The sequence below is a fragment of the Triticum dicoccoides genome, chromosome 3A (genome assembly GCF_002162155.2).
Source record: "Triticum dicoccoides isolate Atlit2015 ecotype Zavitan chromosome 3A, WEW_v2.0, whole genome shotgun sequence".
In the NCBI taxonomy this organism is placed as follows: Eukaryota; Viridiplantae; Streptophyta; class Magnoliopsida; order Poales; family Poaceae; genus Triticum; species Triticum dicoccoides.
This window is the reverse complement of record NC_041384.1, coordinates 507,688,230-507,760,318: the sequence shown is the minus strand read 5'-3', so window position 1 is coordinate 507,760,318 and position 72,089 is coordinate 507,688,230. Positions and strand designations below refer to the sequence as shown.

General features: G+C 45.8%; 1 pseudogene; it reads right to left on the bottom strand.

Moving 5' to 3' along the window:
• LOC119272485 overlaps positions 1–2,009 on the bottom strand; it is a 2,374-nt pseudogene extending 365 nt beyond the window's left edge.
• Positions 2,010–72,089: the final 70,080 nt, after the last annotated feature.

The following is a 72,089-nucleotide window of genomic DNA, read 5'->3' as shown; positions in this document are numbered from 1 at the left end:
AGGCAGCTTAAATCATCTCCAACATTATAGTGCCTTCGCTTGAGCATATCTCTAGTATTGATGCGATCGGAGAGGAGAAGCCAGCCAAATACTTTAATCTTGACTATAACTTTGGATTTCCACAACCATTGGTATGTTTTGTGAGCTTTGACATTTATGAAGCAGAATTTATAGAATCTTCTAGCAGTGTATTCAGTTGTCCCCCAGCTATAAGACCAAACATCTTTTATGTTGGGCCCATTGTCCAAGGTGACGTGGGCAACAAGGTGTTGAATATTTCTGACCTCATCATGAGCTTGCATGGATAAAGGAAGGTGGAACGCGTCATCGAGGGAGGTGATAGTGAGAAACTGTTGCACAGATATATCTTCATTTCGAGCAAAGGAGAAGGCCCTTGGGTGAGAGTCAGATAAGATATCTTCAAGCCATAGGTCCTTCCACATGAGTACTTTGTCACCACGGAAAACCTCCACTTTGTATATTCCACGATAGATTGGAGTTAATTTAAGAACATCTCGCCACCAAAACGAACCACAAGGGTCGGAAGCATGTGGTATCTTGTCGGAGTAGTAAGTAGACCAAATGAGGTCGACCCAAGGTAGGTCATGATGGTTGTAAAATTTGTGCAAGTATTTGAGTAGGAGGGTGTCGCTTTGGATCTTTAAGTTGATGATCCCAAGACCTCCACTATCTTTTGGGCGACAAATCCTATCCCAGGCAACCAAGGAGTTGCATTTCTCCCCTTGCTCAGTTTTCTTAGTCCAGAGGCATTTCCGACGGATCTTATCAAGTAGCTCCAAAATTTTTGGGGGAAACTTCAACGTGCATAAAGCAAAGATGATAAGTGATGTGATGACTGTGTTTACCAAGGATAGCTTTGCTCCGTACAACATCATCGCCAAAGTAGAAGTCATTCTTCGTTCAACAGAGCACACCAGTGGCATTAGGTCTTGAATGGAGGGTTTATTAGTGCCAAGGGGCAGACCAAGGTAAGTGAAAGGCATGTTTCCAATCTTACATTCAAAAATACCATCTAGCTCACTTGTAAGATCTTCATCACAATTTATTGGTATAAGTGTTGATTTATGAAAGTTTATTTTGAGTCCAATGGAGATGGCAAAATCATTGAGGATCCCTTTCATAGTGCATGCTTGGTCGGGGCATGTCGGCATGATAATTATTGTGTCGTCAGTGTATTGAATAACCGGATAGTCATGCTGACCCTGCCTATCAAAAGGTAGTCTGATCTTCCCCTGTCGGAACGTGTCATTAATGGCAGCTTGAAGTAGATCTGCGGCGATGACAAAGAGAAGGGGGGACAAGGGGTCTCCTTGTCGGACACCACTTTTGCAAACAAATTGTCTGCCTGGGACACCATTAAGAAGTACCGAGGATTTCCAAGTGGAGAATATATTTTCGATCCAAGACAGCCATTTGTCGTTGAATCCCATATGTTTCATAATTTGAAGCATAGCACCATGTTGTATTGTATCAAAGGCTTTAGCGAAATCAAGCTTGAGAAGAACGATTTTTTTCTTGGAGGTTTCACACTGGTGGATATACTCAAAGGCCCAAGTGAGACAGTCTTGTATAGTTCTTCGCTTAATGAAACCATATTGATTGTGGTGAACTATTTTTAGAATGATCTTTTGTAGACGGTTGGCAAGAAGCTTAGTTATCACTTTGAGACAGCAATTTAAAAGAGTGATAGGCCGAAAGTCATTTACTGTTTCAGGTGAAGAAACCTTAGGTATGAGAGTGATGAAGCCTTCATTGATGCTTTCCAAATTTAGAGTCCCTTCATGGAACTGATCACACAACCTATAGAAGTCTTCCTTAATGATGTGCCAGCAAGATTTAATGAAATGTCTCGTGAAGCCGTCCGGTCCAGGCGCTCTATCAGCTGGCATTTGTTTTATGACATAGTCAATTTCTTGCCTTGAAAAAGGTGCTGTGAGTTGATCCAAATCTTCTCTTCTTTTGATGATATTGGGAAGATCAAATTTCATTTGTTAATTACCAGAGGTCCCAAGTCTTTCTTTGTATGTGTGATAGATTAGGGCCTCCTTTCCTGCATGGTCTTCCACAGTTGTACCATTATCAAGCTGAAGGGAGGCGATTGCATTTCTTCTATATCTCTCGGATGCAAGTGCTTTAAGGAATTTTGGGTCTTCATCCCCAAATTTAACCCAACGGATAGTACATCGCTTTTTCCAATATTGTTTCTGGTAATTTAATAACCGAAGGATGTGCTTCTTCAGGATTTTCCTAAAATTGCTTTCTAGTATAGTTAATGATCTTTTGTTTTCTCGAGCATCAAGATCTGCTAAGGTGGAACTAGAATTCTATATGGCAAGGTATGCTATGACTTACTCTGGTATCCGAATACTTACGACTTCGCCAGGGGCTTGGCCCTGAGCAGCCACTTGTCTTCGCCTTCGGCGGAAGTGGTAGAGCAGTCCGAAGGAGAGTCCTTCCTTTCTTGGACCCTTTGGCCTCCCCGGTTGGGGCGGCCTTCCTTTTCTTGTCTCCCCCGGCTGGAGGGGGAGCATCTTCATCTTCCTCCTCGCTTTCATGGGAGGAGTGCGTCGCGGAGTTATCAGACGATGAGTCCGATACCACCTGGCGCTGGGAACTCTTTCGGGTTCCCTTGACCTTCTTCTTGGTCTTCTCCGGCACCTTATAAGGAGCCGGAGTCAGCATCTCCGTCAGGAGAGTGTCCGCGGTGTCTTCGGGCAGGGGGGTTGGACAGGTAATCTGCTCCGATGCCTCCACCCAGTCCTGTCAAGGGCATGGGAGCTCAGACCCCGCACATGGTTAAGCTATGGGAAATAAATATCCTACCAGATGTACAGAAATTACCGGATTCGCAGGGCGCTTCGCGCTTAGCCCGCGGTCCTAGGTAAGAGAAGGAGGGACCTCGGCGCCCTTGAACAGCACCCTCCAGACGTCCTTATGCGTCGTGTCGAAGAGCTCATGTAGAGTCTGGTGCTGGGCCGGGTCGAACTCCCATAAGTTGAAATCCCGTTGTTGACACGGGAGGATCCGGCGGAAGAGCATGACCTGAACTATGTTGACAAGCTTAAGTTTCTTGATTATCATGTTCCGGATACACTTCTGGAGTCCGTCCAACTCCACCGATGAACCCTAGGACAGGCCCTTCTCCTTCTAGGAAGTGAGCCGCATGGGGATTCTGGATCGAAACTCGGGGGCCGCCACCCAGATGGTGTAGCGCGGCTCGGTGATGTAGAACCACCCCGATTGCCACCCCTTTACAGTCCCCACAAAGGAGCCCTCGAGCCATATAACGTTGGGCATTTTGCCCACCATGGCTCCGCCGCATTCCGCTTGTTGTCCGCCCACCACCTTTGGCTTGATATTGAAGGTCTTTAGCCACAGGACAAAGTGGGGCCGGACGCGGAGGAAGGCCTCGCACACGATGATGAACGCCGAGATGTTGAGGATGAAGTTCGGGGCCAGATCATGAAAGTCCAGCCATAATAGAACATGAGGCCGCAGACAAATGGATGGAGGGGAAACCCCAGTCTGCGGACGATGTGGGGGAGGAAGACCACCCTTTCGGGAGGTTCTGGGGTAGGGGTGACCTACCCCGCGGCTGGCTGTCGGTGCGCGATGTCCGCGGCTAAGTATCCGGCTCCACGTAAATTTTTGATGTGCCCCTCCGTGACGGAGGAGGCCATCCACTTGCCTCCTGCTCCAGACATGTTTTGGAGAGAGTTGAGGAGGAGGATGCGGACTTGGGCGCTGTAGCTCGAGTGCACGAGAATGGATGAGCAAGGCAGAAGAAGGCGTGGGTAGAAAAAGGTGATATCTATCCCTTTATAAAGGACGGACTAAACTATGTGCCCCAACTAGCCTGGTAAAACTCGCTTATCCCCCAAGCGTCGTAATTGATGGCGCGGTTGGGTTACCCACGTCTGTATTGATGAGAATCCCATAATAAGGGGAACACGATCTCTGCTTTGACAAGACATGTCAAGAAACCGCCTCGCGTTATGTGCGGGGCAGGTTAAAGAAAAATGGTTCGAATAATTACCGGGCCGTGGCATGATATCATGCTGCCAAAACGTGTCAGCAGATTAGATTTGTGGAAATATTATTCTCTCTATGGTGGTATGTGGAACTTATTTTGCAGGGTCGGACACTATCCTTGTATTCAAACACTTCTGTGGTGTATTCGGAGGAGGAACCCGCCTTGCAATGCCGAAGACAACACTGCGCCCCGGCCTCATCGTCATTGAAGCCTGGTTCAGGGGCTACTGAGGGAGTCCTGGATTAGGGGGTCTCCGGACAGCCAGACTATATCCCTTGGCTGGACTGTTGGACTATAAAGATACAAGATTGAATACTTCATCTCGTGTCCGGATGGGACTCTACTTGGCGTGGAAGGCAAGCTAGGCAATACGGATATGTGTATCTCCTCCTTTGTAACCGACCTTGTGTAACCCTAGCCCCCTCTGGTGTCTATATAAACCGGAGGATTTTAGTCCGTAGGACAACATACAATCATACCATAGGCTAGCTTCTAGGGTTTAGCCTCTCCGATCTCGTGGTAGATCAACTCTTGTAATACTCATATTATCAAGTATAATCAAGCAGGACGTAGGATTTTACCTCCATCAATAGGGCCCGATCCTGGGTAAAACATCGTGTCCCCTGCCTCCTATTACCATCCACCTTAGATGCACAGTTCGGGACCCCCTACCCGAGATCCGCCGGTTTTGACACCGACTGCTAGGGTTACACAAGGTCGGTTACAAAGGAGGAGATATACATATCCGTATTGCCTAGCTTGCCTTCCACGCCAAGTAGAGTCCCATCTGGACACGGGACGAAGTCTTTAATCTCGTATCTTCATACTCCAACAGTCCGGCCAAAGGATATAGTCCGGCTGTCCGGAGACCCCCTAATCCAGGACTCCCTCACAACCCTTTTCCATTCCCATTCGTTCAACATTTCTGTAATCTTGCCATTGTCAGTTATGTTAATCAATTTTCTTTCCCCAGGGCCATCTGACTGCTTCCTGCTGACGTAATACACAAAATCGTCTTCCTTTAACCCTTGCTTCAACATGAATGTAGTCTTCAACCAATCAAAAGTGAGGTCCACTTCACTAACTTGCACAACACTTGGAGAAAAGCCTTGGACATGAACGATAGGGCTAAGCACCCTCTGAGTATCCGGAGCCATCTGCAACACACAAATCGCGTTCAGTACCTAACCTACCCCTTGAGCATAACTAGTAGGAAAAAGAAACTAGGTTTGCACAAAACTAAAAAACTAGGGTTTGCACAAAACTATAGTATCTCCATCAACATTAGCAATGACATCTTCATCAACGTGAACATTTGCATGTTCATCTTCATGATCAACGGCCTCATCTCCAAACATGATCATCAAATAGCTTAACTAACCCCCTAACCCTAACCCTATCTAAACCCTAACCCTAACACTTAAGCTAGCTTTCCACAACAAAGAGTCACACATATTACATACGTCTAGTTTGCCCCATAAATGCAAGGGGGTTGCAAAAATTAAGCTAGCTTGCCCCCTAACACTTAAGCTAGCTTGCCCCATAAATACAAGGGGGTTGCAAAACTTGTTGATTCCAACAAAAGTAGATGATTTGAACCAACCAAATGAAGAAGGGATGGGAGAGGTACTTGGGTGATGTAAATGGCCACTATCCAAGGGGCAAATCTCAAGAAATGAAGAGGGATCTAGTGGGTGCTTGGGTTGGGGAGAAGAGGGGGAGAGAGTGAGGGTTAGGAGAGGAAGAAGATGAGTGGAGTGGGTGGGTGGTGAGTGGACTGAACCAAATCTTATCCTCCAAGACCCTACCGCCAGGGGCCATGGCGGTAGGAAATCACAACCTACCGCCATAGGGCGCGGCGGTAAGGTGGGAGCACGTGCTAGCTTCCTGTCCCTACCGCCAGGGCCATTGCACATTCTGTTACAGAAGGTTTTCCCCCCTACCGCCATGGTCCATGGCGGTAGGGTCCAACAGCCTACCGCCAGCGGTTGTGGCGGTAGGGTTTGATCCTACTGCCAGGCATTTTGGTTTATCCGTTACAGAAGGTTTTCCCCCTACCGCCATGGTCCCTGGCGGTAGGGTCCAGTAGCCTACCGCTAGCGGTTGTGGCGGTAGGGTTTGATCCTACCGCCAGGCCGTTTGTTTTCTTCGTTACAGAAGGTTTGCCCCCCTACTGCCACTAACTCTGGCGGTAGGGTCCAGCAGCCTACCGCCGGGGCCTGTGGTGGTAGGGTTAAAAACTCTGAAAACAGAGCACTCTGTTCTGTTCTATCCCTCTTCCCTTCCCAGCACAACAGTTTTTTCAATAAGAAACATGACAAATCACAGAATATGATGACAAACTGAATTCATTCACGACACCTTGCAAACATTTTCACACCAAATTCAATACAAATGGCAAATTCATTCACTACAAGTTCACGACACATGGCTTCTTGCCTTAGTACTACATAGTTCATGATAAATTTGGCATGGCTTCATCCAATTACATGACGAGTCCACCGAAGCGATGGCTTTACTGAGTCATACGGGGCCATTTCCCCTTCTTGTCAAGTGCCTCATCCTCCTCTTGTGCCTTGCGAGCTTTTGCAAGCTTTCTTGCCCTCTCCTCCTCCCGAGCAAGCTTCGCTTGGCGTGCCCTCTCCTCCTCGCCTTGCTTCCGCTCCATCCTCTCTTTTCGACGACGCTCTTCCTACAAGCCTCTTTGAAACCTTTCTTCGAACAGCCGCTGGCGTCTAAGACAATCTTCTAATTGGTCCTTTTGGATATCTTTTGGCACTTCATGATCTATCCAGCTGAAGTACTTGCATAGAGGAGGCGGTGACTGCATATAAAACGGATGTTAGTGTTGACACACATTTTAGAGTAACATGTTACTTCTCTAGCATACCGGTGGAAGGTCATAGGCGTTAGTTGGAAGTGCACGATCGTAAGCATAATTGGGGCAAACAAAATATCTCCTTCCTTCAGTCCATGACTTCTTTCGGTCGGTGGACTCCTTCACCTTGCAAACATCTCCACACAACATGGCGGAATCTTCACATCTTTCTACTTCACCTTGTCCAAAGATGCATCCTTCCACTTGTGTGGCATGTATTCTTGGTGAGCACACGGTGGCCTCGTCATGGAACCGGATGAAGCCATGCCTACAACAAATAAAGATGTTAAGTCAAAATATGAACACATTGACATGTAAAGAGGGAAGTATATCAACACATGCATGAACATATTAAAAGTAGTACCATTCACATTATTTCAACCATCCGAATTGAGCAACACAACTTTAGGCCTTCCCCTATCAACCCGACGTGTCCTAGATCCACCGGATCCACGGCCACGGCCCCCTCCAAGGCTAGTCCTTCCTCCACGGCCACAGCCACCTCCAAGGCTAGTCCTTCCTCCACGACCACGGCCCCTCCAAGGCTAGCCCTCCGTCCACGTCTTTGAGTATTGCCCGTGTTGGTTCTTGGTTTCTTGCATGTCCTAACGTTGTGTCATGTGTCGTTGCATTCTCCACAATTATTGTTCTCCGGTGGCTCCATGAAATGAGCACTACCAAATTGCTTCATTCCGGTGTATCCAGCTAGATCATCCATGTCACTCCGGAATCTCTTCTTTCTTCTTCCCCTCATAGGAACCATGAGTGCGGGATCTGGCACAATGTCTGGCCCAACATACTCAGGCCACTGTGAGGCATCAAGGAAAGGATTGAACCGAGGCGCTCATGTCAACCTTGTTCGTTCCAATGTGAACTCGTGCAACCGCACCGTTGTGCCATCGGATACACGCCCATTTCTTGCCCGTGTTGCGGTCATCAAATGCGAGCAAGGCCAATGATACTTGTGTGGCCTCTCACACTGGCACCAACAGTTTTTGAGGTGCACCTCGTAAGCAACTCCACCATAAGACCTACTGAGGGAGTCCTGGATTAGGGGTCTCCGGACAGCCAGATTATATCCTTTGGCCAGACTGTTGGACTATGAAGATACAAGATTGAAGACTTCGTCCCGTGTTCGGATGCGACTTTCCTTGGCATGGAAGGCAAGCTTGGCAATACGAACATGTAGATCTCCTTCCTTGTAACCGACTTTGTGTAACCCTAGCCCCCTCCGCTGTCTATATAAACCGGAGAGGGTTCAGTCCGTAGGACAACAGACAATCATACCATAGGCTAGCTTCTAGGGTTTAGCCTCTTCGATCTCGTGGTAGATTAACTCTTGTAATACTCATATCATCAAGATCAATGAAGCAGGGCATAGGGTATTACCTCCATCGAGAGGGCCCAAACCTGGGTAAACATTGTGTCCCCTACCTCCTGTTACCATCCGCCTTAGACGCACAGTTCGGGAGCCCCTACCTGAGATCCGCCGGTTTTGACACCGACATTGGTGCTTTCATAGAGAGTTCCACTGTGCCGTCACCATAAGGTTTGATGGCTCCTTCGATCATCGGTAACGATGCGGTCCAGGGTGAGGTTTTCCTCCCCGGACAGATATTCATATTCGGCGGCTTCGCACTGCGGGCCGACTTGCTTGGCCATCTGGAGCAGATCGAGAGATACACCCCTGGCCAACAGGTCAGGTTCGGAAACTTAAACTACACTGCCGACATCCACGGAGACTTGATGAGGGAGTCCTGGATTAGGGGGTCTCCGGACAGCTGGACTATATCCTTTGGCCGGACTGTTGGACTTTGAAGATACGAGATTGAAGACTTCGTCCCGTGTCCGGATGGGACTCTACTTGGCGTGGACGGCAAGCCAGGCAATACGGATATGTATATCTCCTTCTTTGTAACCAACCTTGTGTAACCCTAGCCCCCTCCGGTGAATATATAAACTGGAGGGTTTTAGTCCGTAAGACAACATACAATCATACCATAGGCTAGCTTCTAGGGTTTGGCCTCTCCGATCTCGTGGTAGATCAACTCTTGTACTGCTCATATTATCAAGAATAATCAAGCAGGACGTAGGGCTTTACCTCCATCAAGAGGGCCCGAACCTAGGTAAAACATCGTGTCCCCTGCCTCCTGTTACCATCCGCCTTAGACGCACAGTTCGGGACCCCCTACCCGAAATCTGCTGGTTTTGACACCGACATTGGTGCTTTCATTGAGAGTTCCTCTCTGTAGTCACCGTTAGGCTTGATGGCTCCTTCAGTCATCGATAGCGATGTAGTCCAGGGTGAGACTTTTCTTCCTGGACAGATCTTTGTATTCGGCGGCTTCGCACTACGGGCCAACTCGCTTGGCCATCTGGAGCAGATCGAGAGTTACGCCCCTGGCCGCCCGGACAGGTTTGGAAGCTTAAACTACACGGCCGACATCCGTGGAGACTTGATCTTCGACGGATTCGAGCCCCTGCCGAGTGTGCCGCACGGTCACGATGAGCATGATTTAGCTCTACCATCGGACAGTGTTCAGGAGACCACACCGGCAACCGCTCCGACCCTCAATTCGGAGCCAATTGCGCCATCCATGGACGGGTGGATAGAGCCCACCAAGGAGGCCGTATTCTCAGCGGCGATCGAGCCGAGGATCGACCTTACCCTTCACGGGAGCCGTGACGCCGAACTACCGGATTCCTCCTCAGCCACGGACTCTGAACCGCCTGCGCCCGTGCCTGTCAAATCCAACTGGGCGCCAATCATGGAGTTCACCTCCGCGGATGTCTTTCAGCACTCGCCCTTCAGTGACATACTGAACTCATTAAGGTATCTCTCCCTATCAGGAGAGTCCTGGCCGAACTATGTTCGGCAGGATTGGGATGCGGATGACGAAGAAATTCGCCGCCCACCCACCACCCACTTAGTAGCCACTGTCGACAATTTGACCGACATGATCGACTTCGACTCCGAAGACATCGACGGTATGGACAACGATGCAGGAGACGAAGAGGAACCACTGCCCAGAGGGCACTGGACAGCCACCTCATCATATGATATATACATGGTGGACACACCCAAAGAAGGCAATGGCGACGAGACAGCGGAGGATGACCCCTCCATGAAGCAACCCAAGCGCCGACGTCAGCAGCGCCGCTCTAAGTCTTGCCAAAGCAAAAGCGGTGACACCGGCATAGGAGATAATAGCACTCCGGACAGTGCCGAAGACGACAACAATCCCCTCCAGCAAGATTTAGAGCAGGAGGATGGAGAAGCCAGCCCTCCGAAGAGAGCGGCAGATGGAGAGGCGGAGGATGATAATTACATGCCTCGCTCCAAAGACGAGGCAAGCCTTGACGATGACGAATTCGTCGTGCCTGAGGATCCCGTCGAACAAGAGCACTTCAAGCGCCGGCTTATAGCCATGGCAAATAGCCTTAAGAAAAAGCAGCAGCAGCTTCAAGCTGATCAAGATTTGCTAGCTGACAGATGGACTGAAGTCCTTGCAGCCGAGGAATATAAACTGGAATGCCCCTCCAAGAGTTACCCAAAGCGCAGGTTGCTACCCCGACTGGAGGAGGAAGCATTAAAACCTACATCTCCAGCATATGACGCGGCTGATCAGCCACCTGGTGGCCGCGGTAGAGAGGCATTTCAGCCAAAAGCTCAGCCTGCACCCCGACGCCACTCAAATAAAAATGTCAAGGCACGGGGAAACATGCTAGACCTGCAAGACGTATTGGAGGACAAAGAAAAACACGCAAGATCGATCTACGGATCACAAGGGCGTGCCACCACACGGGACGATAACCGTCACGCCGGATACAGTAAAAGTAAATCCGGCTGGGCCGAACACAGTGGACAAGACTCATTTGAGCTGCGTCGCGACATAGCCCAGTACAGAGGCACCACACACCCCCTATGCTTCACAGATGAAGTAATGGATCACCAAATCCCAGAGGGTTTCAAACCCGTAAATATAGAAGCATACGATGGCACAACAGATCCTGCAGTATGGATCGAGGACTTCCTCCTGCACATCCACATGACCCGCAGTGATGATCTACACGCCATCAAATACCTCCCACTTAAACTCAAAGGACCAGCTCGGCATTGGCTCAACAGCCTGCCAGCAGAACCCATTGGCTGTTGGGAAGATCTAGAAGCCGCATTCCTTGACAACTTCCAGGGCACTTATGTGCGACTACCAGATGCTGATGACTTGAGCCACATAATTCAGCAACCAGAGTAATCGGCCAGGCAATTCTGGACACGGTTCCTGAAAAAGAAAAATCAAATCGTCGACTGTCCGGATGCGGAGGCCCTAGCAGCTTTTAAGCACAACATCCGCGATGAGTGGCTCGCCCGGCACCTTGGCCAAGAAAAGCCGAAATCTATGGCAGCCCTCACGACACTCATGACCCGCTTTTGCGCGGGAGAAGACAGCTGGCTAGCTCGCAGCAATAACATATCAAAGAACCATGGTACTTCATATACCAAGGATAGCAATGGCAGGTCACGTCGCAACAAACATAAGCGCCGAGTCAATAGCGACTATACCGAAGATACATCAGTCAATGCCGGATTCAGAGGCTCTAAACCCGGTCAGCGGAAAAAGCCATTCAAAAGAAGCACTCCGGACCCGTCCAGTTTGGACCGTATACTCGATCGCTCGTGCCAAATACGTGGCACCCCCGACAAGCCAGCCTACCACACCAACAGGGAATGTTGGGTGTTGAAGCAGGCCGGCAAGTTAAATGCCGAAAAAAAAGATAAGGGGTCACATAGCAATGACGAGGAGGAGCCCCGACAGCCGAACACCGGAGGACAGAAAAGGTTCCCCCCACAAGTGCGGACGATGAACATGATATACACAACCCACATCCCCAAGAGGGAGCGGAAGCGTGCGTTACGGGACGTATATGCTTTGGAGCCAGTCGCCCCAAAGTTCAACCCATGGTCCTCCTGTCCGATCACCTTCGACCGCAGGGACCACCCCACTAGTATCCGTCATGGCGGATTCGCCGCACTATTCCTAGACCCAATCATCGATGGATTTCACCTCACTCGAGTCCTTATGGACAGTGGCAGTAGCCTGAACCTGCTTTATCAGGACACAGTGCGCAAAATGTGTATAGACCCCTCAAGGATCAAACCCACAAAAACGACCTTGAAAGGCGTCATACCAGGTGTAGAGGCCCATTGCACAGGCTCAGTCACACTGGAAGTGGTCTTCGGATCCCCGGATAACTTTTGAAGCAAGGAGTTAATCTTCACTATAGTCCCGTTCCGCAGTGGCTATCATGCACTGCTCGGGCGAACCGCATTTGCGAGATTCAATGCGGTACCTCATTATGCATACCTCAAGCTCAAGATGCCAGGACCCCGGGGGGTCATCACAGTCAATGGAAACACATAGCACTCTCTCCGCAGGGAGGAGCACACTGCGGCGCTCTGCTACCTCTTGATCTTGCGTTGATTTTCCTCGAAGAGGTAGGGATGATGTAGCAAAGTAGCGTAAGTATTTCCCTCGGTTTTTTAGAACCAAGGTATCAATCCAGTAGGAGGCCACGCTCAAGTCCCTCGTACCTGCACAAAACGATAGCTACTCTCAACCAACACGATTAGGGGTTGTCAATCCCTTCACGGTCACTTACGAGAGTGAGATCTGATAGATATAATATTTTTTGGTATTTTTGGTATAAAGATGCAAAGTAAAAAGTAAAGCAAAGTAAAAAAGCAAAACAAGATTAAAGTGATGGAGATTGATATGATGAGAATAGACCCGGGGGCCATAGGTTTCACTAGTGGCTTCTCTCAAGAGCATAAGTATTCTACGGTGGGTGAACAAATTACTGTTGAGCAATTGACAGAATTGAGCATAGTTATGAGAATATCTAGGCATGATCATGTATATAGGCATCACGTCTGTGACAAGTAGACTGAAACAATTCTGCATCTACTACTATTACTCCACTCATCGACCGCTATCCAGCATGCTCAAAAGATATAAGTGAAGCACATAGAGCAAAACTACTTAGCTCAAAAAGATATAAGTGAAGCACATAGAGCAAAACTACTTAGCTCAAAAAGATATAAGTGAAGCACATAGAGTATTCTATCAAATTCTAACTCATGTATGGCTCTCTCAAAAGGTGTGTACTGCAAGGATGATTGTGGCATACTAAAACACAAAGACACAAATAATACAAGATGCTCCAAGCAAAACACATATCATGTTGGTGAATAAAAATATAGCTCCAAGTAAATTGCCGATGGAAGTGGACGAAAGAGGGGATGCCTTCCGGGGCATCCCAAAGCTTTGACTTTTTGGTGTCCTCGGATTATCTTGGGGGTGCGATGGGCATCCCCAAGCTTAGGCTCTTGCCACTCCTTTTTCCATAATCCATCAAAAGAATTCACCCAAAACATGAAAACTTCACAACACAAAACTTAAAGTAGAAAACTCGTGAGCTCCGTTAGCGAAAGAAAACAAAAGACCACTTCAAGGTACTGTAATGAACTAATTCTTTATTTATATTGGTGTTAAACCTACTGTATTACAACTTCTCTATGGATTATAAATTGTTTTACTAACCATAGATTCATCAAAATAAGCAAACAACACACGAAAAACAGAATCTGTCAAAAACAGAACAGTCTGTAGTAATCTGTAGCTAGCGCAAGATCTCAAACCCCAAAAGTTCTAAAATAAATTTCTGGACGTGAGGAATTTATCTATTAATCATATTCAAAAATAATTAACTAAATATCACTCTTTAAATAAAAATGACAGAAGTTCTCGTGAGCGCTAAAGTTTCTTTTTTTTACAGCAAGTTCAACAAGACTTTCCCCAAGTCTTCCCAACGGTTCTACTTGGCACAAACACTAATTAAACACAAAAAACACAACCAAAACAGAGGCTAAATAATTTATTTATTACTAAACAGGAGCAAAAAGCAAGGAATAAAAATAAAATTGGGTTGCCTCCCAACAAGTGCTATCGTTTAACGCCCCTAGCTAGGCATAAAAGCGAGGATAGATCTAGGTTGTGCCGTCTTTGGTAGGCAATCCATAAGTGGCTCTCATGATAGTTTCATATGGTAATTTTATTTTCTTTCTTGGAAAGTGTTCCATGCCCTTTTTTAATGGAAATTGAAATCTAATATTCCCTTCCTTCATATCAATAATCGCACCAACCGTTCTAAGGAAAGGTCTACCGAGAATAATAGGGCAAGAAGGATTGCAATCTATATCAAGAACAATGAAATCTACGGGCACATAATTTCTATTTGCAACAATAAGAACATCATTAATCCTTCCCATAGGTTTCTTAGTAGTAGAATCCGCGAGATGTAAGTTTAGAGAGCAATCATCAAAATTGCGGAAATCTAGCAAATCACACAAAGTTTTGGGGATAGTGGAGACACTAGCACCCAAATCACACAAAGCATAAAACTCATGATCTTTAATTTTAATTTTAATAGTTGGTTCCCACTCATCATAGTGTTTTCTAGGGATAGAAACTTTCAACTCAAGTTTTCCTTCATAAGATTGCATCAGGGCATCAACAACATGTTCAGTGAAGGCTTTATGTTGACTATAAGCATGTGGAGAATTTAGCACGGATTGCAACAAGGAAATACAATCAATTAAAGAGCAAATTTCATAATTAAATTCCTTGAGATCCAATATAGTGGGTTTAGCAACATCTAGATTTTTATTTCTTTCAATCCCACTTTCATCAATTTCACCATAAAGATCTAAATACTCCGAATTTTTAGAATGCCTTCTAGGTAAAGGAAGATCATATTCAGTTTCATCAAGATTCATATTGCAAAACAAAGATTTAATAGGGGACACATCAATAACTTTTAGATCTTCATCTTGATTTTCATAGGAATTCGGTTTAGCGGCCATCTTATTAACTAAGGTTGCTTGCATATCCGAAATTTCAGCAGTCCTCTTTTCTAGACAAGCAATTTGGGATCTTATACCATCAAATTCTTTAGACATATCATCAAGCTCTTTATTCATATAACTCATAAAACTTTTTTGTTCCTTAAGCTCATTTCTAAAGAAACTATTATGCTCAAATTGCAAAACCATAAACTTCCTAACGTTGGTTTCCATCTCCTCTAACCTTTTAAGGTGAAGATCACCAAATCTCGGTTGAGCCATCGCGACAAACAAGCAAACTAGCACACAAGCAGACAAGAGCAAACAGGCAAAAGAGGCAAATAGAGAGGGAGGATAGAGAGAGAGAGAGAGAGAGAGAGGGCGAATAAAACGGCAAGGGTGAAGTGGGGGAGAGGAAAACGAGAGGCAAATGGAAAATAATGTGAAGCGAGAGATAGGGATTGTGATGCGTACTTGGTATGTTGACTTTTTGCGTAGACTCCCCGGCAACGGCGCCAGAAATCCTTCTTGCTACCTCTTGAGCTTGCGTTGGTTTTCCCCGAAGAGGAAGGTATGATGCAGCAAAGTAGCGTAATTATTTCCCTCAGTTTTTGAGAACCAAGGTATCAATCCAGTAGGAGGCCACGCTCAAGTACCTCATACCTGCATAAAACGATAGCTACTCACAACCAACGCGATTAGGGGTTGTCAATCCCTTCACGGTCACTTACGAGAGTGAGATCTGATAGATATAATATTTTTTGGTATTTTTGGTACAAAGATGCAAAGTAAAAAGTAAAGGCAAAGTGAAAAAGCAAAACAAGTTTAAAGTGATGGAGATTGATATGATGATAATAGACCCGGGGGCCATAGGTTTCACTAGTGGCTTCTCTCAATAGCATAAGTATTCTACGATGGGTGAACAAATTACTGTTGAGCAATTAACAGAATTGAGTATAGTTATGAGAATATCTAGGCATGATCATGTATATAGGCATCACGTCCGTGACAAGTAGACCGAAACGATTCTGCATCTACTACTATTACTCCACTCATCGACCGCTATCCAGCATGCATCTAGAGTATTATGTTAAAAACAGAGTAACGCCTTAAGCAAAATGACATGATGTAGAGAGATAAATTCATGCAATATTAAATAAACCCCATCTTGTTATCCTCGATGGCAATGATGCAATACGTGCCTTTCCGACCCTTCTGTCACTGGGAAAGGACACCGCAAGATCGAACCCAAAGCTAAGCACTTCTTCCATGGCAAGAACTACCAATCTAGTTGGCCAAACCAAACAGATAATTTGAAGAGACTTGCAAAGGTAACCAATCATACATAAAAGAATTCAGGGAAGATTCAAATATTATTCATAGATAGACTTGATCATAAACCCACAATTCATCGATGTCAATAAACACACCGCAAAAAGAAGATTACATCGAATAGATGTAGCGACCCGACCCAAATGGATCAAGTCTCTGTGCTTAAGTGTCATCCCTGGATCGGTATGCTGACACACACGATACTCGAGGATTTATATAGAGGTAAATCACATGTGTAAAGTAACATAAATACTATTACCTCAATCCAAAATAGCGGAAGTAACAAGGTTGTGGATTCCCATCAACACCAATGGCAAAGTTGAGTGTAGAAATCATAACCCTAACGTATCACTTACTCGTCGTAAGAAATCCTGCAACATGAGACGTTGCAGCCACAGAGGGTCAGTACATTGAATGTACTCGCAAATTCACACTCTAGAGCAATGATGAATAATGGCTATCACTACATGCATATTTGGCTGGTGGAAAAGCTCTACGGTTATGAGGTTTTTGCGAAAAGCCAATTTTTCCCTACTGCAAAGGAATAAATTTATTTAACTATCATGGTGGTTGTTAAACATTGAGAATGGTTGACAACATTCTCAATCCCAATTAAGTAATATAATTAAACCCAACAATATTCATTTAAAGTAACGTGATGAGATCAACAGGATAATCCAAGAGATACTCAAGATGTCCATAACCGGGGACACGGCTAACCATGATTAGTTTATACACTCTGCAAAGATTTGCGCACTTTTCCCCACAAGACTCGATCGCCTCCGTTTGGTTTCTCGCACTACATGGTGTTTGAGAAGACGGATGACCGAGACATAGTCTTTCAAAAGCGCTAGCACCTTACGATGGGTAGACCGTACCACCTACATCCCCTACATCTGCTAGTCTACCACTTTAAGAGTTCGCATGACTTAGTCAACTATGCTAGAGCCCATAATAGCTTGTGGCTGCACACGGAAGTTTCTAGAATGAATAATCTTATGATCCCTTTGAGCTTGGGTGGCGGACCGTAGGATGATCACACGGTATATCCCCGGGATCTCCTAGGACAACACTGGTATATCCCTAGGTGTCCGGGCAAGTCCACTGGTATATCCCCAGGGTGCCCCTAGCAATCCACCCAGATGTGTATTCAAGTTGCCACCTTAAGTTGAACCATTAAATAACAATCTCACATCTGTCATGGATTTCACTCATACCCAAACCACGTCTACGAGCATAGCATAGCAATATAAGCAACACGTAGAAGTAACTCCCAAGGGTTTGATAGTAATAGGGCAATAGGTTCCTACCTCATCAACTACTTCCCAATCCCACAATTTAATTAGATCCTAATCATGCAATGTTTGAGGTTTGATCTAATGCAATGAAAACTGGGTATGAAGGGGATATGATCAAAGTGTGAACTTGTCTTGCTGATGATCCGCGAAACCTAATGATTCGAAGTAACAGGCGGCGCACTCCGGGTATTCTATCACAGACAAACAAACAAGCATACAATAAGTACTCATCTAATGCACAGGTAAAACTCAAATAAGAGATCTAACCAGAAGGTTCAACTTAAGAACTCCGGTTGGCAAAAAGAATCAAATCGAATGAAGCAACGAAAGTCAAACTGCGAAAGAAAACAACTTCGTTCTAGTAATCTGGATCTAGGGCAAATTACAGCAACAAAATCTTGTTTAAGTTGGTTAAACGGATAAAGGGTTTCGAGACGAATCCCTAGGCGCTTGAATCGCCTGATTCTGATAAACGAGCGAAAAGTTAAACTAAAACGAAAATTGGATCAGGAATCGCGATTAGAAAAATCGCGGATTTAATCCGAGAAAAAGAAAAACGACGAACGCTGATTTTTTTTTCCTCTTTTTTTGGCACGAAAAACGAGGCGCAACGAACCTCGGGCGGCGGGATCGTCGGCGGCGGCGGCGACAGCTTCGGCGGCGCGCGCGGATCGAGGCGGGGCTGATGGGCTGGGGCGGCTCGGGGCGGCGCTATTTAAAGGCTGCCCCCGGGCGGTGTCCCGCTCGGGTACGCCCCGAAGTCGGTTCTTTTTTTTTCAATTATTCAGCTCGGAAGAAAAATAAAAAGAAATACTAAACAGACTCCAAAAATTCTAAAATAAATTTTCACGGGCTTCTAAAATCAAGCCGCACAAGGTGAACATTTATTTGGGCCCTAAATGCAATTTTGAAAAACGCACATTTTTCCTAAATTCAAATAAAACACCGAAAAACTCTGAAATAAAATCTTATTTGATTTTTTATTAAATCCTCAATATTTCTTTATTTTGGGAAAGTCATTTTATTCCCTCTCTCATATTTTTGTAATAGAAATAATTGATGATAAAATAAATAAAATCAAATGATCCTATTCTCAACATTTGAGAAAACTCAAATATGAAAATAACGAAATCCCCAACTCTCTCCTTGGGTCATTGAGTTGCGTAAAGTTTCAGAATTGGAAATATTTTCCAAATGAAATTCAAATATTTTCAACACCCCATGTCATTTAAATAAATGGAAGAAGTCATGTCATCTTCTCTCTAGGGTTTTGTGATGAAAAGAATTTGAATTCTCGGGGATCAAAAGAAAAAGGTGAGAGTTTGGGAAAGTCCTTTTATTCCCTCTCATTTAACTTTCAAAAAGTTTCGAACTTCACTCACTTTCAGACGATCAATCAACCAATCAATCAAATCTATCTATTTGTTTATAACATTCCAAAATTTAGAATTTTGGGATGTTACAAACCTACCACCCTTAAAATGAATCTCGTCCTCGAGATTCGGAGAGGCTAGCAAGAAATAGGTTAGGGTTTGGGGGTCTCCTCAAAATCCATCGATCATCACACGGGGTCTGGAGTGCTACCACCCTTAGAAGCATGGTTACTGTTCCATCAAAACTCATATACTCCATCCTTATTCTTGACAGTGTCGGTCTTCTCAGATCCTCAAGAAATTCCTTCTCTGAGCTCTTCCGGTAGTGGCATAACCTTTACCACAATTTTTCTGTCCTTTCATTTGGTAAGGTTATTCCGAGACTGGGTCTTCTTAGCTGACGGGTCTGGCGCCAAAACTAAACAACTATCGATATCTCATGGTGGTCAACAATTTATGGTCTCTCCTGCAGGAAATGGGTCTGGGTTGATCCTCACCATATAACCTACGGTTGGCAAAGCTGCCTTGTACAAGGAAAAAAAATACATATACCATTCTAAGGCTTCAACCAAGGTTTAATACTGTCGTCTCTCTACTATAGGTAAGTCAGTCAGATTTACCATCCCATATAGCAAGGTGAATAATAAGAGTAAGTCGGTATGGTGATCAATCCATCCCGCACACAAATCATTACCATGTATACAGTTTAGCGAATCTCGCATACTAACACTTGGTCATCCTCACAAGCATTGCAGAATTTATCTTGTCGACGAATGAAGTTCGGATATATCCATAGATTCTGCAAGCCAGACAAGCATCTATTGTTCCTTCACAACTCTCAAGTTTTGCGTTACTCCTATAAAGTCGTCTATCGATAAATCGTAACTTCTTCCAGGGTTTTTCCTTCAGCAAGAATGTGCTTGCTTCTTGGTAGGTCCTGGGGCCTGTGGGTTATGGCCCATCTCATCACTTGTAGTCCTTGAACTTGTCATCGGGCTACTGATCATTATTCCAACTTCCAACTTCCTAGTATTCTTAAATCCATCCAATTGTATTAACTTCCTTCCTTCTATTTGCACCAAAATCGGACATGAGTACTCAGACTCATCATGGAATTTCCCTTGATCCATATTTCCAACATCATACCTCCTTTACATCCAATAGTAATTCATCTCTTCATCTTCATGGAATATCCCACATACTGAGTTAAAAACTTATACTTATGAAGTCCATACTCCACTTCGTGGAACATCATTATCCTTTCCAAGGTCAAGCGTCCTTACAAGGGAATATTGGCCATCTCTGCATGGCACTTCTTCAACTGGGAAATGTGAAACACATCATGAACTCCTGACAGTCCTTCGGGTGACTCCAACTTGTTGGCCACTTCTCCAATATGCTCCAAGAGTCGGTATGGTCCTACAAATCTCGGGGCTGACAGTCCCTTAACTCCAAATCGTTTAACTCCTCGCAAAGGGGACACATGAAGACATGCTCTGTCTCCAATTTCATAGACTACCTCCTTGCGTTTTTTTAAGTCTGCATAACTCTTCTGCCTGGACTGAGCTACCTTCAGTCTATCTCGAATAAACTTACATTCTCTTTTGACTCCTTGTTCACATTTGGTCCAAACAACTGATGGTCTCCAACTTCATCCCACATACTCTTGGGGTATCACACATATCGAGACAAAATTCATATTCATTTTGTCCGAAATCCACTCAATGGAGTAGCCTTATCTTTCCCAGGGGTCAAGGGTTCTTATAGGGTACTACCACCCCTAAAATGCACAAATCTTCCATAGACCATATTTCTCATATCCTCAGGATGGCCAAAATTCTTCTTCATAGAGTAACAACTCATAAAATCCATATCAGTACCAACGATGCTACTTTATTCATTCTCAAATGATTGCAATCTCTCGCTTCTCCATTACATGTCTCAACTCAACACCTCAATATAAAAGAAAAATGTTCTCACTTGTACTACTCCATTTCTTTTGTTGCAAACTCAACTATCTAGCACAAGTTTCCTTCTCCTTGGGGCATTCTCTGGCAAAGTGCCCTGCTCCATTACAACTAAAACATATTACTTCTGACAAGTATCGAGGTTTCCTTTTTGGGCAATTGTTGAGGTAGTACCCTGACTCCTTGCACCTGTAACAGGTGATATGACTCAGGTCCTTCCTGGAATCCAATCTGCTTCTCTTCCTGGACCTTTCCATGCCAATCATGGCTTTTATTTCCTGTGGGTCATATTCTACTTCCTCTGTCGGGAATTCTACTAGATCCCCATTCATGCAATTCTGGGAGATGTGTCCTTCTTCCCCACATGAATAGCATGACTTGGTGCAGGGTCTAATTGGTTCTTCTTTGGGCGTGTCCTCCGTCTCTTCCTTCATCACAGGTTCTTCTAAAATTTCCATAAGGGCTCCTTCCTTTACTTCTGTCTTCTGCTGGATGGTTCGTTGTACCATGGGGTAAATGTGACACTGAGCAAGATAGTGGGTAGTCCCTTCACACAAGAAACAAGTAATCTGCCTAATTGGGCATTCTTCAACTAGGTGACTTCCTTCACAATTAGGGCATTCATCCTTGTGTTCTTTATGGGTGTGTCCTATTTCTCCACAAATCTTGCATGCACAAGGTTTCTTCATATCCTTTCCATAAGGCTTCAACTTCTGGGACATAAACCGAGACTTTGGCAAAGTCAACTTAAATTCTCTCCAAGTGGTTACTCCTTGCCATCCATTCATGGTTTGATATATCCTCCACCGAGTAGCAGCACCTCTTTCAAAGCACTGAAGAGCATGCTGGATCATATCCTTTCCAACTATAGGGTTATTCTTCATATGATCCTCCATGTTTTGAATCCATCGGTCCGTCTCCAATTGACTTATCGGTCCAGGAAAACATGAGTTCATCTCCATTCGTCCTCTATTGGTTCCAAGGGTTTGGGGTGAGATAAGAGAGGTAGAGAGGGATACACACAATACAAACAAAAGTTTTGAAAAGACAGATTTTATTGTGGCTGTCGAAAAACATCAAACAAATGACAGCTCACAATCATCGCATCTAACGTAGGTATATAACAGGGGTTTGATCTTCTAAAGGTCAATAAATCATCAACTCTTCAAACTCTTCAAGCCTTGTTCATGCCTCCAATGGCTTCTTCCGATCATGCTTGTCTTTCTCAAGTTCTTTTGCCAGATCAACTCTGTTGATGCGAAGTCTCTCGTGACGTCCTTTAATATTCCAGAGTTGCATTCCATACTTCTAGGTTTCAACATCCTTGGCATGAACCATGGTCTAGTTCCTGACGAATCTCCGGTTTCTCGAGGTTTTGCTCCTCCAGCTTGGCTACTCTCATCTTCAGGGTCCTGAGTTCCTCATGAAATACTTCCTTGTCAAAATACGGCTTCCTGCGGGTCCGTCTTAAAATTCCTGATGTAATTCTCCAGATCCTGGTGATACACCGGCTAAGGTTAAAACTTCACCTCTTGCTGATAGGTGCTCCATCAGCCTTCTTCCGTCAAATCCATTCTGAAGAAATGCATCCTTAACTCAGCATGGTGACAATAGCATCAGCGGCGATGACATCACGGATAACTGTATTCCTGCCCTTGCCATTGCCATGAGCTATCTTCCGTAGTTGATATCTCTTGCCTTAGGGTTTTCTTGACAAAACTTTGAGTTCTCATGCTCCATGTTTCAGTCTTTCTCCGATACACCTTGATCTCGGGTATTGACAACTTCCAAAGTCTGTCAAGTTCCATCAGGGGAGTCTTACTAGGTCATACAAATCTGGAAATTCTTCATAGCCTCCAATTCTCCTAGTCTTCGGAGTCTTCAACCGTTGTAGTTTCCATTATTCAGATGCACAGTAAAATCCTCTTCATTCGAAGCGGTCTTAGTTATCCAATATCTTGTACTTCTTGGAGTGGTCTCATCAGTCGAATCTTCGAGTGATCCAAAGGGAAAAGGGGTATGGTCTCACTAAAGGGAATTTTTGAATAAGCTCAGAAGAGAAGAGATGTAAAAGATCTTTTGAAAGGGAAAGTTGTAGAGAGAAATCTTTGCTATGGGCTTGCCAGTTTCTAGGGTCACATCCTACAGTCAACATGTGCTCTGATACCATCTTGTAGCGACCCGACCCGAATGGATCAAGTCTCTGTGCTTAAGTGTCATCCCTGGATCGGTATGCTAACACACACAGTACTCGAGGATTTATAACAGAGGTAAATCACATGTGTAAAGTAACGTAAATACTATTACCTCAATCCAAAATAGCGGAAGTAACAAGGTTGTGGATTCCCATCAACACCAACAGCAAAGTTGAGTGTAGAAATCATAACCCTAACGTATCACTTACTCGTCGCAAGAAATCCTGCAACATGAGATGTTGCAGCCACAGAGGGTCAGTACATTGAATGTACTAGCAAATTCACACTATAGAGCAATGATGAATAATGGCTATCACTACATGCATATTTGGCTGGTGGAAAAGCTCTACGGTTATGAGGTTTTTGCGAAAAGCCAATTTTTCCCTACTGCAAAGGAATAAATTTATTTAACTATCATGGTTGTTGTTAAACATTGAGAATGGTTGACAACATTCTCAATCCCAATTAAGTAATATCATTAAACCCAACAATATTCATTTAAAGTAACGTGATGAGATCAACAGGATAATCCAAGAACTAGATACTCAAGATGTCCATAACCGGGGACACGGCTAACCATGATTAGTTTATACACTCTGCAGAGGTTTGCACACTTCTACCCACAAGACTCGATCGCCTCCGTTTGGTTTCTTGCACTACATGGTGTTTGAGAAGACAGATGACCGAGACATAGTCTTTCAGAAGTGCTAGCACCTTACGATGGGTAGACCGTACTACCTACATCCCCTACATCTGCTAGTCTACCACTGTAAGAGTTCGCACGACTTAGTCAACTATGCTAGAGCCCATAATAGCTTGTGGCTGCACACGGAAGTTTCTAGCATGAATAATCTTATGATCCCTTTGAGCCTGGGTGGCGGACCATAGGATGATCACACGGTATATCCCCGGGATCTCCTAGGACAACACTGGTATATCCCCAGGTGTCCGGGCAAGTCCACTGGTATATCCCTAGGGTGCCCCTAGCAATCCACCCAGATGTGTATTCAAGTTGCCACCTTAAGTTGAACCATTAAATAACAATCTCACATCTGTCATGGATTTCACTCATACCCAAACCACGTCTACGAGCATAGCATAGCAATATAAGCAACACGTAGAAGTAACTCCCAAGGGTTTGATAGTAACAGGGCAATAGGTTCCTACCTCGTCAACTACTTCTCCCACAATTTAATTAGATCCTAATCATGCAATGTTTGAGGTTTGATCTAATGCAGTGAAAACTGGGTATGAAGGGGATATGATCAAAGTGTGAACTTGCCTTGCTGATGATCCGCGAAACCTAACGATTCGAAGTAACAGGAGGCGCACTCCGGGTATTCTATCACAGACAAACAAACAAGCATACAATAAGTACTCATCTAATGCACAGGTAAAACTCAAATAAGAGATCTAACCAGAAGGTTCAACTTAAGAACTCGGGTTGGTAAAAAGAATCAAATCGAACGAAGCAACGAAAGTCAAACTGCAAAAGAAAACAACTTCGTTCTAGTAATCTGGATCTAGGGAAAATTTTACAGTAGCAAAATCTTGTTTAAGTTGGTTAAACGGATAAAGGGTTTCGAAACAAATCCCTAGGCGCTTGAATCGCCTGATTCCGATAAACGAGCGAAAAGTTAAACTAAAATGAAAATCGGATCAGGAATCGCGATCAGAGAAATCACGGATTTAATCCGAGAAAAAGAAAAACGACGAACGCCGAATTTTTTTTTCTCTTTTTTCGGCACGGAAAACGAGGCGCGACGAACCTCGGGCGGCGGGATCGTCGGCGGCGGCGGCGGCTCCGGCGGCGTGCATGGGTCGAGGCGGGGCTGATGAGCTGGGGCGGCTCGGGGCGGCGCTATTTAAAGGCTGCCCCCGGGCGGTGTCCCGCTCGGGTACGGCCCGATGTCGGTTCGTTTTTTTATTATTATTCTGCTTGGGAGAAAAATAAAAAGAAATACTAAACGGACTCCAAAAATTCCGAAATAAATTTTCACGGGCTTCTAAAATCAAGCCGCACAAGGTGAACATTTATTTGGGCCCTAAATGCAATTTTGAAAAACGCACATTTTTCCTAAATTCAAATAAAACACCGAAAAACTCCGAAATAAAATCCTATTTGATTTTTTATTAAATCCTCAATATTTCTTTATTTTGGGAAAGTCATTTTATTCCCTCTCTCATATTTTTGTAATAGAAATAATTGATGATAAAATAAATAAAATCAAATGATCCTATTCTCAACATTTGAGAAAACTCAAATATGAAAATAACGAAATCCCCAACTCTCTCCGTGGGTCATTGAGTTGCGTAAAGTTTCAGAATTGGAAATATTTTCCAAATGAAATTCAAATATTTTCAACACCCCATGTCATTTAAATAAATGGAAGAAGTCATGTCATCTTCTTTCTAGGGTTTTCTGATGGAAAGAATTTGAATTCTCGGGGATGAAAAGAAAAAGGTGAAAGTTTGGGAAAGTCCTTTTATTCCCTCTCATTTAACTTTCAAAAAGTTTCGAACTTCACTCACTTTCATACAATCAATCAACCAATCAATCAAATCTATCTATTTGTTTATAACATTCCAAAATTTAGAATTTTGGGATGTTAAAATAGATCTCCACAAGAGAGGGGGAGAACTTTGTATTGAGATCCAAAAAGAGAGAAGAAGCCATCTAGCTACTAACTATGGACCCGAAGGTCTGAGGTAAACTACTCACACTTCATCGGAGAGGCTATGATGATGTAGAAGCCCTTCGTGATGACGGCCCTCTCCGGCAGAGCTCCGTAATAGGCCCCAAGATGGTATCTCGTGGATAAAGAAAGTTGCGGCGGTGGAATTAGGTTTTTGGCTCCGTCTCTGTTCGTTTGGGGGTACGTAGGTATATATAGGAGGAAGGAGTACGTCGGTGGAGCATCGAGGGGCCCACGAGGCAGGGGGCGCGCCCTAGGGGTGGGGCGCCCCCCACCCTCGTGACCGCCTCTTTGACTCCTTGGAGTAGGGTCCAAGTCTCCTGGATCACGTTCGGTGAGAAAATCACGTTCCCGAAGGTTTTATTCCGTTTGGACTCTGTTTGATATTCCGTTTCTTCGAAACACTGAAATAGGCAAAAAATAGCAATTCTGGGCTGGGCCTCCGGTTAATAGGTTAGTCCCAAAAATAATATAAAAGTGGAAAATTAAGCCCAATATAGTCCAAAACAGTAGATAATATAGCATGGAGCAATCAAAAATTATAGATACGTTGGAGACGTATCAGGTATCCCCAAGCTTAATTCCTGCTCGTCCTCGAGTAGGTAAATGATAAAAAGAGAATTTTTGATGCGGAGTGCTACTTGGCATAATTTCAATGCAAATCTTCTTAATTGTGATATGAATATTCAGATTCGAAAGATTCAAGACAAAAGTTTATATTGACATAAAAATAATAGTACATCAAGCATACTAACAAAGCAATTATGTCTTCTCAAAATAACATGGCCAAAGAAAGTTATCCCTACAAAATCATATAGTCTGGCTATGCTCTATCTTCACCACATAAAGTATTTAAATCATGCACAACCCCGATGACAAACCAAGCAATTGTTTCATACTCTTACTTTTTCAAAACTTTTTCAATCTTCACGCAATACATGAGCGTGAGCCATGGATATAGCAATATAGGTGGAATAGAATGGTGGTTGTGGAGAAGACAAAAAGGAGAAGATAGTCTCACATCAACTAGGCGTATCAACGGGCTATGGAGATGCCCATCAATAGATATCAATGTGGGTGAGTAGGGATTGCCATGCAACGGATGCACTAGAGCTATAAGTATATGAAAGCTCAAAAAGAAACTAAGTGGGTGTGCATCCAACTTGCTTTCTCATGAAGACCTAGGGCAATTTGAGGAAGCCCATCATTGGAATATACAAGCCAAGTTCTATAATGTAAAATTCCCACTAGTATATGAAAGTGATAACATGAGAGACTCTCTACTATGAAGATCATGGTGCAACCAACGTGATTAGGGGTTGTCAATCCCTTCACGGTCACTTACGAGAGTGAGATCTGATAGATATAATATTTTTTGGTATTTTTGGTATAAAGATGCAAAGTAAAAAGTAAAGCAAAGTAAAAAGCAAAACAAGATTAAAGTGATGGAGATTGATATGATGAGAATAGACCCGGGGGCCATAGGTTTCACTAGTGGCTTCTCTCAAGAGCATAAGTATTCTACGGTGGGTGAACAAATTACTGTTGAGCAATTGACAGAATTGAGCATAGTTATGAGAATATCTAGGCATGATCATGTATATAGGCATCACGTCCGTGACAAGTAGACCAAAACAATTCTGCATCTACTACTATTACTCCACTCATCGACCGCTATCCAGCATGCTCAAAAGATATAAGTGAAGCACATAGAGCAAAACTACTTAGCTCAAAAAGATATAAGTGAAGCACATAGAGCAAAACTACTTAGCTCAAAAAGATAAGTGAAGCACATAGAGTATTCTATCAAATTCTAATTCATGTATGGCTCTCTCAAAAGGTGTGTACAGAAAGGTTGATTGTGGCATAATAAAACACAAAGACACAAATAATACAAGATGCTCCAAGCAAAACACATGTCACATTGGTGAATAAAAATATAGCTCCAAGTAAATTACCGATGGAAGTGGACGAAAGAGGGGATGCCTTCCGGGGCATCCAAAAGCTTTGAGTTTTTGGTGTCCTTGGATTATCTTGGGGGTGCCATGGGAATCCCCAAGCTTAGGCTCTTGCCACTCCTTGTTCCATAATCCATCAAAAGAATTCACCCAAAACTTGAAAACTTCACAACACAAAACTTAAAGTAGAAAACTCGTGAGCTCCGTTAGCGAAAGAAAACAAAAGACCACTTCAAGGTACTGTAATGAACTCATTACTTATTTATATTGGTGTTAAACCTACTATATTCCAACTTATCTATGGATTATAAACTATTTTACTAACCATAGATTCATCAAAATAAGCAAATAACACACGAAAAACAGAATCTGTCAAAAACAGAACAGTCTGTAGTAATCTGTAGCTAGCGCAAGATCTCGAACCCCAAAAATTCTAAAATAAATTTCTGGACGTGAGGAATTTATATATTAATCATCTGCAAAAATAATTAACTAATTATCACTCTTTAAATAAAAATTACAGAAGTTCTCGTGAGCGCTAAAGTTTCTGTTTTTTTACAGCAAGTTCAACAAGACTTTCCCCAAGTCTTCCCAACGGTTCTACTTGGCACAAACAGTAATTAAACACAAAAAACTAAACCAAAACAGAGGATAAATAACTTATTTATTAATAAACAGGAGAAAAAAGCAAGGAATAAAAATAAAATTGGGTTGCCTCCCAACAAGCACTATCGTTTAACGCCCCTAGCTAGGCATAAAAGCGAGGATAGATCTATGTTGTGCCGTCTTTGGTAGGCAATCCATAAGTGGCTCTCATGATAGTTTCATATGGTAATTTTATTTTCTTTCTTGGAAAGTGTTCCATTCCCTTTTTTGGAAATTGAAATCTAATATTCTCTTCCTTCATATCAATAATCGCACCAACCGTTCTAAGGAAAGGTCTACCAAGAATAATAGGGCAAGAAGGATTGCAATCTATATCAAGAACAATGAAATCTACGGGCGCATAATTTATATTTGCAACAATAAGAACATCATTAATCCTTCCCATAGGTTTCTTAATAGTAGAATCCGCGAGATGCAAGTTTAGAGAGCAATCATCAAAATTGCGGAAATCTAGCAAATCACACAAAGTTTTGGGGATAGTGGAGACACTAGCACCCAAATCACACAAAGCATAAAACTCATGATCTTTAATTTTAATTTTAATAGTTGGTTCCCACTCATCATAGAGTTTTCTAGGGTTAGAAACTTTCAACTCAAGTTTTCCTTCATAAGATTGCATCAAGGCATCAACAACATGTTCGGTGAAGGCTTTATGTTGACTATAAGCATGTGGAGAATTTAGCACGGATTGCAACAAGGAAATACAATCAATTAAAGAGCAACTTTCATAATTAAATTCCTTGAGATCCAATATAGTGGGTTTAGCAACATCTAGATTTTTATTTCTTTCAATCCCACTTTCATCAATTTCACCATAAAGATCTAAATACTCCGAATTTTTAGAATGCCTTCTAGGTAAAGGAAGATCATATTCAGTTTCATCAAGATTCATATTGCAAAACAAAGATTTAATAGGGGACACATCAATAACTTTTAGATATTCATCTTGATTTTCATAGGAATTCGGTTTAGCGGCCATCTTATTGACTAAGGTGGCTTGCATATCCGAAATTTCAGCAGTCATCTTTTCTATACGAGCAATTTGGGATCTTATACCATCAAATTCTTTAGACATATCATCAAGCTCTTTATTCATATAACTCATAAAACTTTTTTGTTCCTTAAGCTCGTTTCTAAAGAGATTATTATGCTCAAATTGCAAAACCATAAACTTCCTAACGTTGGTTTCCATCTCCTCTAACCTTTTAAGGTGAAGATCGCCAAATCTCGGTTGAGCCATTGCGACAAACAAGCAAACTAGCACACGAGCAGACAAGAGCAAACGGGCAAAAGAGGCAAATAGAGAGGGAGGATAGAGAGAGAGAGAGGGCGAATAAAACGGCAAGGGTGTAGTGGGGGAGAGGAAAGCGAGAGGCAAATGGCAAATAATGTGATGCGGGAGATAGGGATTGTGATGGGTACTTGGTATGTTGACTTTTTGCGTAGACACCCCGGCAATGGCGCCAGAAATCCTTCTTGCTACCTCTTGAGCTTGCGTTGGTTTTCCCCGAAGAGGAAGGGATGATGCAGCAAAGTCGCGTAAGTATTTCCCTCGGTTTTTGAGAACCAAGGTATCAATCCAGTAGGAGGCCACACTCAAGTCCCTCGTACCTGCATAAAACGATAGCTACTCGCAACCAACGCGATTAGGGGTTGTCAATCCCTTCACGGTCACTTACGATAGTGAGATCTGATAGATATAATATTTTTTGGTATTTTTCTATAAAGATGCAAAGTAAAAAGTAAAGGCAAAGAAAAAAAGAAAAACAAGATTAAAGTGATGGAGATTGATATGATGAGAATGGACCTAGGGGCCATAGGTTTCACTAGTGCCTTCTCTCAAGAGCATAAGTATTCTACGATGGGTGAACAAATTACTGTTGAGCAATTGACATAATTGAGCATAGTTATGAGAATATCTAGGCATGATCATGTATATAGGCATCACGTCCGTGACAAGTAGACCGAAACGATTCTGCATCTACTACTATTACTCCACTCATCGACCGCTATCCAGCATGCATCTAGAGTATTATGTTAAAAACAGAGTAACGCCTTAAGCAAGATGACATGATGTAGAGAGATAAATTCATGCAATATGAAATAAACCCCATCTTGTTATCCTCGATGGCAATGATGCAATACGTGCCTTTCTGCCCCTTCTGTCACTGGGAAAGGACACCGCAAGATCGAACCCAAAGCTAAGCACTTCTCCCATGGCAAGAACTACCAATCTAGTTGGCTAAACCAAACGTATAATTCGAATAGACTTGCAAAGATAACCAACCATACATAAAAGAATTCAGAGAAGATTCAAATATTATTCATAGATAGACTTGATCATAAACCCACAATTCATCGATCTCAACAAACAAACCGCAAAAAGAAGATTACATCGAATAGATCTCCACAAGAGAGGGGGAGAACTTTGTATTTAGATCCAAAAAGAGAGAAGAAGCCATCTAGCTACTAACTATTGACCCGAAGGTCTGAGGTAAACTACTCACACTTCATCGGAGAGGCTATGATGATGTAGAAGCCCTCCGTGATGACGACCCTCTCCAGTGGAGCTCCGGAACAGTCCCCAAGATGGGATCTCATGGATAAAGAAAGTTGTGGCGGTGGAATTAGGTTTTTGGCTCCGTCTCTGTTTGTTTGGGGGTACGTAGGTATATATAGGAGGAAGGAGTACGTCGGTGGAGCATTGAGGGGCCCATGAGGCAGGGGTCGCACCCTAGAGGGGGGCGCCCCCACCCTCGTGACCGCCTCTTTGACTCCTTGGAGTAGGGTCCAAGTCTCCTGGATCACGTTTGGTGGGAAAATCACGTTCCCGAAGGTCTTATTCCTTTGGACTCCGTTTGATATTTCGTTTCTTCGTAACACTAAAATAGGCAAAAAATAGCAATTCTGGGCTGGACCTCCGGTTAATAGGTTAGTCCCAAAAATAATATAAAAGTGGAAAATTAAGCCCAATATAGTCCAAAATAGTAGATAATATAGCATGGAGCAATAAAAAATTATAGATACGTTGCAGACGTATCACCCTCGCAGCAGAAGCGCAAAGCAGCCTCTTAAGGTAATCCACAAGTTCGGCGATTAAAGACCCAGACACCTTCAAGCGCGCCCGGAGTAATCGGCAACAAGAACGCCTGGCATGTTCCGAGCTCACATAGCAATGCGTCCCCCGCCCTAGTCCCAGCGAAATGGCGAAATCCGTGCCACGCGTACATAATTATGCATGGAAAATACCATGGGCACAGGTGGGGAGGGGGGCACGACTACGGCACGCCCCAAGACGCGGCTCAACCACACTAGGGGCTTCCCGCTTTGTTATTTTTCTTTCTTTCAGGACTTTAATCTCTGGAAGCCTCGTTCGGCAGTACGATTGCCGGACACACGATACAACAACCAAGGAGGCAGAAAGCTACCTCGCATCAAGGAATTCCGAGGTGGTCTCTGATAATGAGTGAAATACCTGCTTTAAATACCATTCCTCAACTTGCCCTTGGAGGGGACATGTCAAATAGTCCTACTTTTTGCTTATCGCACTACTTGTATCATTCTGCTTCGACGCACCTTTTTGAATAAACAATGCATAGCACTAGACTATTATTGCATTCTCTATTCTTTATATATATATATATATATATATATGTTTATTCATGACATCCAGCACTCGTACACTCTGGTACGGCCAATACGCCAGGGGCTTAAGCATACCCCATAATACGGCGTGAGAACTCCAAACACTTTCGATAGTGCGGCACCCCGAACTTATAGCATTATATGCATCAGCCCCGAATCATGTCTTGGGTGAATAGTTGGGTTTGCCCGGCTCCCATGTTTTGGTACCTTACGTTCTGCTATATCGGCTAAGGTACCACTTGGAGAACTACTGCGATTGTGCCCCGGTTCAGCTGGGCTAAGCACCTCAGTAGAGAAAGCTAAAACTGACTGTCAGGCACTGGGAGAACTACTGCGATTCTGCCCCGCTTTGTTATTTTTCTCTATTTCAGGACTTTAATCTCTGGAAACCCTATCAGGCAGTATGATTGCCGAACACATGATGCAGGAAACAAGGAGGCAGAAAGCTACGTCGCACCACAGAACTCCCAGGTGGATTACGATAACGAGTGAAATACTTGCATTAATACCATTCCTCAGCTTGCCCTTGGAGGGGACATGTCAAATAGTCCTACTTTTTGCTCATCGCACTACTTGTATCATTCTGCTTTAATGCACCTTTTTGAATAAACAATGCATAGCACTAGACTATTATTGCATTATCTATTCTTCTTTATATATATATATATATATATATATATATATATATATATATATATATGTGTTCATTCATGGCATCCAGCACCCGTACACTCTGGTATGACTAATACTCTAGGGGCTTAAGCATACCCCATATTACGGCGTGAGAAGTCCGAACACTTTCAATAATGCGGCACCCCAAACTTATAGCATTATATGCATCAACTCCTAATCATATCTTGGGTTAATAGTTGGGTTTGCCCGGCTCCCATGTTTTGGTACCTTACGTTCTGCTATATCGGCTAAGGTAGCACTGGGAGAACTACTGCGATTGTGCCCCGGTTCAGCTGGGCTAAGCACCTCAGTAGAGAAAGCTAAAACTGACTGTCATGATAAGGCGAGAGACTGGTCGCTGTTCGAGAGGTTTCGAGTCCCTAAAGACTTATGCCGCTTAGAGCGAGGAGTCGGCTTTGTCCGGCTTAAGGCGTGTATAGCGCCCCGAATTCGGCCTTCCGAATACTAGGGGCTTCGCCAAAATTTAAAATTATAGAATTCTATGGCTAAGTGAGAGTGATAAAGCATTATAGTCCAATTGCCTTGTTCGTTGTGCTGAGCACCTCCCTCGAAGGACCCAACAATGGGAAAAGGAGTGCTCAGATTTTCCCCGAACACCCCAACACTCGTGGCATGGGGGCAGAAGCCGACGACTGGCATCTCTCAGATTTGATAAACAGCCGTACAAAAGGTAATATTTTAAATTCAAGCAAGCGTTGCATAGCGCATATGAACAAGTTTTCATAATACAGGATCACACGAGCAAGTTTATTCAAAAATTACATCCTTCGCACACTTGTCCGCCACAAGACGGGCACCCTTCAGGACACCCTCATAATACATCTCAGGGTGGCGATGCTCCTTGCCCTGCAGCGGCCCTCCTTCACCAGCTTCTCAGCGTCCATCTTGGCCCAGTGCACCTTTGCACGAGCAAAAGCCCGGCGGGCACCTTCTATACAGAAAGAACACTTGATAACTTCTAGCCATGGGCAGGCATCCACAAGCCGCCTCACCAGGCCAAAGTAGCTGTTGGGAAGGGAGTCGCCAGGCCACATCCGGACTATAAAGCTCTTCATGGCCTATTCGGCCGCCTTGTGCAGCTCGACCAGTTGCTTTAGCTGGTCGCTCATAGGCATCGTGTGTTCAGTCCCAGTATACTGAGACCAGAACAACTTCTCCGTCGAGCTTCCCTCCTTGGCCTGGTAATATTTTGCGGCATCCGACACGCTGCGGGGCAAATCTGCGAATGCTCCTGGAGAGCTCTGGACTCGGGTAAGTAACAAGTAATTTAATTTCACATGCTTGCTTTGCATATTGAAAGCTTACCCGCCACTATCTTCCTCATCGCCTCAATCTCCTGGAGGGCCTTTTGGGCTTCAGCCTTGGCATTCTTTGTGCTCTCGAGGGCCGTGGCAAGCTCGGACTCTCGCATCTTCGAGTCAAGCTCCAAAACCTCGTGCTTCTTCACGAGAGCCTGGAGCTCTTGCTGCACCTCGGCCACCCGTGCCTCTTGCTTTTCCCGCTCGGTGTGCTCCTTGGCCGCTTTGTTTTCGGCCTCGGACAGCGCTTGCTTCAGGGTCGCCACTTCGGTTGTGGACCCTAGCACATTCATGATGATCCTGTCATTTCGCAACCACATTTTCTTTTATATACAGACAATGTATTACTTACCTTTGTTCTCCTCGAGCTGCCTCTTGGCAAGGCCGAGCTCTTTCTCGGACCCCTTGAGGTCCTGCATCAGTGCGGCGACCTCCGCAGTCAGTGCGGTAGAGGTCAGCAGCGAAGCCTGCATACGCATACAGACATACTTATATTAGACTCCTGCATATATTATTTGATCCTCTATTCGCCTTTTCTTCGTGAACAGCAAACAGAGCATCAGGGGCTACTGTCTATGCAGTAATATTTTTCCAATATTTTAAATACTTACCTCAAAGCCTGTTAGAAGGCTGGCACAGGCTTCAGTCAGCCCGCTCTTGTCGGACTGAACCTTCTTGATCACCGCACTCATAATAGTGTGGTGCTCTTCGTCAATGGAAGTGCCGTGAAGCGCTCCCAGCAGGTTGTCCGGTGCCTCTGGATGGACAGAGGTCACCGGCACGGGCGTCTTGTGAAAGTGCGTTATATCGACTAGAGGGGGGTGAATAGGCGATTTTTATGAAAGTCTTCAAAACGTGGAAGTTATGAAGACAAATGATAGAAATAAACCTATTACCCTGCAGCGGAAGGTAGACTACACTAGGCAAGCCATAGTCAAGTATTCAATAGAGTGAAAGCACAATGACTAATAGCAGCAATGTAGTAAGGATCAGGTAGGAAGATATTATGAAGCCAAACAGAACATGCAGTCACTCAGTGAAGATAAAAGATAGTGCAATCATACAATGACGTCACAAGGAGTAACAGTACGTAAAGAGAAGGGGAGGATGAAACTAGTGACTCGTTGAAGACAATGATGTGTTGGACCAGTTCCAGTTGCTGTGACAATTGTACGTCTGGTTAGGGCGGCTAGGTATTTAATCCTGAGGACACACAGTCCGGACACCCAGTCCTGAACACGTAGCTCAGGACACCCAGTCCTCACCATAATCCCCTTGAGCTAAGGTCACACAGACCTCGCCCAATCACTCTGGTAAGTCTTCAAGGTAGACTCCCAAACCTTCACAGACTTCGTTCACCGGCAATCCACAATGTCTCTTGGATGCTCAGAACGCGATGCCTAACCGGCTGGAGGATTCACAGTCCTCAAGTGTAATAAGTCTTCAGATCACACAGACAAGAAGACTTAAGTGATGCCCAATTCTCTTTGGCTCTGGGTGGTTAGGGCTTTATCCTCACAAGGAATTCTCTCTCAAAGGCTTCGAGGTGGGTTGCTCTCAAACGACAAAAGCCGTATACTAACTCTGAGCAGCCAACCGTTTTTGGTTGTAGGGGTGGGCTATTTATAGCCACTAGGCAACCCGACCTGATTTGTCCGAAATGACCCTAGGTCACCAAGGAACTGACACGTGTTCCAACAGTCAGATTTCAAACTCACACGGCAACTTTACTTGGGCTACAAGCAAAGCTGACTTGTCTGACTCTGGACAAGATTCGCTCTCATAGTCTTCACTCGAAGACATAGGTTTTGGTTAAGCATCACTTCAGTCATTCTGACTGGTTCTCTTGGACCCCACTTAACAGTACGGTGGTTCCTATGACTCGACGAAGAAGAAAAAGAACTATGAAAGATCTAAGTCTTTGAGCTCCATAGGCTTCATGCGATGTCTTCTCTTGTCATAGTCTTCAATGTGAATGTATTCATATACCACCTTTGACTTCAATGTCTACATACATTTTTAGGGGTCATCTCTGGTAGGAAAACCGAATCAATGAGGGACTTCCACCTATGTTATCCTGCAATTCTCACAAACACATTAGTCCCTCAACTAGGTTTATCGTCAATACTCCAAAACCAACTAGGTGTGGCACTAGATGCACTTACAATCTCCCCCTTTTTGGTGATTGATGACAAACTAGTTGAAGTTTTCAACGCGGAATATAATATGTGAAATTGTAAAGGATAAGGAATTGTCTTCATAAGTTGCAAGGGCTCCCCCTGAAGATGTTCATATAAGTAGTTTGCTTTTGGAATGCAAATGCACATGGCAGGTTGTGCTTGTGGAGATCCTCTTCAACTTATGATGACAATCCACTATGCATGTGAAGGTATGTGAAGATAATGACATGCATAATGGAAAATGGACGTCTGCAAAACGATCTAAGTGTGGAATTTATTGTCGCACATGCGGAATTTATCATCGCATCACAAGGTGACAAATAAGTAGCAGACGACCATTGAGTTTTAAGTGTTACAACTCAAAGAACCAAATGTATCAAAATGAGAGTTGTAAACACGAAGCAAAATATAAAGCACCCGCCCATATGGACCTGCTTGAAGACTATTAAACTCATATGCTTCTCCCCCTTTTGTCAGTAAGGACCAAAAATGTTTGAAGACATAGAGTCTCTACTCATTCCCATGAAGAGTAGGTGAAGCAGCAGGTTCGTTGGTGGTGTTCGGTGGTGCAGAAGAGCTTGGAGCAGTGTCGAAGCATGCTGAAGGAGGCGGCGGTGAAGTAGCATCATCGTCATCCTCGATCACTCTGGCATTTACAGTTGCAGCAGAGGAAGAGAACTCAGAGTCTTCAAGAGATGGAGTTCGTCGCAGCACTTCTCTTCGAGGAGGTGTGGAGTCAAACTTGAAGCGCTCAGAGAAGCCATCCTCTTGAAGATCATCTTCAAAACACATCAGCGTCAGCCCTTTCCATGTGCGTTGAGAGGTTTCATGGGCAACAAAGGCATTCTTGGTGGCAAGATTGCGAATGTGATTAACATCCACCAAGAGGCTTTGCATTTGACGCTTTAGCCAGTCATGATGCGGTGCACGTGTAGTGCCAGCCAAAGGATACACCCGAGTGACTGCTTCAACTCCTTCCATGTTCTGAGAAAAACTTTGATGCTCTGCATTCTGAAGACTTAGAGGTTCCTTGGCAGCCTCAGAATAGATGGCTTCAATAGACATATCCACATCAGGCAGAAAAATCCCATGATTGCGAGCAGATGGCTGATATGAGATAGCGGAGTGAAGTTTGATCAGCCGCATTACCCATGGGGCGTAGAACTTCAAGCCAAACAGATCAGAGCCTGATGCAGCAAGTTGGCGAATGAAGAAGTCCTATGCATTGAAGCATTTTCCATGAAGAATATAGAAGACCAAAGTCTTCATTGCACCTTCCAGCTTGGCATGTGGAGAGTGCCCTTTGATGGGCCAGAGGGTTCGCCTTATTATGTGATAAATAGTCCTTGGCAGATACTCTAGGTCTTCAACAAAGAACGCTTTGGGATATGCAGCATCTTGGGGTAATGGCTTCATCATACTGAGCATCTGACTCATGTTAGGTTCAGGCTTCTGAAAGATGCTCTCCACAGCTTCACTGTGAAGTTGACAGCCAGATTCGTAGAGATCGCCGGGAGAGGGTAGACCAGTGAGCTCAATGATGTCAAAGGCTTTGGCTTCATGATGAACGTTTCCTGTCATCCACTCCAGGAGCCAAGTTTTCGGATCTCTGTTATACCCGCGGATGTGAAGTGTGGCATAGAATTGGAGCAGCAACTCTTCATTCCAATGCTCTTGGTCAGTGACGAACGGCAGCAATCCAACCTCCTTGAAGCAATCCAGAGCTTCTTCCAGACAGGGTAGACCAGCTATTGCTCCAATGTCAAGACGCTTGTGTGGGAAGATGCGACCTTGATTGTAAAGAATGCAGGAGTAACAGCTTCACTGCAGATAGCTCCAGAACCGATCAGATGATATTCTTTCCCTTCAGTAGGGGTTCCTGGAGCTATTGAAGAATGTGTTGTCTACTCTGAATCCATTGATATTGAAGGATCTAGGTGGTGATGCAGGACCTGGGAACCTGGGCAATCTTGGGATTGGCTTCTGTACCTGAGGCATGTGCTCAACATGATAGTCGAACTGAGGACCGGCAGCAGGCGCAGGAACAGAAGTAGTGGGATCAGTGGCTTCGCTGGCTTCTGGTGCTTTTGTTGGTGAGGGCTCCACATTAGCTTCAGCCATGACAACGTCAGTGGCTTCATTGGTGTTGGTGGTGGCAGCCTCAAGATTTTCAACCTCCACTTGACGAGCTGGAGGGTCGGTCAAAATCACGTTCTCCTCGAGAACCGCTTCTTGGTGGGACAGGGGAGTAGCAGCTTGTGGGACTTCTTCTTCATCGGCTGATGCAGCCGGAATGTCTTCAGCAGTTTCAGCTTCAGACGCAGAGACTGGAGGCCTTGGTCCTTTGCGAAGCCTGCGCAACGCAGGCGACACCTGTGTAGTTGGAGTTGGCTGGGCCTCAAAGTCTTCTTCCTCTTGTGGGCGATCAGCCCATGAAGCATCCTGAGCAATTGGCGTCAGAGGACGACCAATGCTGATGAGTTTGTTGTGCTCGGGCTGAGGAAGGACAGCACCATCTTCTACATGGTCATGGTGACCAATGTCATCAGCAGCGATGGGCTCATCTGCTGGAAAGTCTTCAGCTTCATGAGCCTCTGTGAAAGCAGGCTCATGGATTGTCAGTTGGCGTTCAGCGTCAGGACGAACCATGGAAATGGGTTCAACAATCAAGGGCTCTATGGGAGCAGCCCGTTCTTTTCCGGCCTACCTCTTCTTCTTGGAGGGGGCAGTAGCAGAGGCTTCAGGATGTTTCCTCTTCCTGGCTTCAGCCTCAGCAGTCCTCGTCTTCTTCAGCTCTGAAGCGGTTGACCGGGCCTTTGGCTTCGAGCCAGTCATGCTAGTTGGGAAGACAATTGGATCTGCTTCATGCCTTCGTGCGTCGGGTTCAGCCGTAGCGGGCTTCTTCTTCTTCTTTGCAGCCATCCTGGGGTCAATGCCAGGACGCCCAAGGGCCTTGCGCTTCTCAGCCTCATTGTAGGCTTGCACACATCTGTTAGCCATAACCTTCATGTGCTCACGAGAACCCTGAGCTTCTGCACGTTTCTTGAGAAAGGCTTCCTTGAGCTCGTGCAGCATAATCTTGAAGTTCTTCACCTCTTGCACGCTGAGCTTGGCCATATGCTTCTTGAACTGAGCCTTTTCATAGTCAATCTTCTGCTTCAGTTCAACAATGCGCTGGGCGATAGCTAGCTTTGAAGCAATGGCGCCATGGAAGGCGACACTGAGGCCAATGGGTAGTTGCAGATCTTCGAAGCTGGTGTTTGGCGTGTCAAACCACTCATCAATGAAGTTGTGGATGATTGTTACATCAAAGAGAGGCAGATCATTGAAGATTTCTGCTTCTTCTTTGCTCTTGATGAGTTGCTCAAGAGCGTCATCTGCAAGATCTTCATCACTTGACAGATCAATGGCATCATTGCACAGAATGGCAGCAGCTGTTAGCTCTTGGCCGGTGTGTGGCAGAGGCATCTTGACCTTCTGGGGCTTGGAGATGCGTGAAAAATCTTCAGACTGCACACTGTCTTTAGGAGGTGTAGTTGCCAGTGGCTTCGCCCATGAGATTTTCGGAGCAGAGGCAGGCTTTGAAGCTTTAGGCTGCTTCTTTGGCTTCGGTGCTGCAGGCGCTTCATCTGATTCAGCGTCATCTACAGGCTCATCCACGGCTGTCCCTTGAACCAAGATATGGGTGATGAGACCTTCAAGGTTGTAGAAAGGACCGACGACATTGGGTTCTGCATCACGTGTGCCATCAGCCCTTGGAGCAGAAGGACCAGGGTTGAAGTCCAGTCCCAATGTCTTCTTGTTCTGCTTTGCTGAGTTCTGGGCAAACTGGAAGTTGTGCTTGAACAGAATGTCATCACGACACCATAGCAGGGACGATGGGTCAGCATCCGCAGGCTGTGGTCCACGGACCATGCAGGGATAGAAGCCTTGTTCAATGGCTTCATCTCTGGTCCTGGGTTGAAGATTTTTGTAGAGGATGTCTCCCCATGGTCGCTTGATGGCATTCTTTTCAGCATATTCCTTGGTCACAAATCTGTATTTGAACCACTGTTCTGCCCAATAGCGTCGAATCCATTGGATTCGCATCTTGCGCTAATTGTAATCCTCTTCAGGATCTGTCTTGTACAGCTCTAAGAGGTCATCGGGCAGATCTCTTGATGTTTCTCCTCGACGCTTTCTGCCACCCTTCTTTGCTGATTTTTCTGAAGCCATGAACCTTAATCTGAAAGGCTTCAATACGTTCAGAGGCTTCAAAGATTTTCGCTTGCTGGACAAACAGGAACTGGCTTCGGGAGAATTTATGTGATGGTGTAAGAATTCACACGAAGAACTGCTAGACGGAGTGGAAGAGGAGGCCGAGCAGTTTGATTATCCGTGCCCTAACTTGGAGACGGAGGACACCTACGGCGATGGCGGATAAGACGATGTCCGCGATCGGCGTGAAGACGGCGTCGGAGAGGTTGCGGCAGCGAAGCGCTTCATCGCCGGCGTCGTCGAGGGCTAGCGGTGGCGCTAGGGTTCATGCGAGAGTGGAAGAAGAGATAATGACTGCCGTGAGGTGTGTATTTATAGGTATAGGGGCGGCACTGCGTTATTACACAGGTGCCCCTGGCGATTCGCATCTGAGGAACACGTGGCCATCAAGCAGCATATTGGGGTTTGTTCCACATCCCACGCACGCCTGGATTGTCGGGTGGTCGTTCCCACTTCTCCGGGTTTCAGGTGGAGGAATGAGCATTGAAAACGGACTTAATGGTTGTCTCTATATCTTCTGCTGACAAGGACGCAGAGAAGACATTCAACAGTTTCAATAGAATGCATATGATTTGGAGAGATAGAGTTTGAGATAGAAAGCATAGAGAGGTTAGGGTCCGATCACATTCACTTAGTTCAAAAGATTCAAAAAGAAGACATAGCTATAAGTGAATGCTGTAGAGGACAGAACACTAGTATATATATATATATATCTATATAATCAACATAGTGAAGATAATCAGGAAGATATGTTGAGATTGAAGCCAAACCAAATGTGAAGACATAGAAAATGTAACGCCATGAGTGAAACACTTCAAACAGAACATTTGGTGGTGGCGTTACCCACCGTATAGGAAGTATTAGACCCAGACACGGTGCACAATTATCGTGGCGCTCCGAAGTCAAATTCCACATTAATGTATTCACACTTAGAATGTATGTCTTCATTGATTGAAGATATACTCTACTTCGTGTGTTGCACATCTAAGTCATCAATATGCATAAGTGTTAGGATGTGTGCCTGATCACAGGACATTTGAGGATTCTAGGATATTTAGCTCACACCGTAACTTGCAAAATCTCTTCTCATCCAAGGGCTTGGTGAAGATATCTGCCAATTGCTCTTCAGTGTTGACGTGTATGATATCAACATCTTCCTTCACAACATGATCTATGAGAAAGTGATGATGAATCTCAATGTGCTTTGTCTTCGAGTGCTAAACTGGGTTGTTGGCAATCTTGATGGCGCTTTCATTGTCACAGTAGAGTGGCACTTGCTTCAGATGAATGCCATAGTCCTTGAGTGTTTGCTTCATCCATAGAAGCTGAGCGCAGCAAGATCCAGTAGCAATGTATTCAGATTCAGCAGTGGAGAGAGATACACAGTTCTGCTTCTTTGAAGACCAACATACAAGTGATTGTCCCAGAAAGTGACATGTGCCTGATGTAGACTTGCGATCCACTTTGTCACCAGCATAATCAGCATCCGAGAATCCAACCAGATCAAACTCTGAGCCCTTTGGATACCATAATCCTAGAGTTGGGGTGTGAGCCAAATATCGAAGAATTCGCTTCACAGCTAAGTGATGCGACTCCTTTGGTGTCGCTTGGAATCGAGCACACATGCAAACACTAAGCATAATATCTGGCCTAGATGCACATGGATAAAGCAAAGAACCAATCATGGAGCGGTATACCTTCTGATCGAACTCTTTACCATTGTCGTCGGGACCCAGATGATGCTTGGCTGGCATTGGCGTCGTGAAGCCTTTGCAGTCTTGCATACCGAACTTCTTCAGACAATTTTTGAGATACTTCTCTTGAGATATGAAGATGCCATTGCGTTGCTGTCGTATTTGGAGAACGAGGAAGAACTTCAGCTCTCCCATCATGGACATCTGATATTGCTCTTGCATCATATATCCAAACTCTTCACTGTACTTCTGATTGGTGCAGCCGAAGATAATGTCATCCACATATATTTGGCACACAAACAGTTCACCATCATATGTCTTCATGAATAGAGTGGGGTCTAGGGAACCAGGTATGAAGCCTTTGCTCTTCAAGAAGTATTTGAGTGTGTCATACCAGGCCCGAGGGGCTTGTTTGAGGCCATACAGTGCCTTGTTGAGCTTGTATACCATGTGAGGATGTTTTGGATCTTCAAAGCCAGGCGGTTGTGCAACATACACTTCTTCTTCAATCTTGCCATTGAGAAAGGCGCTCTTCACATCCATTTGATATAGAAGTATGTTGTGATGATTGGCATAGGCCAGCAGTATGTGTATGGCTTCAAGTCTAGCCACAGGAGCAAATGTTTCATCGAAGTCAATGCCTTCCACTTGAGTATATCCTTGAGCAACGAGACGAGCTTTGTTTCTGACAACTTGACCATGCTCATCTTGCTTGTTGCGATATATCCATTTGGTGCCTATTATGTTGTGCTTCTGAGGATCAGGACGCTTAACCAGTTCCCACACATTATTCAGCTCAAACTGTTGAAGCTCTTCTTGCATAGCTTGAATCCATTCAGGTTCCATGAAGGCTTCTTCAACTTTCTTGGGTTCTATTATTGAGACGAATGCGAAGTGCCCACAAAAAATTTTCAGCTGAATTCACTTTGATCGAGTGAGCGGGCCGGGTGCATTGATGCTGTCAATTATTCTCTCAATCTACACTTCATTGGCAACACGAGGATGTACAGGGCGAAGGTTTTGCTCTTGCTGATCATTGTCATTGTTAGTGGGATTGTCTTCAGGCTGAGCATTGTCTTCAGGTTGATCAGGTGCGGAGATGATAAGTTCCTCTTCAGGTTGAGCTTCAGAGGGTATGATTTCTCAGGTTCCCATAAGCTTGATTGATTCGCTGGATGGAACTTGATCTAGCATATTTGGGAGGTGCTCTCTTTGTGAACCGTTAGTCTCATCAAACCGCACATCCACTGTTTCAACCACTTTATAATGAAAGAGATTGAAGACTCTGTAGGAGTGCGAATCCTTTCCATATCCAAGCATAAAACCCTCATGTGCTTTTGGTGCAAATTTTGAAGTGTGATGTGGATCCTTGATCCAGCACCTGGCACCAAATACTCTGAAGTAACTGACATTTGGCTTCTTGCCAATAAAGAGCTCATAAGATGTCTTGTTCAGAAGCTTGTGAAGATAAACACGATTGATTCTATGGCATGCAGTATCAATGGCTTCAGGCCAGAATTTTCTTGGAGTCTTGTATTCATCAAGCATCGTTCGGGCCATCTCAATGAGTGTTCTGTTCTTGCGTTCGACGAGGCCATTCTGCTGTGGCGTGTATGGGGCTGAGAATTCATGTGTGATGCCGAAGGTATCAAGATATGTATCAAGGCCAGTGTTCTTGAATTCAGTGCCATTGTCACTTCTGATGTGCTTTATCTTGGCACCATAGTTGTTCATTGCTCGATTGGCGAAGCATCTGAAGACATCCTGCACTTCAGTCTTCTAGAGGATTATGTGCACCCAAGTATATCTAGAATAATCATCAACAATAACTGAAAGTGCATTATATCGACTAGAGGGGGGGTGAATAGGCGATTTTTATGAAAGTCTTCAAAACGTGGAAGTTATGAAGACAAACAGAATAGATAAGCCTATCACTATGCAGTGGAAGTTAGATTACACAAGGCAAGCCATGGTCAAGTATTCAATATAGTGAAAGCACAGTGACAAACAGCTTCAGTGTAATAAGGATCAGGTAGGAAGAAGTTATGAAGCCAAACAAATCATACAGTTACGTTGTGAAGACAAAAGATAGAGCAAGCATGCAATGGCTTCACAATGAATATCAGTAAGTAAAAGGAAGTGAAGATGAAACCAGTGACACGTTGAAGACAATGATTTGTTGGACCAGTTCCAGTTGCTGTGACAACTGTACGTCTGATTGGAGCGGCTAGGTATTTAAACCAAAGGACACACAGTCCCGGACACCCAGTCCTGAACACGCAGCTCAGGACACCCAGTCCTCACCGTTTTCTCCTTGAGCTAAGGTCACACAGACCTCGCCCAATCACTCTGGTAAGTCTTCAAGGTAGAGTCTCAAACCTTCATAGACTTCGTTCACCGGCAATCCACAATTTCTCTTGGATGCTCAGAACGCGACGCCTAACCGTCTGGAGGATGCACAGTCCTCAAGTGTAATAAGTCTTCAGATCACTCAGACAAGAAGACTTAAGTGATGCCCAATTTACTCTGGCTCTGGGTGGTTAGGGCTTTTCTCCTCGCTAGGAATTTTCTCTCAAAGGCTTCGAGGTGGGTTGCTCTCAAACGACAAAAGCCGTGCATTGAAATCTGAGCAGCTAACCGTTTACGGTTGTAGGGGTGGACTATTTATAGCCACTTGGCAACCCGACCTGATTTGTCCAAAATGACCCTGGGTCACTAAGGAACTGACACGTGTACCAACGGTCGGATTTCGAACTCACACGGCAACTTTACTTGGGCTACAAGTAAAGCTGACTTGTCCGACTCTGGACAAGATTTGCTCTAAAAGTCTTCGCTCGAAGACATAGGATTTGAATTAGGCATCACTTCAGTCATTCTGACTGGTTCTCTTGGACCCCACTTAATAGTACGGTGGTTCCTATGACACAACATAAATGAAATAAAACTACGAAGGATCTAAGTCTTCGAGTTCCATAAGCTTCATAGGGAGTCTTCTCATGTCATTGTCTTCAATATGAATATCTTCATAAACCACCATTGTCTTCAATGTCTTCATACATTTTTAGGGGTCATCTCTGGTAGTGAAACCGAATCAATGAGGGACTTCTACCTGTGTTATCCTGCAATTCTCACAAACACATTAGTCCCTCAACTAGGTTTGTCATCAATACTCCAAAACCAACTAGGGGTGGCACTAGATGCACTTACAATCTCCCCCTTTTTGGTGATTGATGACAAACTAGTTGAAGTTTTCAACGGGGAAGATAATTTGTGAAATTCTAAGGAATTGTCTTCATAAGTTGCAAGGGCTCCCCCTGAAGATGTGCATATAAGTAGTTTTGCTTATTGAATGCAAATGCACATGGCAGGTTGTACTTGTGGAGATCCACTTCAACTTATGATGACAATCCACTATGCATGTAAGAGTATATGAAGATAATGACATGCATAATGGAAAATGGACGTCTGCAGAATGATCTAAGTGCGGAATTTATCGTCGCACACGCGGAATTTATCTTCGCATAACGGAGTGACAAACAGGTAGCAGACGACCATCAAGTCTAAGTGTTACAACTCAAAGAAGCAAATGTAGCAAAAACGGGAGTTGTAAACACGAAGCAAAGTGTAGCAAAATATAAAGGCACCCGCCCATAGTGACCCGCTTGAAGACTTTAAACATCATATGCTTCTCCCCCTTTTGTCAGTGATGACCAAAAAGGTTTGAAGACATAGAGTTTTCTACGCGTTCCCAGGCGCAGCAGGGTCGGTGGAGGTGTTTGGCGGTGCAGACGAGCTTGGTGCATATTCGACGCTCGCTGAAGGCGGTGGAGGTGAAGTAGCGTCGTCTTCTTCTGCAATAATTCGTGCAGTCACTGTGGCATCAGAAGAAGAGAACTCCGAATCTTCAAGTGATGGAGTGCGTCGCAGCATAGCTCTTCGAGGAGGCGTTGAGTCAAATTTGAAGCACTCTGTGAAGCCATCCACTTGAAGTTCAGCTTCAGGACACATCATTGTGAGGCCTTTCCAAGTGCGGCGACAGGTTTCGTGTGCGACAAATGCATTCTTGGTTGCCAGATTTCTGATGCGATTGACGTCTTCCATAATGCTTCTCATCTGCCTTTTGAGCCAGTCGTGATGCCTATCTTGCTTTTGGTGAAGAGCCACAAGAAGCTCTCGGTCATTGAGTGCACGAGCGTGCTTCTTGGGTCTCTGAGCAGCTGTGCTGTCAGTGGCTTCAGTAGATGCAGGGGCACGTGTGGTGCCAGCCAGCGGATACACTCTGGAGATGGCTTCGACACCTTCGACATTCTGAGTGAAGCTCTGGTGTTCTGCATTCTGAAGACTTAATGTGTCAGGACCCCGACTCGATGTCACATCGATCTAGCTGGTAACACCTCATATCACTTTGCGGCCTCACGCACGGTATCCCCACGGGTGTCGTCTTACCTTTTCCCGGGACCGTTTGCGCCTTTTGGCTCACGTATATGATAGTGTCGCTAGCATCCATATGATAAAGAGCCCGGGCTGACATGACTAGTCGTAAACCAAAAGTGGCACAGACTTACAGGGACAGGCATCCATGACCCAGCTTCGAACGTGTCGGTCATCAGCAAGTGGGTCCGGGCTGTAGCACTGGGCTAGCAGGACTCCGGTAAACCGGGCTGTAGCGGGCTAACAGGACTCCGGTACTCAAAGCGTGACATTTCCCCGAAGGGACAGACACAGGAACGAAGAAGGACACATGCCGGCCAACCTAAGTGTTCCAGAGCAGTAGCAAGCTACCATGGCTCAGCGGTAACACTAGGAGACATTTCCCGGTAAGAGAGGCTACTAAAGATAAACAACTAGATAGTCAGATCCCACACATACCAAGCATTTCAATCATACACACAATATGCTCGATATGTGCAAATACAACGAAGCATCACAACATGACTCTACGACACAAGTACTTATTCAATAGGCTCCGAGGAGCGAGATATTACAAACAGGGGTCTCATGACCCAACAATCAGAGCATACAAATCAAAGCACAAGCGGGAGCTATCATGTCTGGGTACAGACATCTATAAATGAAAAAGGCTGAGAAGCCTGACTATCTATCAGATCCTGCCGAGGGCACAAGATCGTAGCTGAGGTATCAAGCTAAACGTCGAAGTCCAAGCGGAACTACTAGCGAGACCGAAGTCTCTCTGCAAAAACATAAATGGGCAAACGTGAGTACAAATGTACCCAGCAAGACTTACATCAGATCTATCTACATATGCATCATTATCAACAAGGGGGTGGAGGGGTTTGACTGCAGCAAGCCAGCTTTGACTCGGTGGCTATCCTAAACTACGACTGCAAGTAACTCTTGAGGTGGCGCACACGAGTCCACATATTCACCATATCAATACACCACTATGGATTCGCTCCCGTCTCCCTACGAGAACGCCATCCATAGCACTCACGCTTATCTTGCGTATTTTAGAGTATCCACTTTCACTTGTCTATGAACTGATATAAGCAACCCAGAAGTCCTTTACCGCGGACACGGCTATTCGAATAGATGATGTTAACCCTGCAGGGGTGTACTTCTTCATACATGTTTCCACCACTTAGCGTCTGCACACGACATGTGCTCGGCAGACTTCAAGCGAAAGCCGACGTGGGTGTAGACCACGACCTACCTAAACACTCAAGTCTCTAGTCCAGGTTTATCGCCTATTCGGGTTCCATCCATGAGGAGATCCGGCCGGAGTTTCGCTCACAGCCCCAAACGATGTGAACAGGGTTCCCGAGATACCAAACGGGCATCCGGTACACCGTGCCACGTACCTACCGCATCACAGCCCACCCCTACGGTCAGCGCTGTCCACGGCCTCCAGTAAGCTACAAACACCAGAAACTACTTGCAACTCCTGGACAGAGGACTAGGGTGAATAAGAAGTCGAGCGGGGTCATATTTCAGGGCCCAATGTATGGTAGTAGCTGTATCTTAAATCACGCATACAGATCTCAGTGCTTAAGGTCGGCTTCAATGAAACAACCCACCATGTACTCCTACATGGCCTCTCATCGATACCTTTACCAAATCGTGTTCACCACACCACTCTCATTACCGACATAATCATTTCACTCTAGCCCATCACCCAGATGAACCAGACCTGACACGACTCTAAGCATAGCAGGCATAGCAAGGTAGGAACAACACATACATATGGCTCAAACAACTCCTACACATGCTAGTGGGTTTCATCTAGTTACTGTGGCAATGACAGGTCATGCAGAGGAAATGGGTTCAACTACCGTAGCACACAGCAGTTTGAAACGCATTGTCTTAATGCAGTAAAAGAGAGCAGGAGCGAGAACATGGGATTGTATCGATATGATCAAATGGTTGGTTGCTTGCCTGATGGTTCGATGCACTGATACGGTTCTTCGTTAGGGTAATCACGGTACTCTTCGGGGACAGAACCTGCCGCAGAGAGCACCGATTCACAAACATTACCAAACAGTATGCAACAATATGATGCATGCATGAGACATGGCAAAATGAGTGTATTGGGCTAATGCAACTAAAACCAGAAGGGTTTGAACAAATTTGAATCAAGGATTCAAATTTCAAATTCAAATATGGCCTTTTAAAGTGCTTTTCCTTGTTCTGCTTAAAACATCAATTTAACTTGTTTGATCATGCATGAAAATAGTACAGATGGATAGATTGGATTTTTCTGATCATTTTTCATATATAATTTGTCCAATTTGGAGTTACAGAATAAAAGTTATGAATTTTTGAAGTTTTAAATAATATTCTGGAATTTCCTGATTTAATTTAAATTTAGAAAATCAATTACTGCGTCAGCCTGACGTCAGTGTGACGTCAGCAGGTCAACGGAACTGGTCCAGGTCAAACCTGACAGTGGGTCCCGCATGTCAGGGTGATTATTTTAATTAAAATTTAATTAAAACTAATCATGTTTAATTAACAGGGCTGGGCCCCACCTGTCATTGACTCAGGGGAGTCAACCAGGGCCCACCCGTGGTCAAAGTCAAAGTCGGCTGCCGGCGTTTAGCCGCCGGCGAGCCCGACGCGGCGGCGGGAGTGGTTTTGGCCATTTCGGCCACCAGAGGGGCCGCGGAGACCACCGGAGTGGAGCTGAGGACAACCCGCAGCTCTTGGCGGAGTCCGTTGGGGTCGGGGTGGCCGGAGTCGACGGCGGCGAGCTCGGCTGCGTCCGCCGGGGTTCGGTCGTGCACGGGAACGGGGTTGGAGCTCGAAGTCGAGCGAAGCGAGGCGCTAGGGATGCTCTACGGGGTCTTGCGAACTCGTTGGACTCGCCGGGGTGACCAAATGGTCACCGGAGCTGCGTCGACGACGAGCTCGGCGACGGCGGAGGTTCGGCCGTGGTGGGGAGGAGGCTAAGGTGGGGAAACGAGGGGGAGGAGAGGGGGAAACGGTGGCGTAGCTCACCGCGGTTGCAGTGGGCGTCGAAGTGGGCTCGGGGACGCGCTGGAGACGGCGAATCGACAGCGACGGTGGTCGGAGCCCGAAGAGGGGAACGGCGACGTGGCGGCGATGCAGGGCTTCCGGGGAGCTGTGGAGCGGTGGGGAGGAAGAGGGGGTCGTGGCGGAGCTTCTGAGCTAGTCGGGGGAGCGAGGGGTGGCCGGAGATGGCTGCTACGGCGAATGACGGCGACGGTGGTGCTCGGCCGTGAGAGAGAGAGGGAGAGAGCAGCACGGGAGAGAGAGGGGGATAAGGCCAGGGAATCGGGGCGGCACCGAGAAGAAGCGCCGCGGCGTCGCGCTGGCGGGGGAGGCAGGCAGACGGGCTGGTGGCGTGGCGCTCCGGCCGTGCGCGCGCGCCGGCCACACGCCTGGCCGACTGGCGCCAGGAGGACGACGGCGGTGGTGGGCTGGGCTGGCTTGCTGGGCCGGCCAGCTGGCTGGGCCGCACAGGGAAGTTTTTCCCTTTTTTTCTGTTTCTGTTTTTATTTAATATATCTGCAACTTTGTTGAATTTAATAAAATACCTAGGCAACTTCAAAAATTCACCAAACTATTCCTGGCCCATAGTTGGATTATTTCCAACATGAAACATTTTAGTTTGGAGATATTTGAGCATTTAAATATTTTATATTTTTTTAAATGCCCAAATTCAAATATTTATGATTTAAATCAAAAACCCTAGGATGGCCTAGGAAAATGTGCACCACTTTTGGCAGAGGTTCTGAACCAAGGCAAAATGATGGGCATTTTAGAAGGGCATTTCAGGTTCATTGAAAAATTATTTTAGTAACCCTAGTTGGTTTCAGAGGGGACTGGGGGTTCTGTCATCCCCATTTCAAGTTTCTGATGAAAGAGTAAACATGATGCAACACTCTAATGCATGACTAGCTAGGGTGTGACAACTCACCCCCACTCAAAAGAATCTCGTCCCGAGATTTGGGTTCCTCCGGGAAGAAGGCGGGATATTCAAGTCGAAGACGATCCTCCCTTTCCCAAGTTGCTTCATCCTCAGAATGGTGCGACCATTGAACCTTGAGAAACTTGATATTATGACGTCGCGTGGTACGTTCGGCCTGATCGAGGATACGAATGGGGTACTCTCGATATGTAAGATCATCTTGGAGATCAAGCGTTTCGTGGTCCACTTCACGGATAGGATCCGAGAAGCAACGCCTGAGTTGAGAAACGTGGAAGACATCGTGAACTCTGGAGAGGTGCGGAGGTAGTTCCAACTGGTAGGCAACTTCACCTCGTTTGGCAAGAATGCGAAAAGGTCCAATGTAACGAGGAGCCAATTTGCCTTTGATACCGAAACGATGGGTTCCCTTCAGAGGGGTGACCCGAAGATAAGCCTTCTCGTCAACCTCGAAAGTCACAGCCTTATGTTTTCGGTCATATTGACTCTTTTGACGGGATTGGGCTGTTTTCAACTTTTCACGAACGATGCGAACTTGTTCTTCTGCTTCCTGAATCATATCCGGGCCAAAGAATTGTCTTTCCCCGGTCTCTGACCAGTTAAGGGGTGTTCGACACCGTCGTCCATAGAGAACTTCAAAAGGGGCTTTACCCAAGCTAGATTGATAGTTGTTGTTATAAGCGAATTCGGCAAATGGAAGGCACTTCTCCCAGTCCATTCCGAATGAGATAACAGAGGCTCGAAGCATGTCTTCTAGAATTTGGTTGACGCGTTCCACTTGACCACTCGACTGAGGGTGGAAAGCGGTGCTAAAGGAAAGACGGGTTCCCATAGCATTTTGGAAACTTTCCCAAAATCGAGAGGTGAAAAGACTTCCTTGATCCGAGTTAATTTCCAAAGGAACACCATGGAGAGACACTATTCGGGAGATGTACAAATCTGCCAGCTGACTAGCGGTTATACTCTCATGAACAGGTAAGAAGTGGGCTACTTTGGAAAGACGATCGACCACGACGAAAATAGCATTATTCCCTCTCTTGGTCCTGGGAAAACCGGTAATGAAATCCATGCCAATTTTATCCCATTTCCATTCAGGAATAGCTAGGGGTTGAAGGGTGCCAGCAGGCCGTTGATGCTCTGCTTTTACACGACGACAGACGTCGCAATTTGCAATATACTGAGCAATTTCTCTCTTCATCCTAGTCCACCAGAACCTCTGGCGTAGGTCCTGATACATCTTAGTGCTACCGGGATGAATGGTGAGAGGAGATTCATGAGCTTCCTTAAGGATCAATCGCCTCAGGTTTCGCACTTTGGGAACCACTAGTCGATTTCCGAAGTATACGACCCCTTGATCGTTAATGGAGAAGCAATTCGCAATTCCTTTCTGAATGTTTCTCTTGATGCGGGAGATTCCCGGATCTACCTTCTGTGCTTTGATAATTTGATCCGTAAGGGTAGGTTTTGCCACCAAGGTGGAGAGAAAACCTTGAGGAACAATGTGAAGGTTAAGCTTCCGAAATTCCTCATGGAGAAGCGGTTGACTTTGTTGTAACATCAGGTTGTTACAATAAGATTTACGACTTAGCGCATCAGCCATGACGTTGGCTTTCCCTGGGGTGTAGGTTATTCCTAAGTCGAAGTCGGTGATCAATTCAACCCAACGTCTCTGCCTGAGATTCAAATCCGGTTGGGTGAAAATATACTTCAGACTTTGGTGATCAGTGAATATTTCGCAACGATTACCGAGGAGGTAATGTCGCCAGGTCTTAAGTGCATAGACTACGGCTGCAAGCTCTAGATCATGAGTAGGATAATTCTCCTCATGTGGGTGCAGTTGCCGTGAAGCGTAGGCAATTACGTGTCGATCTTGCATGAGAATGCAACCTAGTCCTTGTCGCGAGGCGTCGCAGTAGATAACAAAGTCCTTGGAGAAGTCTGGCGGTACCAGTACGGGAGCAGAAGTCAGGCGTCTTTTCAGTTCCTGAAAGCTGTGCTCACATTGTGGAGTCCATTCGAACTTCTTATCTTTCTTGAGGAGTTCGGTTAGAGGTTTGGCAACCTTGGAGAAGTTCTCGACAAAGCGACGACAATAGCTCGCTAAGCCTAGAAAACTCCGAACTTGCTTGACTGATTCAGGTGGAGTCCAGTTAAGGACGGCTTGAACTCGCTCAGGGTTAACAGCAATACCTTTACCAGATATTACATGACCCAAATAGGTCACTTCTGACAACCAGAATTCACATTTAGAAAATTTGGCATAAAGGCGATGCTCTCGAAGTTTCTGCAACACTAGCCTTAGATGTTCGGCATGTTCTTCCTCGTTCTTGGAGTAGATGAGTATATCATCGAGGTAAACCACGACGAACTTATCCAAATACTCCATGAAGATTGAGTTCATTAACCGAGAAAAGGTGGCTGGAGCGTTGGTTAAACCGAAGGACATGACGGTGTACTTGTATTGGCCATAACGAGTAACAAAGGCCGTTTTAGGAATGTCCCCATTTCTGATTTTGATTTGATGGTAGCCCAACCTCAAATCCATCTTGGAGAAGACTGAGGATCCAGCGAGCTGATCATACAGGTCGTTGATCCTGGGAAGCGGGTATTTGTTCTTGATTGTGACCAAGTTGACAGGTCGGTAATCTACAACCATCCGGTCCGTACCATCCTTCTTCTTGACGAATAGGACGGGGCAAGCCCACGGAGATGAGCTAGGTCGGATGAAACCCTTTTTCAAGGACTCATCGAGTTGTTTCTTAAGCTCGGCTAGTTCTAGTGGTGCCATCTTATAAGGTCTTCTAGCAATCGGAACGGTTCCTGGAATGAGGTCTATTACGAACTCAACATCCCTGTCAGGTGGAACACCTGGCAATTCCTCTGGAAAGACATCCGGGAAGTCACGGACTACCGGAACGTCCTCAAGGTCTGGCAAAGGGCTGGCGTTAAGAGAATATAATTGTCGCTTGGCTATTCGGGTCAAGACATTGACTATCTTCCCCGAAGGATTGGTGAGTTGAACAGTCCTAGAGAAGCAATCAATTTGGGCATGATGAGCTGACATCCAGTCCATACCCAGAATGATATTAATATCTGAAGATTTAAGGGCTATCAAAGACGCAAGGAAAACAAGTCTGTCGACTTGGATCTCATTTCCATAACTTACCCTAGAGGTCTGCCATCTAGACCCAGGGGTAGAGATTTCCATAGTGGATGGCATGTCACAGAATGCAACGTTATGCAAACGAGCATAATTTTCAGATATAAAGGAATGAGAGGCTCCTCTATCGAAAAGGACAGATGCCGGGTGGCAATTAACAAGAAGCGTACCGAGAACGACGTTGGGATCCTCTTGAGCTTCTTCGGCAGAAATACAATTGACATGGCCACGTGAAGCAGGGACCGGCTTGGCGTGGAATACTTTTCCTGTCGGCTTGCCACGGCCAACAGCTTTAGCAGATTGATTGGGGTTGGTCTGGGGACACTCACGCATATAGTGGCCAGATTCCCCACACTTGAAACAAGTCACGGAACTGGTACGTGGAGGAACATTATTGGTTGGACCCCCATAGGGCTTGGCTGGAGCAGACTGTTGTACAGGGCGAGGCGACTGGAAAGACGGCCTCGGTGTGAACCTGGGTGGCAGGGCGGTGTTGGGCACCCACACGCGGCGCTTCTGAGGACCAGCACCGGATGAGGAACCCGTGTCACGTCCATGCTTGCGTGTTGCGTCATAGTCAGTCTGACCAGTTTCAGCACTGATGGCTTTGTTGACAAGTTTCGAAAAAGATGTGCACTCATGCAGACGGAGGTCGCGGCGAAGCTCAGGACTAAGGCCCTTACGGAACCTTGCTTGCTTCTTGGCGTCAGTAGAAACTTCCTCGGTTGCATATCGTGCGAGATTACCAAACTCCCTGCTGTAAGCATCCACAGACAGTCGGCCTTGGGTGAAACTGCAAAATTCTTCACGTTTACGGTCCATGAGATCCTCCGGAATGTGATGTTCACGGAAAGCCTCACTGAACTCAGCCCAAGTAGTGACATGGCCCGCCGGGCGCATAGCTCCATAATTCTCCCACCATAGACTGGCGGGGCCTTCAAGATGATATGCAGCAAAGGTGACCTTGTCAGCCTCCGCTACCAGCGCGGAACGCAGTTTGTGAGAGATACTGCGAAGCCAGTCATCAGCGTCGAGAGGCTCGACGGAGTGGTGGAACGTGGGTGGATGCAATTTGATAAAATCACTGAGTGACACCACGTTAGCCCTCTGATGGTGTGCTGTATTCTGTTCAATACGCTCCAACAAACGTTTTGTCTCCCGCTTGTTTCTCTCAGCTTCCATCATCACCTCGGCTAGTGAAGGAGGATGAGGCAGATTTTCATTCCTGGCTTCACTGCCTTCGGCCTGCTCTTGAGAAGCAGGGTTAGCGCGCGTGTTGACCATCCTAGGTAAACAAGACAATGATTTAGTCAGGATGATAAAATTCCGACATAGGATAAAAATGCAAGGAATAACTCGAAATGCAAGATGATCATCCGTATGACATGGTAAAAACAGAACTGCTTCTTTTATTCCATCGTCATACACACCATACAGAGTTTAGTACAAGACCAAACAAAGTACTATTACGGTGAAAAGAGGATTACATCTCATCGGAGGCATTCCAAGCTCCTATACATTATTTCCCTACACCTCCGGAAGGAGTACAAACTAGGTCATAACCCACGAGTCACGCGGGACGATAGAAGACACAGCTAGTGCGAACTAGTGATACTACTGCTAACTCAGACCGATCCGTAGTAGTCCTCGTAGAAGTCACCTCCATAGCCTGGAAGCTCAACATGATCATCCGGAAACAGACGATCTCGCGAAGCTTGTGGACCATAGGGGCTAGGATGAGGCCTTGGACCAACAAACGGTGGCCTGCGGGGACCGCGAGGTGGGGTGATGCCTCCTACATCACGCCAAACCATCACGTCTGGCAGAGCGGACCTCACAGGATAGAGATCGCGCATATCTGAATATCCAGCTTGCACCGCCGGTGCGAACCGAGTCAAAGTGGCCCAGTGGTCAGCACGGGTATTGAAGAGCTCTAACCTCAAGGCCCGATTTTCACGGTCCTTATCCTCAAGCATCTCAGCAGTGGTGCGAGTCCGTGAATCCTCCTGGGTGGGGTCAGCATAGATAGCCTGGAGATACCCTTGTGCTCCCGGAAGTGATCCTGGCATATACCGGAAATCAGAGTCCCGAAATAGGCCAGATCTGACCCGCATAATGGTCATCATAGAGTAGGCGGCGTCCTGCACAGCCATCTCAATGGTAACCCCGAGTCCATAAGAGCAGTGAAGAGGCTCGGTGGATCCAGGATAAGATGGAAATATCCTGACAGTGCAGAGATACTGGCTTTGATTAAAGTCTCGGAATTGCTCTTCGACCGTGTACTCGGGATACCAGCGATATCCAGCCTCAGTCATTTCCCTGACCAACTTAGCAGTATGGCCGGGTACATCTAGGCATCGAGTCAGGCGAACCACTTGATTGAGGTCGCGAGTGGCCATCTGAAAGCACAATCATAATGCAAAGGCATTAGAATTTCTAGCAAAATTTCGGCAGCATAACAGCTGTAAATGCTCAAAAAGGATTTGAGACATTTGACAAAGGATTTCGTACACACTCAACATCACCATATCAAAGTTCTGAAACCATTCTGGCAACATAATGTGGTAGTAGAACTGAACTAGGCTGGTAACCATCAAACTTATAAGGTACTACTGATTAGTAACTCGTGATCCTGATAGAGAGAACAGATCCTAATTCCTTAACCCCCGGTGGAAGAATGGACTGACTCAGATCAGAAAGTCATAAGGTATAAGGAGTAAAAAGAGCCTTACGTTCCAACCCACAAACAATTCCCCTACATATAACTAAAGAATTTCTAGACTCAACATCGACCAGTTTGGCTTGGAGAACCTACAGGCAGTCCGGCTCTGATGCCAACGCTGTCAGGACCCCGACTCGATGTCACATCGATCTAGCTGGTAACACCTCATATCACTTTGCGGCCTCACGCACGGTATCCCCACGGGTGTCGTCTTACCTTTTCCCGGGACTGTTTGCGCCTTTTGGCTCACGTATATGATAGTGTCGCTAGCATCCATATGATAAAGAGCCCGGGCTGACATGACTAGTCGTAAACCAAAAGTGGCACAGACTTACAGGGACAGGCATCCATGACCCAGCTTCGAACGTGTCGGTCATCAGCAAGTGGGTCCGGGCTGTAGCACTGGGCTAGCAGGACTCCGGTAAACCGTGCTGTAGCGGGCTAACAGGACTCCGGTACTCAAAGCGTGACATTTCCCCGAAGGGACAGACACATGAACGAAGAAGGACACATGCCGGCCAACCTAAGTGTTCCAGAGCAGTAGCAAGCTACCATGGCTCAGCGGTAACACTAGGAGACATTTCCCGGTAAGAGAGGCTACTAAAGATAAACAACTAGATAGTCAGATCCCACACATACCAAGCATTTCAATCATACACACAATATGCTCGATATGTGCAAATACAACGAAGCATCACAACATGACTCTATGACACAAGTACTTTATTTAAGGCTCATAGAGCCATACATGACATACACAAAGGTACGGGTCTCACGACCCAACATACAAGTCATACAGTCATACAAACCAGCAGCGGAAGTAGCTTGTCTGAGTACAGACAACTAGTAAAATAAAAGAGGCTTGGGAAGCCTAGCTATACTACAAGGTCCTTCACAAGCTCAGGGTCACCACCTGGGTCTTTCAGCCTACTCGTTGATGTCAACGTCTACATAGAACCCATCAGAAGGGGTTGCAGCGTCTTCTGTAAAAATGTAAATTATAGCAACATGAGTACAAAGGTACTCAGCAAGACTTACATCAGATCCTACATACATGCTTAGTATCAAGAAGGGTTGGTGGAGTTATTGCAGCAAGCCAGCTTTGACTCTTGGCTAGACTATCCTACGAGACTCCAACTTGAAATGGTTTTGCGCACACGAGTCCACTACTCACCAATTCAATACACTACCGAGGATCCGCCTCCGTCTTCCTACGGAAGAGCCATCCTCGGCACTCACACTTATCTTGAGGCTTTTAACAGTTTCCATTTACTTGTCTATGAACTGTATAGGCAACCAAGTAGTCCTTTACCACGGACGCGGCTATTCGAATAGATTATGATAACCCTGCAGGGGTGTACTTCTTCATACATGTTTCCACCACTTAGCGTCTGCACACGACATGTGCTCGGCAGACTTCAAGCGAAAGCCGACGTGGGTGTAGACCACGACCTACCTAAACACTTAAGCCTCTGGTCCAGGTTTATCGCCTATTCAGGTTCCATCCGCAGGGAGTCCGGCCGAGGTTTCCCATACGGCCCCGAACGATGTGAACAGGGTTCCCGAGATACCTAACGGGTATTCGGTACACCGTGCCACGTACCTACCGCATCACAGCCCACCCCTACGGTCAGCGCTGTCCACGGCCTCCAGTAGGCTACAAACACCAGAAACTACTTGCAACTCCTGGACAGAGAGCTAGGGTGAATAAGAAGTCGAGCGGGGTCATATTTCAGGGCCCAATGCATGGTAGTAGCTGTATCTTAAATCACGCATACAGATCTCAGTGCTTAAGGTCGGCTTCAATGAAACAACCCACCATGTACTCCTACATGGCCTCTCATCGATACCTTTACCAAATCGTGTTCACCACACCACTCTCATTACCGACATAAACATTTCACTCTAGCCCATCACCTAGATGAACCAGACCTGACACGACTCTAAGCATAGCAGGCATAGCAAGGTAGGAACAACTCATACATATGGCTCAAACAACTCCTACACATGCTAGTGGGTTTCATCTAGTTACTGTGGCAATGACAGGTCATGCAGAGGAAATGGGTTCAACTACCGTAGCACACAGCAGTTTGAAACGCGTTGTCTTAATGCAGTAAAAGAGAGCAGGAGCGAGAACATGGGATTGTATCGATATGATCAAATGGTTGGTTGCTTGCCTGATGGTTCGATGCACTGATACGGTTCTTCGTTAGGGTAATCACGGTACTCTTCGGGGACAGAACCTGCCGCAGAGAGCACCGATTCACAAACATTACCAAACAGTATGCAACAATATGATGCATGCATGAGACATGGCAAAATGAGTGTATTGGGCTAATGCAACTAAAACCAGAAGGGTTTGAACAAATTTGAATCAAGGATTCAAATTTCAAATTCAAATATGGCCTTTTAAAGTGCTTTTCCTTGTTCTGCTTAAAACATCAATTTAACTTGTTTGATCATGCATGAAAATAGTACAGATGGATAGATTGGATTTTTCTGATCATTTTTCATATATAATTTGTCCAATTTGGAGTTACAGAATAAAAGTTATGAATTTTTGAAGTTTTAAATAATATTCTGGAATTTCCTGATTTAATTTAAATTCAGAAAATCAATTACTGCGTCAGCCTGACGTCAGTGTGACGTCAGCAGGTCAACGGAACTGGTCCAGGTCAAACCTGACAGTGGGTCCCGCATGTCAGGGTGATTATTTTAATTAAAATTTAATTAAAACTAATCCTGTTTAATTAACAGGGCTGGGCCCCACCTGTCATTGACTCAGGGGAGTCAACCAGGGCCCACCCGTGGTCAAAGTCAAAGTCGGCTGCCGGCGTTTAGCCGCCGGCGAGCCCGACGCGGCGGCGGGAGTGGTTTTGGCCATTTCGGCCACCAGAGGGGCCGCGGAGACCACCGGAGTGGAGCTGAGGACAACCCGCAGCTCTTGGCGGAGTCCGTTGGGGTCGGGGTGGCCGGAGTCGACGGCGGCGAGCTCGGCTGCGGCCGCCGGGGTTCGGTCGTGCACGGGAACGGGGTTGGAGCTCGAAGTCGAGCGAAGCGAGGCGCTAGGGATGCTCTACGGGGTCTTGCGAACTCGTTGGACTCGCCGGGGTGACCAAATGGTCACCGGAGCTGCGTCGACGACGAGCTCGGCGACGGCGGAGGTTCGGCCGTGGTGGGGAGGAGGCTACGGTGGGGAAACGAGGGGGAGGAGAGGGGGAAATGGTGGCGTAGCTCACCGCGGTTGCAGTGGGCGTCGAAGTGGGCTCGGGGACGCGCTGGAGACGGCGAATCGACGGCGACGGTGGTCGGAGCCCGAAGAGGGGAACGGCGACGTGGCGGCGATGCAGGGCTTCCGGGGAGCTGTGGAGCGGTGGGGAGGAAGAGGGAGTCGAGGCGGAGCTCCTGAGCTAGTCGGGGGAGCGAGGGGTGGTCGGAGACGGCGGCTATGGCGAACGGCGGCGACGGTGGTGTTCGGCCGTGAGAGAGAGAGAGAGAGCAGCACGGGAGAGAGAGGGGGATAAGGCCAGGGGATCGGGGCGGCACCGAGAAGAAGCGCCGCGGCGTCGCGCTGGCGGGGGAGGCAGGCAGACGGGCTGGTGGCGTGGCGCTCCGGCCGTGCGCGCGCGCCGGCCACACGCCTGGCCGACTGGCGCCAGGAGGACGACGGCGGTGGTGGGCTGGGCTGGCTTGCTGGGCCGGCCAGCTGGCTGGGCCGCACAGGGAAGTTTTTCCCTTTTTTTCTGTTTCTGTTTTTATTTAATATATCTGCAACTTTGTTGAATTTAATAAAATACCTAGGCAACTTCAAAAATTCACCAAACTATTCCTGGCCCATAGTTGGATTATTTCCAACATGAAACATTTTAGTTTGGAGATATTTGAGCATTTAAATATTTTATATTATTTTAAATGCCCAAATTCAAATATTTATGATTTAAATCAAAAACCCTAGGATGGCCTAGGAAAATGTGCACCACTTTTGGCAGAGGTTCTGAACCAAGGCAAAATGATGGGCATTTTAGAAGGGCATTTCAGGTTCATTGAAAAATTATTTTAGTAACCCTAGTTGGTTTCAGAGGGGACTGGGGGTTCTGTCATCCCCATTTCAAGTTTCTGATGAAAGAGTAAACATGATGCAACACTCTAATGCATGACTAGCTAGGGTGTGACATAATGGTTGCTTGGCAGGCTCAGGATATATTGCTTCAGCAGAGGTGTCCACATCTGGCAGGAAGATCCGATGGTTGCAGGCTGAGGGCTGATAGGAGATCGCAGAGTGAATCTTGATCAGCCCCATAACCCAAGGAGCATAAAACTTCAAACCAAAGAGATCTGAGCCGGATGCTGCAAGTTGGCGTATGAAGAGATCCTGTGCGTTGAAGCATTTGCCATGCAGAATACAGAACATGAGAGTCTTCATTGCACCTTCAACCTTGGCATGTGGAGAGTGTCCCTTAATGGGCCATAGAGTCCGCCTGATGATGTGATATATGGTTCTGGGTAGGTACTCTAAGTCTTCAACGAAGAACTCAGTTGGATAGGGTGCATCATGAGGCAATGGCTTCATCATTGAGAGCATCTGACTCATATTTGGCTCAGGACACTGAAATACGCTCTCAATGGCTTCAGCATGGAGGTGGCAGCCTTCTTCGAAGAGTTCGCCAGGAGTGGGAAGGCCGGTAAGCTCAATGATATCGAACGCATTAGCTTCATGATGGACATTGCCGGTCATCCACTCCAGGACCCAAGTCTTCGGATCTCTGTTGTAGCCTCTGATATGAAGGGTGGCATAGAACTGAAGCAGAAGCTCTTCATCCCAGTGTTCTTCATCTGTGATAAACGGCAGCAGACCCACTTGCTTGAAGCAATCCAGTGCTTCTTCCAGGCCGGGCAGACCAGCAACAGCTTCAACCTCAAGGCGCTTGTGAGGAAAGATGTGACCTTGGTTGTATAGGATGCATGAATAATAGCTGCGCTGTTGATAGCTCCAGAACCTATCTGATACAATCCGTTCCCTTGAATAAGGGTTCTTGGAGCTGTTGAAAAACGTGTTATCTGCCCTGAAGCTATTGATGTTGAAGGAACCAGGAGCTGATGCAGGACCTGGGAACCTTGGGAGTCGTGGGATCGGCTTCTGGACCTGGGGCCTGTGCGCAACATGATGGTTGAATTGGGGACCGGCAGCAGACTCGGGCACAGAAGGTTCAGGAGCAGTAAGTTCAGTGTCTTCTGAAGCTGTTGTTGGGGAGGGCACCACATTTGCTTCGGCGTTGTTTGTGGCAGCCTCAACATTTTCAGCCTCCACACGTGTAGTGGGAGGGACGAACTCAGGCACGTCCTCCTGGAGAACTGCTTCTTGTTGGTGCGGGGGAGTTGGAGCTTGTGATTCTTCTTCAGTCTCTTCGGCTGATGCAGCCGGAATGTCTTCAGCAGGATCTTGAGGCCTTGGTCCCTTGCAAAGCCTGCGGAATGCAGACGACGCCGTTGGAGTTGGAGTGGGCTGGGCCTCATTGTCTTCCTCTTGTGGGCGATCTGCCCATGATGCATCTTGTGCAGTTGGCGTCGATGGACGACCAATGCTTATCAGTTCGCTTGTCTCAAGCTGAGGAAGGGCTGCATCACTTTGTACATTGTCTTGGTGACCAATGTCTTCAGCAGCGTTGGGGTTGGCTGCTGGAATATCTTCAGCATCAGGAGCCTCTGTGGGAGCAGGCTCATGAACGGTCAACTGACGATCTGCGTCAAGATAGATGACGGAGAGGGGTTCAACTATCAAGGGCTCTGTGGGAGTAGCCCGAGCCTTCTTGGGCTTGCGCTTCTTGATGGTGGGGTCAGAAGGAGAGGCTTCAGAGTGTTTCCTCTTCCTAGCTTCAGCCTCTGCAGTCCGTGTCTTCTTGAGCTCTGAGGCGGTTGATCGACTCTTTGGCTTCGAGCCAGTCGTTGCAGTGGGGAAGACAATCGGAGCAGTTTCTGACCTTGGCGCCTCTGGTTCAGGTACAGCAGGCTTCTTTTTCTTCTTCGCGGCCATCCTGGGGTCAATGCCGGGACGCCCAAGTGCCTTACGCTTCCCGGCCTCATTGTAGGCCTGCATGCAGCGATCAGCCAGAGTCTTCATGCGCTCTCGCGAGCCTTGAGCTTCGGCACGCGTCTTCAGAAAGTTCTCTTTCAGCTCGTGCAACAAGATCTTGAAGTTTTTCACTTCTTGCACGCTGAGCTTGGCCACGTGCCTCTTAAACTGAGCCTTTTCAAAATCAATTTTCTGCTTCAGTTCAACAATGCGCTGGGCTATTGCAAGTTCTGAAGCAATTGCGCCTTGAAAGGCAACGCTAAGGCCTATGGGCAGCTGCAGATCGTTGAAGCTGATGTCCGGTGAGGCAAACCATTCATCGATGAAGTTGTGGATGATGGCGACATCAAACAGAGGTAGATTGTTGAAGATTTCAGCCTCCTCCTTGCTCTTCATGAGCTGCTCAAGAGCATCATCTCCAAGATCTTCATCGCTTGACAGATCAATGGTTTCGCAGCGCAGAATGGCAGCAGCTGTGAGCTCTTTGCCTGTGTGTGGCTGAGGCTTCTTGGCTTCTTGAGGCTTGGAGACTCGTGAAAAGTCTTCAGACTGCACACTGTCTTCAGGAGGTGCAGTTGCCAATGGCTTCGCTCTTGAGATTTTGGGAGAAGCGGCTGGCTTTGAAGCTTTTGGCTTCTTCGTCTGCTTCAACTTCGATGCAGCAGGAGCGTCATCAGACTCAGTGTCTGCTGGAGGGTCATTCACGGCAGTCCCTTGGACTAGGATGCGGGTGATGAGGCCTGGAAGATTGGCATATGGCCCGATGATATTGGGATCGGCGTCGCGTGTGCCATCCGCCCTTGGTTCAGAGGGACCAGGGTTGAAGTCTAATGCCAGCTTCTTCTTGTTTTGCTTTGCAGAGTTCTGAGCAAATTGGAAGTTGCGCTTGAACAGATTGTCATCGCGCCAGAGAAGTGATGACGGATGTGCTTCAGCTGGCTGTGGTCCTCTGACCATGCATGGGTAGAAGCCTTGGGCAATGGCTTCATCTCTGGACCTGGGTACGAGATTTTTGTATAGTACGTCTCCCCATGGTCTCTTGATGGCGCACTTCTCCGCATACTCCTGAGTGATGAAGCGGTATTGGAACCATTGCTCTGCCCAATATCTTCGAATCCATTGGATTCGTGTCTTGCGCTGACCATAGCTCTCTTCAGGATCAGTTTTGTACATCTCTGCCAATTCATCAGGCAGATCTTTGGACGTTCCACCACGTCGCTGTCTGCCTCCCTTCCTTGCTGCTGTTTCTGAAGCCATGAATCTTAACTTGGAAGGCTTCAAGATGTTCAAAGGCTTCAAAGGCTTCCTTTTGCTTGACCAACAAGAACTGGCTTCAGGAGAGTTGATGTGATGCTGTAAGTACTCTGCAAATGAATGCAGACTATGAGAGCCAAAGGATTCTCCCACGGACATGTACATGTGACAGCATTAAGGTGCGAGGGAAGGGGAAGAGGTCATATGCATTCTCAGAAGATTTTGAAGATAAATTGGTTTAGAAGACATTGACCTCAGCGTGCGAAGACATTCACTCATAGAAAAGAAGTTGGTTCCAGATTTGTACAAACCCACAGATTAGTACACGTGAGGATCTAACTACTTCATGAAGCACAAGTGAATATTCTAGGCAGGTTATGAGATGCAGACTGAGAGAGATCTAACTTGTGAGAGCAGAAACTTCTTATGGCAGGAAATGACTGAACTATAGGATCAAAAGAGGCTGTAAAAAGAGGTTTTATTTACCACACTAGGAACTGCTAGATGGAGTGGGAGATGAGGCCAAGCAGTTTGATCCTTCGTGCCCTAACTTGGCAACGGAAGACACCTACGGCGACGGCGGAGAGGACGATGTCCGCGGTCGGCGTGAAAACGGCGTCGGAGAGGTCGCGGCAGTGAAGCGCTTCGTCGCCGGCGTTGTCGACAGCTAGCGGTGGCGCTAGGGTTCGTGCGAGGGTGGAAGGAAGATAATGACCGCAGTGAATCATGTATTTATAGGGATAGAGGCGGCACTGCGCTATTACACAGGTGCCCCTGGCGATTCGCATCTGTATTGCACGTGTCCACCATGCGGAATATCGGGGGCAGTTCCACATCCCACGCACGCCTGGATTGTCGGGTGGTCGTTCCTACTTCTCCGGATTTCTTGTGGATGAATGAGCAATGAAAACGGTTTTAAAGTTTGTCTCTGTGTCTTCTGCTGACAAGGATGCGGAGAAGACATTCGACAGTTTCAATAGAATGCATATGACTTGGAGAGATAGAGTTTGAGATAGAAAGCATAGAGAGGTTAGGGTCCGATCACATTCACTTAGTTCAAAAGATTCAAACATGAAGACATAGCTATAAGTGAATGCTGTAGAGGACAGAACACTAGTACATATATATCTATATAATAAACGTAGTGAAGATAATCATGAAGACAAGTTGAAATTGAAGCCAAACCAAATGTGAAGACATTGCAAGGTAACGCCATGAGTGGAACACTTCAACATAGAACGTTTGGTGGTGGCGTTACCCACCGTATAGGAAGTATTAGACTCAGACACGGCGCACAATTATCTTGGTGCTCCGAAGTCAATTTCCGCATTAATGTATTCACACTTAGAATATATGTCTTCATTGATTGAAGATATACGTTACTTCGTGTGTTGCACACCTAAGTCATCAATATGCATAAGTGTTAGGATGTGTGCCTGATCACAGGACATTTGAGGATTCCAAGATATTTAGCTCACACCGTAACTTGCAAAATCTCTTCTCATCCAAGGGCTTGGTGAAGATATCTGCCAATTGCTCTTCAGTGTTGACGTGTATGATATCAATATCTTCCTTTGCAACATGATCTCTGAGAAAGTGATGATGAATTTCAATGTGCTTTGTCTTCGAGTGCTGAACTGGGTTGTTGGCGATCTTGATGGCGCTTTCGTTGTTGCAGTAAAGTGGCACTTGCTTCAGATGAATGCCATAGTCCTTGAGAGTTTGCTTCATCCACAGAAGCTGAGCGCAGCAAGATCCAGCAGCAATGTATTCAAATTCAGCAGTGGAGAGGGATACACAGTTCTGCTTCTTTGAAGACCAACATACGAGTGATCGTCCCAGAAAGTGGCATGTGCCTGATGTAGACTTGCGATCAACTTTGTCACCAGCATAATCAGCATCCGAGAATCCAACCAGATCAAACTCTGAGCCATTTGGATACCATAGCCCTAGAGTTGGGGTGTGAGCCAAATATCAAAGAATTCGCTTCACAGCTAAGTGATGCGACTCCTTTGGTGCCGCTTGGAATCGAGCACACATGCAAACACTAAGCATAATATCTGTCCTAGATGCACATAAATAAAGCAAAGAACCAATCATGGAGCGGTATACCTTTTGATCGAACTCTTTACCATTGTCGTCGGGACCCAGATGATGTTTGGCTGGCATTGGTGTTGTGAAGCCTTTGCAGTCTTGCATACCGAACTTCTTCAGGCACTCTTTAAGATATTTCTCTTGAGATATGAAGATGCCGTTGCGTTGTTGCCGTATTTGAAGACCGAGGAAGAACTTCAGCTCCCCCATCATGGACATCTGATATTGCTCTTGCATCATATAGCCAAACTCTTCACTATACTTCTGATTGGTGCAGCCGAAGATAATGTCATCCACATATATTTGGCACACAAACAGTTCACCATCATATGTCTTCGTGAAGAGAGTGGGATCGAGCGAACCAGGTATGAAGCCTTTGCTCTTCAGGAAGTACTTGAGTGTGTCATACCAGGCCCGGGGGTATTGTTTGAGGCCATACAGTGCCTTATTGAGCTTGTATACCATGTCAGGATGTTTTGGATCTTCAAACCCTGGTGGTTGTGCAACATACACTTCTTCTTCAATCTTTCCATTGAGAAAGGCACTCTTCACATCCATTTGATACAGAATTATGTTGTGATGATTTGCATAGGCCAGCAGTATACGTATGGCTTCAAGTCTAGCCACAGGAGCAAATGTTTCATCGAAGTCAATGCCTTCCACTTGAGTATATCCTTGAGCAACGAGGCGAGCTTTGTTTCTGATGATTTGACCATGCTCATCTTGCTTGTTGCGGTATATCCATTTGGTGCCTATTATGTTATGCTTCCGTGGATCAGGTCGCTTAACCAGTTCCCATACATTGTTCAGCTCAAACTGTTGAAGCTCTTCTTGCATTGCTTGAATCCATTCAGGTTCCATAAAGGCTTCTTCAACTTTCTTGGGTTCTGAAATTGAGACGAATGCGAAGTGCCCACAGAAATTTGTCAGTTGAGTTGCCCTTGAACGAGTGAGTGGACCAGGTGCATTGATGCTATCAATTATTCTGTCAATCTGCACTTCACTGGCAACACGAGGATGTATAGGGCGAAGACTTTGCTCTTGCCGATCTACGTTGTCATTTGGAGGGATATCTTCAGACTGAGCATTGTCTTCACGTGGATTAGGTGCTGAGATGATAAGTTCTTCTTCAGGATGAGCTTCAGAAGGTACAATCTCTCCAGTTCCCATAAGCTTGATTGATTCACTAGCTGGAACTTCATCTAGCACATTTGGCAATTGCTCTCTTTGTGATCCATTGGTTTCATCGAACCGCACATCCACTGTTTCAACCACTTTGTATTGGAAGAGATTGAAGACTCTGCAGGAGTGCGAATCCTTTCCATATCCAAGCATGAAGCCCTCATGCGCTTTTGGTGCAAACTTTGAGGTGTGGTGTGGGTCCTTGATCCAGCATCTTGCGCCAAATACTCTGAAGTAACTGACATTTGGCTTCTTGCCAGTTAGGAGCTCATAAGATGTCTTGTTCAGAAGCTTGTGAAGATAAACGCGGTTGATTGTATGGCATGCAGTGTCAATAGCTTCAGTCCAGAATTTTCTTGGAGTCTTGTATTCATCTAGCATTGTTCTGGCCATCTCAATGAGTGTTCTGTTCTTGTGTTCGACGATGCCATTTTGCTGTGGCGTGTACGGAGCTGAGAATTCATGAGTGATGCCCAATGTATCAAGATATGTGTCAAGGCCAGTGTTCTTGAATTCAGTGCCATTGTCACTTCTGATGTGCTTTATCTTGGCGCCATAATTGTTCATGGCTCGATTTGCGAAGCGTCTGAAGACATCCTGCACTTCAGTCTTGAAAAGGATTATGTGCACCCAAGTATATGTAGAATAATCATCAACAATTACGAAGCCATAGAGGTAAGCAGTAGTGGAAAAGGTTGAGTAGTGAGTGGGACCAAAAAGATCCATATGAAGCAGTTCGAAGGGTCGAGTAGTGGTCATGATTGTCTTCGAAGGATGTTTTGCCCTTGTCATCTTCCCTACTTCACAGGCACCGCATAAGTGATCTTTCTTGAACTTGACGCCCTCGATGCCTATGACATGCTTCTTCTTTGCAAGGGTGTGGAGGTTCCTCATGCCAGCATGTCCAAGCCTCCGATGCCAAAGCCAGCATTCTGAAGCCTTTGCCAAAAGGCACACTGCAAGTTGTGGCCCTGCTGAGAAATCTACCACATACAGATCATCTTTCCGATACCCTTCAAACACTAGAGACTTGTCAGATTCCATTAGTACCAGGCAACGATATTTTCCAAATATTACGACCATATTCAAATCACAAAGCATTGAAACAGACATCAAGTTGAAGCCAAGGGATTCAACAAGCATGACTTTATCCATGTGTTGATCCTTTGAGATTGCAACTCTACCTAGACCCAATACCTTACTTTTACCAGTGTCAGCAAATGTGATGTGGCTCTTGTCGGACGGACGTAAGGTTGAGTCCATAAAGAGGCTTCTTTTGCCAGTCATGTGATTTGTACACCCACTGTCAATAATCCATTCTGAAGACTCTGAAGACGCTGGTGTCGTACCCTACAGTGCAGTTAGGGGGATAGGCTTCACGAAGAGAATTGTGAAGCAAAAACATTTGATGAACCAGTGGGTTATGAAAACCTAGATCCAGATTAGAACTAATAGGGAGAGTTGCATGCGATTCAGGAACGAAGTACATAATGATGCCATTCGGGCATTTTATCTTGCGCCCTATAAGATTTTTAAGGTCCCCAGCAATAGCGTTAGAAGATTTTGTTTTTCTGTTGGAGACCTTTCCCTGCAAAAGAGAGTTAAGCTTTCTTAACCACCCACATCTTCAAGGGTGGCTTAGAAGCAATAAGTCTAAGTGCAGCATCTGAGAACTTTGGCTTTGGAGCCCTAGCAAACAGTCTAGCAGGGGGACAATAGTAATCATAAGAATAGGCAGAATAGTTCTTATTCATATGAACATGGCGGTTTGATGAACCGTTCTCATATTCATATGCTTGATTATGGTTTCCCTGCAAAACATTTGCGTTAGTGCGACTCTGGTGAGTCCTCTGTCTGTATGAAGCCTTTGGACCATATGAAGCCTTTGGTCTGAGGTTTGTCTTCTTCAAGTGAGGTGTCAAGAAGACATTCACAGGAAGATTTTCCAGACATGTTTTCGGAACCCAGATCTTCTTCATAGGCGGTCCATTCCTGCAGTTAGTACCAATGTACCTGGCAAATACTTCACCATTCTGACTCTTAAACAGATTGTAGTTTGCATCAAAGGATTCATCAATGATAATGGGGTTAGCACAAGTGAAGCCAGATAGATTGGATGGATCTGCTAAGGATTCCTTTGCTGCAACCCATGTGGTTTTGGGGTACTGCTCAGGTTTCCAGTAAGAGCCATCTGCATTAATTTTCCTCACGAACCCAACACCCTCTTTCCTGGGGTTTCGGTTCAGGATCTGCTTCTTGAGGACATCACATAATGTCTGATGTCCTTTGAGACTTTTGTACATCCCTGTTTCAAGCAATGTCTTCAACCTAGCATTCTCATCAGTAATAGCAGTGGTATCCTCAGCAGAGGGGTTAGTTACCACTTCAACAGTTGAAGATATTGCAACAGCATTAGCAGTGGAACATTCAGCAACAGAAGTGGCATTATCACGTTCAATGCATTTAAGGCATGGTGGTTCAAATCCTTCCTAAGCGGAACTGATCTGTTCGGCTCGAAGTGACTCATCTTCCTTTTGAAGATCTGCATGATCCGCTCTCAACTTCTCAAGATCTTGCTTCCTTTGAAGATAATCATAGGAAAGCTTTTCATGAGTAGTTGAGAGAGTCTCAAGACGATCTTCAAGTTCCTGATACTTAACGTGAAGATTTTTTATGTCTTCAATTAAGGATTCAGAACGAGTCATTTCAGCACCCAACAGATCATCGCTTCTGTCTAACAGTTTTTGAATATGTTCCATGGCCTTTTGTTGTTCAGTTGCAATTTTAGCAAGTGTTTTGTAGCTGGGTTTTGAATCACAATCAGAGTCATCGTCACTGGATGTGTGATAGTGAGTAGTGCGTTTGGTTACCTTGGCACCACGGGCCATGAAGCAGTAGGTAGGAGTGGAGTCATCCTTGTCATTTGCATCGGTGTTGGTGATGAAGTCATTGTCTTCAGTGTTGAAGATGGACTTGGCAACGTATGTTGTAGCCAGACTCGCAATGCCAGAATCAGATTCCTCCTCAGACTCCATCTCTGCCTCCTCAGAAGCGGACTCCTCCTTAGAATCCATTTCCTTGCCAACAAACGCACGTGCCTTGCCAGATGAGCTCTTCTTGTGTGATGAAGACTTTGAGGAAGACTTGGATGAAGACTTTGAGTATTTCTTTTTCTTCTTGTCGTCAGATTCATATTCCTTGCTCTTCTTCTTCCTTCTGTTCTCATTGTCCCACTGTGGACACTCAGAGATAAAGTGTCCAGTTTTCTTGCACTTGTGGCATGTTTTCTTCTTGTAGTCATGAGCCGAAGCTTCATCATTCCTTGAGCTTGATCGTGAAGACTTTCTGAAGCCTTTCTTCTTGGTGAATTTCTGGAACTTCTTCACTAGCATTGCAAGTTCTCTTCCAATGTCTTCAGGATCATCAGAACTGCTGTCAGATTCTTCTTCGGATGAGTACACAGCTTTTGCCTTCAGGGCACGAGTTCGCCCATAGTTTGGACCGTAGATATCTCTTTTCTCAGAAAGCTGAAACTCATGTGTGTTGAGCCTCTCAAGTATGTCAGACGGATCGAGTGTCTTGAAATCAGGACGTTCTTGAATCATCAGGGCTAGGATGTCAAACGAACTATCAAGTGATCTCAGCAGCGTCTTGACGATTTCATGTTTGGTGATCTCAGTGGCGCCGAGGGCTTGAAGCTCATTTGTGATGTCAGTGAGCCGGTCAAAGGTGTGCTGAACATTCTCATTGTCATTTCGCTTGAAGCAGTTGAAGAGGTTGCGAAGAACACTGATTCTCTGATCTCTCTGGGTTGAGATGCCTTCATTGACCTTGGAGAGCCAGTCCCAGACCAGCTTGGATGTCTTCAAAGCACTCACACGGCCATACTATCCTTTGGTCAGATGACCACAGATGATATTCTTGGAAGTAGAGTCCAGTTGAGTGAACTTCTTGACATCAGCAGCAGTGACACCTTCTCCAACCTTAGGAACGCCGTTTTCGACGACATACCATAGGTCGACGTCAATGGCTTCAAGATGCATGCGCATCTTATTCTTCCAGTAGGGATATTCAGTTCCATCGAAGACGGGGCATGCAGCGGAGACTTTGATTATCCCTGCAGTCGACATACCTAAAACTCCATGTGGTTAAACCGAGTCACACAGAACAAGGGAGCACCTCGCTCTGATACCAATCGAAAGTGCGTTATATCGACTAGAGGGGGGTGAATAGGCGATTTTTATGAAAGTCTTCAAAACGTGGAAGTTATGAAGACAAACAGAATAGATAAGCCTATCACTATGCAGCGGAAGTTAGATTACACAAGGCAAGCCATGGTCAAGTATTCAATATAGTGAAAGCACAGTGACAAACAGCTTCAGTGTAATAAGGATCAGGTAGGAAGAAGTTATGAAGCCAAACAAATCATACAGTTACGTTGTGAAGACAAAAGATAGAGCAAGCATGCAATGGCTTCACAATGAATATCAGTAAGTAAAAGGAAGTGAAGATGAAACCAGTGACACGTTGAAGACAATGATTTGTTGGATCAGTTCCAGTTGCTGTGACAACTGTACGTGTGGTTGGAGCGGCTAGGTATTTAAACCAAAGGACACACAGTCCCGGACACCCAGTCCTGAACACGCAGCTCAGGACACCCAGTCCTCACCGTTTTCTCCTTGAGCTAAGGTCACACAGACCTCACCCAATCACTCTGGTAAGTCTTCAAGGTAGACTCCCAAACCTTCACAGACTTCGTTCACCGGCAATCCACAATTTCTCTTGGATGCTCAGAACACGACGCCTAACCGTCTGGAGGATGCATAGTCCTCAAGTGTAATAAGTCTTCAGATCACTCAGACAAGAAGACTTAAGTGATGCCCAATTTACTCTGGCTCTGGGTGGTTAGGGCTTTTCTCCTCACTAGGAATTTTCTCTCAAAGTCTTCGAGGTGGGTTGCTCTCAAATGACAAAAGCCGTGCACTGAAATCTGAGCAGCCAACCGTTTATGGTTGTAGGGGTGGACTATTTATAGCCACTTGGCGACCCGACCTGATTTGTCCGAAATGACCCTGGGTCACTAAGGAACTGACATGTGTACCAACGGTCGGAT